The following is a 72089-nucleotide window of genomic DNA, read 5'->3' as shown; positions in this document are numbered from 1 at the left end:
ATACTATAGCGCGCAGTTTTTCATCATTTTTGAGGATTTGAAAAAAATGACGAAATGACAAAAACGATGGGTTATAGCCCATGTTTTTTGAAATTTTGAAAAAAAAGTTAGCCTCGTTTCTCATCATTTTGGACCGTGGGCTATAGCCCATATCGTACGGCATACTATAGCGCGCCGTTTTTCATCATTTTTGAGGATTTGAAAAAAATGACGAAATGACAAAAACGATGGGTTATAGCCCATGTTTTTTGAAATTTTGAAAAAAAAAGTTAGCCTCGTTTCTCATCATTTTGGACCATGGGCTATAGCCCATATCGTACGGCATACTATAGCGCGCCGTTTTTCATCATTTTTGAGGATTTGAAAAAAATGACGAAATGACAAAAACGATGGGTTATAGCCCATGTTTTTTGAAATTTTGAAAAAAAAGTTAGCCTCGTTTCTCATCATTTTGGACCGTGGGCTATAGCCCATATCGTACGGCATACTATAGCGCGCCGTTTTTCATCATTTTTGAGGATTTGAAAAAAATGACGAAATGACAAAAACGATGGGTTATAGCCCATGTTTTTTGAAATTTTGAAAAAAAAAGTTAGCCTCGTTTCTCATCATTTTGGACCGTGGGCTATAGCCCATATCGTACGGCATACTATAGCGCGCAGTTTTTCATCAATTTTGAGGATTTGAAAAAAATGACGAAATGACAAAAACGATGGGTTATAGCCCATGTTTTTTGAAATTTTGAAAAAAAAGGTTAGCCTCGTTTCTCATCATTTTGGACCATGGGCTATAGCCCATATCGTACGGCATACTATAGCGCGCCGTTTTTCATCATTTTTGAGGATTTGAAAAAAATGACGAAATGACAAAAACGATGGGTTATAGCCCATGTTTTTTGAAATTTTGAAAAAAAAAGTTAGCCTCGTTTCTCATCATTTTGGACCATGGGCTATAGCCCATATCGTACGGCATACTATAGCGCGCCGTTTTTCATCATTTTTGAGGATTTGAAAAAAATGACGAAATGACAAAAACGATGGGTTATAGCCCATGTTTTTTGAAATTTTGAAAAAAAAAGTTAGCCTCGTTTCTCATCATTTTGGACCGTGGGCTATAGCCCATATCGTACGGCATACTATAGCGCGCAGTTTTTCATCAATTTTGAGGATTTGAAAAAAATGACGAAATGACAAAAACGATGGGTTATAGCCCATGTTTTTTGAAATTTTGAAAAAAAAAGTTAGCCTCGTTTCTCATCATTTTGGACCATGGGCTATAGCCCATATCGTACGGCATACTATAGCGCGCCGTTTTTCATCATTTTTGAGGATTTGAAAAAAATGACGAAATGACAAAAACGATGGGTTATAGCCCATGTTTTTTGAAAATTTGAAAAAAAAAGTTAGCCTCGTTTCTCATCATTTTGGACCATGGGCTATAGCCCATATCGTACGGCATACTATAGCGCGCCGTTTTTCATCATTTTTGAGGATTTGAAAAAAATGACGAAATGACAAAAACGATGGGTTATAGCCCATGTTTTTTGAAAATTTGAAAAAAAAAGTTAGCCTCGTTTTTCATCATTTTGGACCGTGGGCTATAGCCCATATCGTACGGCATACTATAGCGCGCAGTTTTTCATCATTTTTGAGGATTTGAAAAAAATGACGAAATGACAAAAACGATGGGTTATAGCCCATGTTTTTTGGAATTTTGAAAAAAAAGTTAGCCTCGTTTCTCATCATTTTGGACCGTGGGCTATAGCCCATATCGTACGGCATACTATAGCGTGCCGTTTTTCAACATTTTTGAGGATTTGAAAAAATGACGAAATGACAAAAACGATGGGTTATAGCCCATGTTTTTTGAAATTTTGAAAAAAAAGTTAGCCTCGTTTCTCATCATTTTGGACCGTGGGCTATAGCCCATATCGTACGGCATACTATAGCGCGCCGTTTTTCATCATTTTTGAGGATTTGAAAAAAATGACGAAATGACAAAAACGATGGGTTATAGCCCATGTTTTTTGAAATTTTGAAAAAAAAAGTTAGCCTCGTTTCTCATCATTTTGGACCATGGGCTATAGCCCATATCGTGCGGCATCCTATAGCGCGCCGTTTTTCATCATTTTTGAGGATTTGAAAAAAATGACGAAATGACAAAAACGATGGGTTATAGCCCATGTTTTTTGAAATTTTGAAAAAAAAAGTTAGCCTCGTTTCTCATCATTTTGGACCATGGGCTATAGCCCATATCGTACGGCATACTATAGCGCGCCGTTTTTCATCATTTTTGAGGATTTAAAAAAAATGACGAAATGACAAAAACGATGGGTTATAGCCCATGTTTTTTTAAATTTTGAAAAAAAAAGTTAGCCTCGTTTCTCATCATTTTGAACCGTGGGCTATAGCCCATATCGTACGGCATACTATAGCGCGCAGTTTTTCATCATTTTTGAGGATTTGAAAAAAATGACGAAATGACAAAAACGATGGGTTATAGCCCATGTTTTTTGAAATTTTGAAAAAAAAGTTAGCCTCGTTTCTCATCATTTTGAACCGTGGGCTATAGCCCATATCGTACGGCATACTATAGCGCGCCGTTTTTCATCATTTTTGAGGATTTGAAAAAAATGACGAAATGACAAAAACGATGGGTTATAGCCCATGTTTTTTGAAATTTTGAAAAAAAAAGTTAGCCTCGTTTCTCATCATTTTGGACCATGGGCTATAGCCCATATCGTACGGCATACTATAGCGCGTCGTTTTTCATCATTTTTGAGGATTTGAAAAAAATGACGAAATGACAAAAACGATGGGTTATAGCCCATGTTTTTTGAAATTTTGAAAAAAAAAGTTAGCCTCGTTTCTCATCATTTTGGACCGTGGGCTATAGCCCATATCGTACGGCATACTATAGCGCGCAGTTTTTCATCAATTTTGAGGATTTGAAAAAAATGACGAAATGACAAAAACGATGGGTTATAGCCCATGTTTTTTGAAATTTTGAAAAAAAAGGTTAGCCTCGTTTCTCATCATTTTGGACCATGGGCTATAGCCCATATCGTACGGCATACTATAGCGCGCCGTTTTTCATCATTTTTGAGGATTTGAAAAAAATGACGAAATGACAAAAACGATGGGTTATAGCCCATGTTTTTTGAAATTTTGGAAAAAAAAGTTAGCCTCGTTTTTCATCATTTTGGACCGTGGGCTATAGCCCATATCGTACGGCATACTATAGCGCGCAGTTTTTCATCATTTTTGAGGATTTGAAAAAAATGACGAAATGACAAAAACGATGGGTTATAGCCCATGTTTTTTGAAATTTTGAAAAAAAAGTTAGCCTCGTTTCTCATCATTTTGGACCGTGGGCTATAGCCCATATCGTACGGCATACTATAGCGCGCCGTTTTTCATCATTTTTGAGGATTTGAAAAAAATGACGAAATGACAAAAACGATGGGTTATAGCCCATGTTTTTTGAAATTTTGAAAAAAAAAGTTAGCCTCGTTTCTCATCATTTTGGACCATGGGCTATAGCCCATATCGTACGGCATACTATAGCGCGCCGTTTTTCATCATTTTTGAGGATTTAAAAAAAATGACGAAATGACAAAAACGATGGGTTATAGCCCATGTTTTTTGAAATTTTGAAAAAAAAGTTAGCCTCGTTTCTCATCATTTTGGACCGTGGGCTATAGCCCATATCGTACGGCATACTATAGCCCGCAGTTTTTCATCATTTTTGAGGATTTGAAAAAAATGACGAAATGACAAAAACGATGGGTTATAGCCCATGTTTTTTGAAATTTTGAAAAAAAAGTTAGCCTCGTTTCTCATCATTTTGGACCGTGGGCTATAGCCCATATCGTACGGCATACTATAGCGCGCCGTTTTTCATCATTTTTGAGGATTTGAAAAAAATGACGAAATGACAAAAACGATGGGTTATAGCCCATGTTTTTTGAAATTTTGAAAAAAAAGTTAGCCTCGTATCTCATCATTTTGGACCGTGGGCTATAGCCCATATCGTACGGCATACTATAGCGCGTCGTTTTTCATCATTTTTGAGGATTTGAAAAAAATGACGAAATGACAAAAACGATGGGTTATAGCCCATGTTTTTTGAAATTTTGAAAAAAAAAGTTAGCCTCGTTTCTCATCATTTTGGACCGTGGGCTATAGCCCATATCGTACGGCATACTATAGCGCGCAGTTTTTCATCAATTTTGAGGATTTGAAAAAAATGACGAAATGACAAAAACGATGGGTTATAGCCCATGTTTTTTGAAATTTTGAAAAAAAAGGTTAGCCTCGTTTCTCATCATTTTGGACCATGGGCTATAGCCCATATCGTACGGCATACTATAGCGCGCCGTTTTTCATCATTTTTGAGGATTTGAAAAAAATGACGAAATGACAAAAACGATGGGTTATAGCCCATGTTTTTTGAAATTTTGGAAAAAAAAGTTAGCCTCGTTTTTCATCATTTTGGACCGTGGGCTATAGCCCATATCGTACGGCATACTATAGCGCGCAGTTTTTCATCATTTTTGAGGATTTGAAAAAAATGACGAAATGACAAAAACGATGGGTTATAGCCCATGTTTTTTGAAATTTTGAAAAAAAAGTTAGCCTCGTTTCTCATCATTTTGGACCGTGGGCTATAGCCCATATCGTACGGCATACTATAGCGCGCCGTTTTTCATCATTTTTGAGGATTTGAAAAAAATGACGAAATGACAAAAACGATGGGTTATAGCCCATGTTTTTTGAAATTTTGAAAAAAAAAGTTAGCCTCGTTTCTCATCATTTTGGACCATGGGCTATAGCCCATATCGTACGGCATACTATAGCGCGCCGTTTTTCATCATTTTTGAGGATTTAAAAAAAATGACGAAATGACAAAAACGATGGGTTATAGCCCATGTTTTTTTTAATTTTGAAAAAAAAAGTTAGCCTCGTTTCTCATCATTTTGGACCGTGGGCTATAGCCCATATCGTACGGCATACTATAGCCCGCAGTTTTTCATCATTTTTGAGGATTTGAAAAAAATGACGAAATGACAAAAACGATGGGTTATAGCCCATGTTTTTTGAAATTTTGAAAAAAAAGTTAGCCTCGTTTCTCATCATTTTGGACCGTGGGCTATAGCCCATATCGTACGGCATACTATAGCGCGCCGTTTTTCATCATTTTTGAGGATTTGAAAAAAATGACGAAATGACAAAAACGATGGGTTATAGCCCATGTTTTTTGAAATTTTGAAAAAAAAGTTAGCCTCGTATCTCATCATTTTGGACCGTGGGCTATAGCCCATATCGTACGGCATACTATAGCGTGCCGTTTTTCATCATTTTTGAGGATTTGAAAAAAATGACGAAATGACAAAAACGATGGGTTATAGCCCATGTTTTTTGAAATTTTGAAAAAAAAAGTTAGCCTCGTTTCTCATCATTTTGGACCGTGGGCTATAGCCCATATCGTACTGCATACTATAGCGCGCAGTTTTTCATCATTTTTGAGGATTTGAAAAAAATGACGAAATGACAAAAACGATGGGTTATAGCCCATGTTTTTTGAAATTTTGAAAAAAAAGATAGCCTCGTTTCTCATCATTTTGGACCATGGGCTATAGCCCATATCGTACGGCATACTATAGCGCGCCGTTTTTCATCATTTTTGAGGATTTGAAAAAAATGACGAAATGACAAAAACGATGGGTTATAGCCCATGTTTTTTGAAATTTTGAAAAAAAAAGTTAGCCTCGTTTCTCATCATTTTGGACCATGGGCTATAGCCCATATCGTACGGCATACTATAGCGCGCCGTTTTTCATCATTTTTGAGGATTTGAAAAAAATGACGAAATGACAAAAACGATGGGTTATAGCCCATGTTTTTTTTAATTTTGAAAAAAAAAGTTAGCCTCGTTTCTCATCATTTTGGACCGTGGGCTATAGCCCATATCGTACGGCATACTATAGCGCGCAGTTTTTCATCATTTTTGAGGATTTGAAAAAAATGACGAAATGACAAAAACGATGGGTTATAGCCCATGTTTTTTGAAATTTTGAAAAAAAAGTTAGCCTCGTTTCTCATCATTTTAGACCGTGGGCTATAGCCCATATCGTACGGCATACTATAGCGCGCCGTTTTTCATCATTTTTGAGGATTTGAAAAAAATGACGAAATGACAAAAACGATGGGTTATAGCCCATGTTTTTTGAAATTTTGAAAAAAAAAGTTAGCCTCGTTTCTCATCATTTTGGACCATGGGGTATAGCCCATATCGTACGGCATACTATAGCGCGCCGTTTTTCATCATTTTTGAGGATTTGAAAAAAATGACGAAATGACAAAAACGATGGGTTATAGCCCATGTTTTTTGAAATTTTGAAAAAAAAGTTAGCCTCGTTTCTCATCATTTTGGACCGTGGGCTATAGCCCATATCGTACGGCATACTATAGCGCGCCGTTTTTCATCATTTTTGAGGATTTGAAAAAAATGACGAAATGACAAAAACGATGGGTTATAGCCCATGTTTTTTGAAATTTTGAAAAAAAAAGTTAGCCTCGTTTCTCATCATTTTGGACCGTGGGCTATAGCCCATATCGTACGGCATACTATAGCGCGCCGTTTTTCATCATTTTTGAGGATTTGAAAAAATGACGAAATGACAAAAACGATGGGTTATAGCCCATGTTTTTTGAAATTTTGAAAAAAAAGTTAGCCTCGTTTCTCATCATTTTGGACCGTGGGCTATAGCCCATATCGTACGGCATACTATAGCGCGCCGTTTTTCATCATTTTTGAGGATTTGAAAAAAATGACGAAATGACAAAAACGATGGGTTATAGCCCATGTTTTTTGAAATTTTGAAAAAAAAAGTTAGCCTCGTTTCTCATCATTTTGGACCATGGGCTATAGCCCATATCGTACGGCATACTATAGCGCGCCGTTTTTCATCATTTTTGAGGATTTAAAAAAAATGACGAAATGACAAAAACGATGGGTTATAGCCCATGTTTTTTTTAATTTTGAAAAAAAAAGTTAGCCTCGTTTCTCATCATTTTGGACCGTGGGCTATAGCCCATATCGTACGGCATACTATAGCCCGCAGTTTTTCATCATTTTTGAGGATTTGAAAAAAATGACGAAATGACAAAAACGATGGGTTATAGCCCATGTTTTTTGAAATTTTGAAAAAAAAGTTAGCCTCGTTTCTCATCATTTTGGACCGTGGGCTATAGCCCATATCGTACGGCATACTATAGCGCGCCGTTTTTCATCATTTTTGAGGATTTGAAAAAAATGACGAAATGACAAAAACGATGGGTTATAGCCCATGTTTTTTGAAATTTTGAAAAAAAAGTTAGCCTCGTATCTCATCATTTTGGACCGTGGGCTATAGCCCATATCGTACGGCATACTATAGCGTGCCGTTTTTCATCATTTTTGAGGATTTGAAAAAAATGACGAAATGACAAAAACGATGGGTTATAGCCCATGTTTTTTGAAATTTTGAAAAAAAAAGTTAGCCTCGTTTCTCATCATTTTGGACCGTGGGCTATAGCCCATATCGTACTGCATACTATAGCGCGCAGTTTTTCATCATTTTTGAGGATTTGAAAAAAATGACGAAATGACAAAAACGATGGGTTATAGCCCATGTTTTTTGAAATTTTGAAAAAAAAGATAGCCTCGTTTCTCATCATTTTGGACCATGGGCTATAGCCCATATCGTACGGCATACTATAGCGCGCCGTTTTTCATCATTTTTGAGGATTTGAAAAAAATGACGAAATGACAAAAACGATGGGTTATAGCCCATGTTTTTTGAAATTTTGAAAAAAAAAGTTAGCCTCGTTTCTCATCATTTTGGACCATGGGCTATAGCCCATATCGTACGGCATACTATAGCGCGCCGTTTTTCATCATTTTTGAGGATTTGAAAAAAATGACGAAATGACAAAAACGATGGGTTATAGCCCATGTTTTTTTTAATTTTGAAAAAAAAAGTTAGCCTCGTTTCTCATCATTTTGGACCGTGGGCTATAGCCCATATCGTACGGCATACTATAGCGCGCAGTTTTTCATCATTTTTGAGGATTTGAAAAAAATGACGAAATGACAAAAACGATGGGTTATAGCCCATGTTTTTTGAAATTTTGAAAAAAAAGTTAGCCTCGTTTCTCATCATTTTAGACCGTGGGCTATAGCCCATATCGTACGGCATACTATAGCGCGCCGTTTTTCATCATTTTTGAGGATTTGAAAAAAATGACGAAATGACAAAAACGATGGGTTATAGCCCATGTTTTTTGAAATTTTGAAAAAAAAAGTTAGCCTCGTTTCTCATCATTTTGGACCATGGGGTATAGCCCATATCGTACGGCATACTATAGCGCGCCGTTTTTCATCATTTTTGAGGATTTGAAAAAAATGACGAAATGACAAAAACGATGGGTTATAGCCCATGTTTTTTGAAATTTTGAAAAAAAAGTTAGCCTCGTTTCTCATCATTTTGGACCGTGGGCTATAGCCCATATCGTACGGCATACTATAGCGCGCCGTTTTTCATCATTTTTGAGGATTTGAAAAAAATGACGAAATGACAAAAACGATGGGTTATAGCCCATGTTTTTTGAAATTTTGAAAAAAAAAGTTAGCCTCGTTTCTCATCATTTTGGACCGTGGGCTATAGCCCATATCGTACGGCATACTATAGCGCGCCGTTTTTCATCATTTTTGAGGATTTGAAAAAAATGACGAAATGACAAAAACGATGGGTTATAGCCCATGTTTTTTGAAATTTTGAAAAAAAAGTTAGCCTCGTTTCTCATCATTTTGGACCGTGGGCTATAGCCCATATCGTACGGCATACTATAGCGCGCCGTTTTTCATCATTTTTGAGGATTTGAAAAAAATGACGAAATGACAAAAACGATGGGTTATAGCCCATGTTTTTTGAAATTTTGAAAAAAAAAGTTAGCCTCGTTTCTCATCATTTTGGACCATGGGCTATAGCCCATATCGTACGGCATACTATAGCGCGCCGTTTTTCATCATTTTTGAGGATTTAAAAAAAATGACGAAATGACAAAAACGATGGGTTATAGCCCATGTTTTTTGAAATTTTGAAAAAAAAGTTAGCCTCGTTTCTCATCATTTTGGACCGTGGGCTATAGCCCATATCGTACGGCATACTATAGCCCGCAGTTTTTCATCATTTTTGAGGATTTGAAAAAAATGACGAAATGACAAAAACGATGGGTTATAGCCCATGTTTTTTGAAATTTTGAAAAAAAAGTTAGCCTCGTTTCTCATCATTTTGGACCGTGGGCTATAGCCCATATCGTACGGCATACTATAGCGCGCCGTTTTTCATCATTTTTGAGGATTTGAAAAAAATGACGAAATGACAAAAACGATGGGTTATAGCCCATGTTTTTTGAAATTTTGAAAAAAAAGTTAGCCTCGTATCTCATCATTTTGGACCGTGGGCTATAGCCCATATCGTACGGCATACTATAGCGCGTCGTTTTTCATCATTTTTGAGGATTTGAAAAAAATGACGAAATGACAAAAACGATGGGTTATAGCCCATGTTTTTTGAAATTTTGAAAAAAAAAGTTAGCCTCGTTTCTCATCATTTTGGACCGTGGGCTATAGCCCATATCGTACGGCATACTATAGCGCGCAGTTTTTCATCAATTTTGAGGATTTGAAAAAAATGACGAAATGACAAAAACGATGGGTTATAGCCCATGTTTTTTGAAATTTTGAAAAAAAAGGTTAGCCTCGTTTCTCATCATTTTGGACCATGGGCTATAGCCCATATCGTACGGCATACTATAGCGCGCCGTTTTTCATCATTTTTGAGGATTTGAAAAAAATGACGAAATGACAAAAACGATGGGTTATAGCCCATGTTTTTTGAAATTTTGGAAAAAAAAGTTAGCCTCGTTTTTCATCATTTTGGACCGTGGGCTATAGCCCATATCGTACGGCATACTATAGCGCGCAGTTTTTCATCATTTTTGAGGATTTGAAAAAAATGACGAAATGACAAAAACGATGGGTTATAGCCCATGTTTTTTGAAATTTTGAAAAAAAAGTTAGCCTCGTTTCTCATCATTTTGGACCGTGGGCTATAGCCCATATCGTACGGCATACTATAGCGCGCCGTTTTTCATCATTTTTGAGGATTTGAAAAAAATGACGAAATGACAAAAACGATGGGTTATAGCCCATGTTTTTTGAAATTTTGAAAAAAAAAGTTAGCCTCGTTTCTCATCATTTTGGACCATGGGCTATAGCCCATATCGTACGGCATACTATAGCGCGCCGTTTTTCATCATTTTTGAGGATTTAAAAAAAATGACGAAATGACAAAAACGATGGGTTATAGCCCATGTTTTTTTTAATTTTGAAAAAAAAAGTTAGCCTCGTTTCTCATCATTTTGGACCGTGGGCTATAGCCCATATCGTACGGCATACTATAGCCCGCAGTTTTTCATCATTTTTGAGGATTTGAAAAAAATGACGAAATGACAAAAACGATGGGTTATAGCCCATGTTTTTTGAAATTTTGAAAAAAAAGTTAGCCTCGTTTCTCATCATTTTGGACCGTGGGCTATAGCCCATATCGTACGGCATACTATAGCGCGCCGTTTTTCATCATTTTTGAGGATTTGAAAAAAATGACGAAATGACAAAAACGATGGGTTATAGCCCATGTTTTTTGAAATTTTGAAAAAAAAGTTAGCCTCGTATCTCATCATTTTGGACCGTGGGCTATAGCCCATATCGTACGGCATACTATAGCGTGCCGTTTTTCATCATTTTTGAGGATTTGAAAAAAATGACGAAATGACAAAAACGATGGGTTATAGCCCATGTTTTTTGAAATTTTGAAAAAAAAAGTTAGCCTCGTTTCTCATCATTTTGGACCGTGGGCTATAGCCCATATCGTACTGCATACTATAGCGCGCAGTTTTTCATCATTTTTGAGGATTTGAAAAAAATGACGAAATGACAAAAACGATGGGTTATAGCCCATGTTTTTTGAAATTTTGAAAAAAAAGATAGCCTCGTTTCTCATCATTTTGGACCATGGGCTATAGCCCATATCGTACGGCATACTATAGCGCGCCGTTTTTCATCATTTTTGAGGATTTGAAAAAAATGACGAAATGACAAAAACGATGGGTTATAGCCCATGTTTTTTGAAATTTTGAAAAAAAAAGTTAGCCTCGTTTCTCATCATTTTGGACCATGGGCTATAGCCCATATCGTACGGCATACTATAGCGCGCCGTTTTTCATCATTTTTGAGGATTTGAAAAAAATGACGAAATGACAAAAACGATGGGTTATAGCCCATGTTTTTTTTAATTTTGAAAAAAAAAGTTAGCCTCGTTTCTCATCATTTTGGACCGTGGGCTATAGCCCATATCGTACGGCATACTATAGCGCGCAGTTTTTCATCATTTTTGAGGATTTGAAAAAAATGACGAAATGACAAAAACGATGGGTTATAGCCCATGTTTTTTGAAATTTTGAAAAAAAAGTTAGCCTCGTTTCTCATCATTTTAGACCGTGGGCTATAGCCCATATCGTACGGCATACTATAGCGCGCCGTTTTTCATCATTTTTGAGGATTTGAAAAAAATGACGAAATGACAAAAACGATGGGTTATAGCCCATGTTTTTTGAAATTTTGAAAAAAAAAGTTAGCCTCGTTTCTCATCATTTTGGACCATGGGCTATAGCCCATATCGTACGGCATACTATAGCGCGCCGTTTTTCATCATTTTTGAGGATTTGAAAAAAATGACGAAATGACAAAAACGATGGGTTATAGCCCATGTTTTTTGAAATTTTGAAAAAAAAAGTTAGCCTCGTTTCTCATCATTTTGGACCATGGGCTATAGCCCATATCGTACGGCATACTATAGCGCGCCGTTTTTCATCATTTTTGAGGATTTGAAAAAAATGACGAAATGACAAAAACGATGGGTTATAGCCCATGTTTTTTTTAATTTTGAAAAAAAAAGTTAGCCTCGTTTCTCATCATTTTGGACCGTGGGCTATAGCCCATATCGTACGGCATACTATAGCGCGCAGTTTTTCATCATTTTTGAGGATTTGAAAAAAATGACGAAATGACAAAAACGATGGGTTATAGCCCATGTTTTTTGAAATTTTGAAAAAAAAGTTAGCCTCGTTTCTCATCATTTTAGACCGTGGGCTATAGCCCATATCGTACGGCATACTATAGCGCGCCGTTTTTCATCATTTTTGAGGATTTGAAAAAAATGACGAAATGACAAAAACGATGGGTTATAGCCCATGTTTTTTGAAATTTTGAAAAAAAAAGTTAGCCTCGTTTCTCATCATTTTGGACCATGGGCTATAGCCCATATCGTACGGCATACTATAGCGCGCCGTTTTTCATCATTTTTGAGGATTTGAAAAAAATGACGAAATGACAAAAACGATGGGTTATAGCCCATGTTTTTTGAAATTTTGAAAAAAAAGTTAGCCTCGTTTCTCATCATTTTGGACCGTGGGCTATAGCCCATATCGTACGGCATACTATAGCGCGCCGTTTTTCATCATTTTTGAGGATTTGAAAAAAATGACGAAATGACAAAAACGATGGGTTATAGCCCATGTTTTTTGAAATTTTGAAAAAAAAAGTTAGCCTCGTTTCTCATCATTTTGGACCGTGGGCTATAGCCCATATCGTACGGCATACTATAGCGCGCCGTTTTTCATCATTTTTGAGGATTTGAAAAAAATGACGAAATGACAAAAACGATGGGTTATAGCCCATGTTTTTTGAAATTTTGAAAAAAAAAGTTAGCCTCGTTTCTCATCATTTTGGACCATGGGCTATAGCCCATATCGTGCGGCATCCTATAGCGCGCCGTTTTTCATCATTTTTGAGGATTTGAAAAAAATGACGAAATGACAAAAACGATGGGTTATAGCCCATGTTTTTTGAAATTTTGAAAAAAAAAGTTAGCCACGTTTCTCATCATTTTGGACCATGGGCTATAGCCCATATCGTACGGCATACTATAGCGCGCCGTTTTTCATCATTTTTGAGGATTTAAAAAAAATGACGAAATGACAAAAACGATGGGTTATAGCCCATGTTTTTTTAAATTTTGAAAAAAAAAGTTAGCCTCGTTTCTCATCATTTTGGACCGTGGGCTATAGCCCATATCGTACGGCATACTATAGCGCGCAGTTTTTCATCATTTTTGAGGATTTGAAAAAAATGACGAAATGACAAAAACGATGGGTTATAGCCCATGTTTTTTGAAATTTTGAAAAAAAAGTTAGCCTCGTTTCTCATCATTTTGGACCGTGGGCTATAGCCCATATCGTACGGCATACTATAGCGCGCCGTTTTTCATCATTTTTGAGGATTTGAAAAAAATGACGAAATGACAAAAACGATGGGTTATAGCCCATGTTTTTTGAAATTTTGAAAAAAAAAGTTAGCCTCGTTTCTCATCATTTTGGACCATGGGCTATAGCCCATATCGTACGGCATACTATAGCGCGCCGTTTTTCATCATTTTTGAGGATTTGAAAAAAATGACGAAATGACAAAAACGATGGGTTATAGCCCATGTTTTTTGAAATTTTGAAAAAAAAGTTAGCCTCGTTTCTCATCATTTTGGACCGTGGGCTATAGCCCATATCGTACGGCATACTATAGCGCGTCGTTTTTCATCATTTTTGAGGATTTGAAAAAAATGACGAAATGACAAAAACGATGGGTTATAGCCCATGTTTTTTGAAATTTTGAAAAAAAAGTTAGCCTCGTTTCTCATCATTTTGGACCGTGGGCTATAGCCCATATCGTACGGCATACTATAGCGCGCAGTTTTTCATCAATTTTGAGGATTTGAAAAAAATGACGAAATGACAAAAACGATGGGTTATAGCCCATGTTTTTTGAAATTTTGAAAAAAAAGGTTAGCCTCGTTTCTCATCATTTTGGACCATGGGCTATAGCCCATATCGTACGGCATACTATAGCGCGCCGTTTTTCATCATTTTTGAGGATTTGAAAAAAATGACGAAATGACAAAAACGATGGGTTATAGCCCATGTTTTTTGAAATTTTGAAAAAAAAAGTTAGCCTCGTTTCTCATCATTTTGGACCGTGGGCTATAGCCCATATCGTACGGCATACTATAGCGCGCAGTTTTTCATCATTTTTGAGGATTTGAAAAAAATGACGAAATGACAAAAACGATGGGTTATAGCCCATGTTTTTTGAAATTTTGAAAAAAAAGTTAGCCTCGTTTCTCATCATTTTGGACCGTGGGCTATAGCCCATATCGTACGGCATACTATAGCGCGCCGTTTTTCATCATTTTTGAGGATTTGAAAAAAATGACGAAATGACAAAAACGATGGGTTATAGCCCATGTTTTTTGAAATTTTGAAAAAAAAAGTTAGCCTCGTTTCTCATCATTTTGGACCATGGGCTATAGCCCATATCGTACGGCATACTATAGCGCGCCGTTTTTCATCATTTTTGAGGATTTGAAAAAAATGACGAAATGACAAAAACGATGGGTTATAGCCCATGTTTTTTGAAATTTTGAAAAAAAAGTTAGCCTCGTTTCTCATCATTTTGGACCGTGGGCTATAGCCCATATCGTACGGCATACTATAGCGCGTCGTTTTTCATCATTTTTGAGGATTTGAAAAAAATGACGAAATGACAAAAACGATGGGTTATAGCCCATGTTTTTTGAAATTTTGAAAAAAAAGTTAGCCTCGTTTCTCATCATTTTGGACCGTGGGCTATAGCCCATATCGTACGGCATACTATAGCGCGCAGTTTTTCATCAATTTTGAGGATTTGAAAAAAATGACGAAATGACAAAAACGATGGGTTATAGCCCATGTTTTTTGAAATTTTGAAAAAAAAGGTTAGCCTCGTTTCTCATCATTTTGGACCATGGGCTATAGCCCATATCGTACGGCATACTATAGCGCGCCGTTTTTCATCATTTTTGAGGATTTGAAAAAAATGACGAAATGACAAAAACGATGGGTTATAGCCCATGTTTTTTGAAATTTTGAAAAAAAAAGTTAGCCTCGTTTCTCATCATTTTGGACCATGGGCTATAGCCCATATCGTACGGCATACTATAGCGCGCCGTTTTTCATCATTTTTGAGGATTTGAAAAAAATGACGAAATGACAAAAACGATGGGTTATAGCCCATGTTTTTTTTAATTTTGAAAAAAAAAGTTAGCCTCGTTTCTCATCATTTTGGACCGTGGGCTATAGCCCATATCGTACGGCATACTATAGCGCGCAGTTTTTCATCATTTTTGAGGATTTGAAAAAAATGACGAAATGACAAAAACGATGGGTTATAGCCCATGTTTTTTGAAATTTTGAAAAAAAAGTTAGCCTCGTTTCTCATCATTTTAGACCGTGGGCTATAGCCCATATCGTACGGCATACTATAGCGCGCCGTTTTTCATCATTTTTGAGGATTTGAAAAAAATGACGAAATGACAAAAACGATGGGTTATAGCCCATGTTTTTTGAAATTTTGAAAAAAAAGTTAGCCTCGTTTCTCATCATTTTGGACCGTGGGCTATAGCCCATATCGTACGGCATACTATAGCGCATCGTTTTTCATCATTTTTGAGGATTTGAAAAAAATGACGAAATGACAAAAACGATGGGTTATAGCCCATGTTTTTTGAAATTTTGAAAAAAAAGTTAGCCTCGTTTCTCATCATTTTGGACCGTGGGCTATAGCCCATATCGTACGGCATACTATAGCGCGCAGTTTTTCATCAATTTTGAGGATTTGAAAAAAATGACGAAATGACAAAAACGATGGGTTATAGCCCATGTTTTTTGAAATTTTGAAAAAAAAGGTTAGCCTCGTTTCTCATCATTTTGGACCATGGGCTATAGCCCATATCGTACGGCATACTATAGCGCGCCGTTTTTCATCATTTTTGAGGATTTGAAAAAAATGACGAAATGACAAAAACGATGGGTTATAGCCCATGTTTTTTGAAATTTTGAAAAAAAAAGTTAGCCTCGTTTCTCATCATTTTGGACCATGGGCTATAGCCCATATCGTACGGCATACTATAGCGCGCCGTTTTTCATCATTTTTGAGGATTTGAAAAAAATGACGAAATGACAAAAACGATGGGTTATAGCCCATGTTTTTTTTAATTTTGAAAAAAAAAGTTAGCCTCGTTTCTCATCATTTTGGACCGTGGGCTATAGCCCATATCGTACGGCATACTATAGCGCGCAGTTTTTCATCATTTTTGAGGATTTGAAAAAAATGACGAAATGACAAAAACGATGGGTTATAGCCCATGTTTTTTGAAATTTTGAAAAAAAAGTTAGCCTCGTTTCTCATCATTTTAGACCGTGGGCTATAGCCCATATCGTACGGCATACTATAGCGCGCCGTTTTTCATCATTTTTGAGGATTTGAAAAAAATGACGAAATGACAAAAACGATGGGTTATAGCCCATGTTTTTTGAAATTTTGAAAAAAAAAGTTAGCCTCGTTTTTCATCATTTTGGACCGTGGGCTATAGCCCATATCGTACGGCATACTATAGCGCGCAGTTTTTCATCATTTTTGAGGATTTGAAAAAAATGACGAAATGACAAAAACGATGGGTTATAGCCCATGTTTTTTGAAATTTTGAAAAAAAAGTTAGCCTCGTTTCTCATCATTTTGGACCGTGGGCTATAGCCCATATCGTACGGCATACTATAGCGCGCCGTTTTTCATCATTTTTGAGGATTTGAAAAAAATGACGAAATGACAAAAACGATGGGTTATAGCCCATGTTTTTTGAAATTTTGAAAAAAAAAGTTAGCCTCGTTTCTCATCATTTTGGACCATGGGCTATAGCCCATATCGTACGGCATACTATAGCGCGCCGTTTTTCATCATTTTTGAGGATTTGAAAAAAATGACGAAATGACAAAAACGATGGGTTATAGCCCATGTTTTTTGAAATTTTGAAAAAAAAAGTTAGCCTCGTTTCTCATCATTTTGGACCGTGGGCTATAGCCCATATCGTACGGCATACTATAGCGCGCAGTTTTTCATCAATTTTGAGGATTTGAAAAAAATGACGAAATGACAAAAACGATGGGTTATAGCCCATGTTTTTTGAAATTTTGGAAAAAAAAGTTAGCCTCGTTTCTCATCATTTTGGACCATGGGCTATAGCCCATATCGTACGGCATACTATAGCGCGCCGTTTTTCATCATTTTTGAGGATTTGAAAAAAATGACGAAATGACAAAAACGATGGGTTATAGCCCATGTTTTTTGAAAATTTGAAAAAAAAAGTTAGCCTCGTTTTTCATCATTTTGGACCGTGGGCTATAGCCCATATCGTACGGCATACTATAGCGCGCAGTTTTTCATCATTTTTGAGGATTTGAAAAAAATGACGAAATGACAAAAACGATGGGTTATAGCCCATGTTTTTTGAAATTTTGAAAAAAAAGTTAGCCTCGTATCTCATCATTTTGGACCGTGGGCTATAGCCCATATCGTACGGCATACTATAGCGTGCCGTTTTTCATCATTTTTGAGGATTTGAAAAAAATGACGAAATGACAAAAACGATGGGTTATAGCCCATGTTTTTTGAAATTTTGAAAAAAAAAGTTAGCCTCGTTTCTCATCATTTTGGACCGTGGGCTATAGCCCATATCGTACTGCATACTATAGCGCGCAGTTTTTCATCATTTTTGAGGATTTGAAAAAAATGACGAAATGACAAAAACGATGGGTTATAGCCCATGTTTTTTGAAATTTTGAAAAAAAAAGTTAGCCTCGTTTCTCATCATTTTGGACCATGGGCTATAGCCCATATCGTACGGCATACTATAGCGCGCCGTTTTTCATCATTTTTGAGGATTTGAAAAAAATGACGAAATGACAAAAACGATGGGTTATAGCCCATGTTTTTTTTAATTTTGAAAAAAAAAGTTAGCCTCGTTTCTCATCATTTTGGACCGTGGGCTATAGCCCATATCGTACGGCATACTATAGCGCGCAGTTTTTCATCATTTTTGAGGATTTGAAAAAAATGACGAAATGACAAAAACGATGGGTTATAGCCCATGTTTTTTGAAATTTTGAAAAAAAAGTTAGCCTCGTTTCTCATCATTTTAGACCGTGGGCTATAGCCCATATCGTACGGCATACTATAGCGCGCCGTTTTTCATCATTTTTGAGGATTTGAAAAAAATGACGAAATGACAAAAACGATGGGTTATAGCCCATGTTTTTTGAAATTTTGAAAAAAAAAGTTAGCCTCGTTTTTCATCATTTTGGACCGTGGGCTATAGCCCATATCGTACGGCATACTATAGCGCGCAGTTTTTCATCATTTTTGAGGATTTGAAAAAAATGACGAAATGACAAAAACGATGGGTTATAGCCCATGTTTTTTGAAATTTTGAAAAAAAAGTTAGCCTCGTTTCTCATCATTTTGGACCGTGGGCTATAGCCCATATCGTACGGCATACTATAGCGCGCCGTTTTTCATCATTTTTGAGGATTTGAAAAAAATGACGAAATGACAAAAACGATGGGTTATAGCCCATGTTTTTTGAAATTTTGAAAAAAAAAGTTAGCCTCGTTTCTCATCATTTTGGACCATGGGCTATAGCCCATATCGTACGGCATACTATAGCGCGCCGTTTTTCATCATTTTTGAGGATTTGAAAAAAATGACGAAATGACAAAAACGATGGGTTATAGCCCATGTTTTTTGAAATTTTGAAAAAAAAAGTTAGCCTCGTTTCTCATCATTTTGGACCGTGGGCTATAGCCCATATCGTACGGCATACTATAGCGCGCAGTTTTTCATCAATTTTGAGGATTTGAAAAAAATGACGAAATGACAAAAACGATGGGTTATAGCCCATGTTTTTTGAAATTTTGGAAAAAAAAGTTAGCCTCGTTTCTCATCATTTTGGACCATGGGCTATAGCCCATATCGTACGGCATACTATAGCGCGCCGTTTTTCATCATTTTTGAGGATTTGAAAAAAATGACGAAATGACAAAAACGATGGGTTATAGCCCATGTTTTTTGAAAATTTGAAAAAAAAAGTTAGCCTCGTTTTTCATCATTTTGGACCGTGGGCTATAGCCCATATCGTACGGCATACTATAGCGCGCAGTTTTTCATCATTTTTGAGGATTTGAAAAAAATGACGAAATGACAAAAACGATGGGTTATAGCCCATGTTTTTTGAAATTTTGAAAAAAAAGTTAGCCTCGTATCTCATCATTTTGGACCGTGGGCTATAGCCCATATCGTACGGCATACTATAGCGTGCCGTTTTTCATCATTTTTGAGGATTTGAAAAAAATGACGAAATGACAAAAACGATGGGTTATAGCCCATGTTTTTTGAAATTTTGAAAAAAAAAGTTAGCCTCGTTTCTCATCATTTTGGACCGTGGGCTATAGCCCATATCGTACTGCATACTATAGCGCGCAGTTTTTCATCATTTTTGAGGATTTGAAAAAAATGACGAAATGACAAAAACGATGGGTTATAGCCCATGTTTTTTGAAATTTTGAAAAAAAAGTTAGCCTCGTTTCTCATCATTTTGGACCATGGGCTATAGCCCATATCGTACGGCATACTATAGCGCGCCGTTTTTCATCATTTTTGAGGATTTGAAAAAAATGACGAAATGACAAAAACGATGGGTTATAGCCCATGTTTTTTGAAATTTTGAAAAAAAAAGTTAGCCTCGTTTCTCATCATTTTGGACCATGGGCTATAGCCCATATCATACGGCATACTATAGCGCGCCGTTTTTCATCATTTTTGAGGATTTGAAAAAAATGACGAAATGACAAAAACGATGGGTTATAGCCCATGTTTTTTTTAATTTTGAAAAAAAAAGTTAGCCTCGTTTCTCATCATTTTGGACCGTGGGCTATAGCCCATATCGTACGGCATACTATAGCGCGCAGTTTTTCATCATTTTTGAGGATTTGAAAAAAATGACGAAATGACAAAAACGATGGGTTATAGCCCATGTTTTTTGAAATTTTGAAAAAAAAGTTAGCCTCGTTTCTCATCATTTTAGACCGTGGGCTATAGCCCATATCGTACGGCATACTATAGCGCGCCGTTTTTCATCATTTTTGAGGATTTGAAAAAAATGACGAAATGACAAAAACGATGGGTTATAGCCCATGTTTTTTGAAATTTTGAAAAAAAAAGTTAGCCTCGTTTCTCATCATTTTGGACCATGGGCTATAGCCCATATCGTACGGCATACTATAGCGCGCCGTTTTTCATCATTTTTGAGGATTTGAAAAAAATGACGAAATGACAAAAACGATGGGTTATAGCCCATGTTTTTTGAAATTTTGAAAAAAAAGTTAGCCTCGTTTCTCATCATTTTGGACCGTGGGCTATAGCCCATATCGTACGGCATACTATAGCGCGCCGTTTTTCATCATTTTTGAGGATTTGAAAAAAATGACGAAATGACAAAAACGATGGGTTATAGCCCATGTTTTTTGAAATTTTGAAAAAAAAAGTTAGCCTCGTTTCTCATCATTTTGGACCGTGGGCTATAGCCCATATCGTACGGCATACTATAGCGCGCCGTTTTTCATCATTTTTGAGGATTTGAAAAAAATGACGAAATGACAAAAACGATGGGTTATAGCCCATGTTTTTTGAAATTTTGAAAAAAAAAGTTAGCCTCGTTTCTCATCATTTTGGACCATGGGCTATAGCCCATATCGTGCGGCATCCTATAGCGCGCCGTTTTTCATCATTTTTGAGGATTTGAAAAAAATGACGAAATGACAAAAACGATGGGTTATAGCCCATGTTTTTTGAAATTTTGAAAAAAAAAGTTAGCCTCGTTTCTCATCATTTTGGACCATGGGCTATAGCCCATATCGTACGGCATACTATAGCGCGCCGTTTTTCATCATTTTTGAGGATTTGAAAAAAATGACGAAATGACAAAAACGATGGGTTATAGCCCATGTTTTTTGAAATTTTGAAAAAAAAGTTAGCCTCGTTTCTCATCATTTTGGACCGTGGGCTATAGCCCATATCGTACGGCATACTATAGCGCGCCGTTTTTCATCATTTTTGAGGATTTGAAAAAAATGACGAAATGACAAAAACGATGGGTTATAGCCCATGTTTTTTGAAATTTTGAAAAAAAAAGTTAGCCTCGTTTCTCATCATTTTGGACCGTGGGCTATAGCCCATATCGTACGGCATACTATAGCGCGCCGTTTTTCATCATTTTTGAGGATTTGAAAAAAATGACGAAATGACAAAAACGATGGGTTATAGCCCATGTTTTTTGAAATTTTGAAAAAAAAAGTTAGCCTCGTTTCTCATCATTTTGGACCATGGGCTATAGCCCATATCGTGCGGCATCCTATAGCGCGCCGTTTTTCATCATTTTTGAGGATTTGAAAAAAATGACGAAATGACAAAAACGATGGGTTATAGCCCATGTTTTTTGAAATTTTGAAAAAAAAAGTTAGCCTCGTTTCTCATCATTTTGGACCATGGGCTATAGCCCATATCGTACGGCATACTATAGCGCGCCGTTTTTCATCATTTTTGAGGATTTAAAAAAAATGACGAAATGACAAAAACGATGGGTTATAGCCCATGTTTTTTTAAATTTTGAAAAAAAAAGTTAGCCTCGTTTCTCATCATTTTGGACCGTGGGCTATAGCCCATATCGTACGGCATACTATAGCGCGCAGTTTTTCATCATTTTTGAGGATTTGAAAAAAATGACGAAATGACAAAAACGATGGGTTATAGCCCATGTTTTTTGAAATTTTGAAAAAAAAGTTAGCCTCGTTTCTCATCATTTTGGACCGTGGGCTATAGCCCATATCGTACGGCATACTATAGCGCGCCGTTTTTCATCATTTTTGAGGATTTGAAAAAAATGACGAAATGACAAAAACGATGGGTTATAGCCCATGTTTTTTGAAATTTTGAAAAAAAAAGTTAGCCTCGTTTCTCATCATTTTGGACCATGGGCTATAGCCCATATCGTACGGCATACTATAGCGCGCCGTTTTTCATCATTTTTGAGGATTTGAAAAAAATGACGAAATGACAAAAACGATGGGTTATAGCCCATGTTTTTTGAAATTTTGAAAAAAAAGTTAGCCTCGTTTCTCATCATTTTGGACCGTGGGCTATAGCCCATATCGTACGGCATACTATAGCGCGTCGTTTTTCATCATTTTTGAGGATTTGAAAAAAATGACGAAATGACAAAAACGATGGGTTATAGCCCATGTTTTTTGAAATTTTGAAAAAAAAAGTTAGCCTCGTTTCTCATCATTTTGGACCGTGGGCTATAGCCCATATCGTACGGCATACTATAGCGCGCAGTTTTTCATCAATTTTGAGGATTTGAAAAAAATGACGAAATGACAAAAACGATGGGTTATAGCCCATGTTTTTTGAAATTTTGAAAAAAAGGTTAGCCTCGTTTCTCATCATTTTGGACCATGGGCTATAGCCCATATCGTACGGCATACTATAGCGCGCCGTTTTTCATCATTTTTGAGGATTTGAAAAAAATGACGAAATGACAAAAACGATGGGTTATAGCCCATGTTTTTTGAAATTTTGAAAAAAAAAGTTAGCCTCGTTTCTCATCATTTTGGACCATGGGCTATAGCCCATATCGTACGGCATACTATAGCGCGCCGTTTTTCATCATTTTTGAGGATTTGAAAAAAATGACGAAATGACAAAAACGATGGGTTATAGCCCATGTTTTTTTTAATTTTGAAAAAAAAAGTTAGCCTCGTTTCTCATCATTTTGGACCGTGGGCTATAGCCCATATCGTACGGCATACTATAGCGCGCAGTTTTTCATCATTTTTGAGGATTTGAAAAAAATGACGAAATGACAAAAACGATGGGTTATATCCCATGTTTTTTGAAATTTTGAAAAAAAAGTTAGCCTCGTTTCTCATCATTTTAGACCGTGGGCTATAGCCCATATCGTACGGCATACTATAGCGCGCCGTTTTTCATCATTTTTGAGGATTTGAAAAAAATGACGAAATGACAAAAACGATGGGTTATAGCCCATGTTTTTTGAAATTTTGAAAAAAAAAGTTAGCCTCGTTTCTCATCATTTTGGACCATGGGCTATAGCCCATATCGTACGGCATACTATAGCGCGCCGTTTTTCATCATTTTTGAGGATTTGAAAAAAATGACGAAATGACAAAAACGATGGGTTATAGCCCATGTTTTTTGAAATTTTGAAAAAAAAGTTAGCCTCGTTTCTCATCATTTTGGACCGTGGGCTATAGCCCATATCGTACGGCATACTATAGCGCGCCGTTTTTCATCATTTTTGAGGATTTGAAAAAAATGACGAAATGACAAAAACGATGGGTTATAGCCCATGTTTTTTGAAATTTTGAAAAAAAAAGTTAGCCTCGTTTCTCATCATTTTGGACCGTGGGCTATAGCCCATATCGTACGGCATACTATAGCGCGCCGTTTTTCATCATTTTTGAGGATTTGAAAAAAATGACGAAATGACAAAAACGATGGGTTATAGCCCATGTTTTTTGAAATTTTGAAAAAAAAAGTTAGCCTCGTTTCTCATCATTTTGGACCATGGGCTATAGCCCATATCGTGCGGCATCCTATAGCGCGCCGTTTTTCATCATTTTTGAGGATTTGAAAAAAATGACGAAATGACAAAAACGATGGGTTATAGCCCATGTTTTTTGAAATTTTGAAAAAAAAAGTTAGCCTCGTTTATCATCATTTTGGACCATGGGCTATAGCCCATATCGTACGGCATACTATAGCGCGCCGTTTTTCATCATTTTTGAGGATTTAAAAAAAATGACGAAATGACAAAAACGATGGGTTATAGCCCATGTTTTTTTAAATTTTGAAAAAAAAAGTTAGCCTCGTTTCTCATCATTTTGGACCGTGGGCTATAGCCCATATCGTACGGCATACTATAGCGCGCAGTTTTTCATCATTTTTGAGGATTTGAAAAAAATGACGAAATGACAAAAACGATGGGTTATAGCCCATGTTTTTTGAAATTTTGAAAAAAAAGTTAGCCTCGTTTCTCATCATTTTGGACCGTGGGCTATAGCCCATATCGTACGGCATACTATAGCGCGCCGTTTTTCATCATTTTTGAGGATTTGAAAAAAATGACGAAATGACAAAAACGATGGGTTATAGCCCATGTTTTTTGAAATTTTGAAAAAAAAAGTTAGCCTCGTTTCTCATCATTTTGGACCATGGGCTATAGCCCATATCGTACGGCATACTATAGCGCGCCGTTTTTCATCATTTTTGAGGATTTGAAAAAAATGACGAAATGACAAAAACGATGGGTTATAGCCCATGTTTTTTGAAATTTTGAAAAAAAAGTTAGCCTCGTTTCTCATCATTTTGGACCGTGGGCTATAGCCCATATCGTACGGCATACTATAGCGCGTCGTTTTTCATCATTTTTGAGGATTTGAAAAAAATGACGAAATGACAAAAACGATGGGTTATAGCCCATGTTTTTTGAAATTTTGAAAAAAAAAGTTAGCCTCGTTTCTCATCATTTTGGACCGTGGGCTATAGCCCATATCGTACGGCATACTATAGCGCGCAGTTTTTCATCAATTTTGAGGATTTGAAAAAAATGACGAAATGACAAAAACGATGGGTTATAGCCCATGTTTTTTGAAATTTTGAAAAAAAAGGTTAGCCTCGTTTCTCATCATTTTGGACCATGGGCTATAGCCCATATCGTACGGCATACTATAGCGCGCCGTTTTTCATCATTTTTGAGGATTTGAAAAAAATGACGAAATGACAAAAACGATGGGTTATAGCCCATGTTTTTTGAAATTTTGGAAAAAAAAGTTAGCCTCGTTTTTCATCATTTTGGACCGTGGGCTATAGCCCATATCGTACGGCATACTATAGCGCGCAGTTTTTCATCATTTTTGAGGATTTGAAAAAAATGACGAAATGACAAAAACGATGGGTTATAGCCCATGTTTTTTGAAATTTTGAAAAAAAAGTTAGCCTCGTTTCTCATCATTTTGGACCGTGGGCTATAGCCCATATCGTACGGCATACTATAGCGCGCCGTTTTTCATCATTTTTGAGGATTTGAAAAAAATGACGAAATGACAAAAACGATGGGTTATAGCCCATGTTTTTTGAAATTTTGAAAAAAAAAGTTAGCCTCGTTTCTCATCATTTTGGACCATGGGCTATAGCCCATATCGTACGGCATACTATAGCGCGCCGTTTTTCATCATTTTTGAGGATTTAAAAAAAATGACGAAATGACAAAAACGATGGGTTATAGCCCATGTTTTTTTTAATTTTGAAAAAAAAAGTTAGCCTCGTTTCTCATCATTTTGGACCGTGGGCTATAGCCCATATCGTACGGCATACTATAGCCCGCAGTTTTTCATCATTTTTGAGGATTTGAAAAAAATGACGAAATGACAAAAACGATGGGTTATAGCCCATGTTTTTTGAAATTTTGAAAAAAAAGTTAGCCTCGTTTCTCATCATTTTGGACCGTGGGCTATAGCCCATATCGTACGGCATACTATAGCGCGCCGTTTTTCATCATTTTTGAGGATTTGAAAAAAATGACGAAATGACAAAAACGATGGGTTATAGCCCATGTTATTTGAAATTTTGAAAAAAAAAGTTAGCCTCGTTTCTCATCATTTTGGACCATGGGCTATAGCCCATATCGTACGGCATACTATAGCGCGCCGTTTTTCATCATTTTTGAGGATTTGAAAAAAATGACGAAATGACAAAAACGATGGGTTATAGCCCATGTTTTTTGAAATTTTGAAAAAAAAGTTAGCCTCGTTTCTCATCATTTTGGACCGTGGGCTATAGCCCATATCGTACGGCATACTATAGCGCGCCGTTTTTCATCATTTTTGAGGATTTGAAAAAAATGACGAAATGACAAAAACGATGGGTTATAGCCCATGTTTTTTGAAATTTTGAAAAAAAAAGTTAGCCTCGTTTCTCATCATTTTGGACCGTGGGCTATAGCACATATCGTACGGCATACTATAGCGCGCAGTTTTTCATCAATTTTGAGGATTTGAAAAAAATGACGAAATGACAAAAACGATGGGTTATAGCCCATGTTTTTTGAAATTTTGAAAAAAAAGGTTAGCCTCGTTTCTCATCATTTTGGACCATGGGCTATAGCCCATATCGTACGGCATACTATAGCGCGCCGTTTTTCATCATTTTTGAGGATTTGAAAAAAATGACGAAATGACAAAAACGATGGGTTATAGCCCATGTTTTTTGAAATTTTGAAAAAAAAAGTTAGCCTCGTTTTTCATCATTTTGGACCGTGGGCTATAGCCCATATCGTACGGCATACTATAGCGCGCAGTTTTTCATCATTTTTGAGGATTTGAAAAAAATGACGAAATGACAAAAACGATGGGTTATAGCCCATGTTTTTTGAAATTTTGAAAAAAAAGTTAGCCTCGTTTCTCATCATTTTGGACCGTGGGCTATAGCCCATATCGTACGGCATACTATAGCGCGCCGTTTTTCATCATTTTTGAGGATTTGAAAAAAATGACGAAATGACAAAAACGATGGGTTATAGCCCATGTTTTTTGAAATTTTGAAAAAAAAAGTTAGCCTCGTTTCTCATCATTTTGGACCATGGGCTATAGCCCATATCGTACGGCATACTATAGCGCGCCGTTTTTCATCATTTTTGAGGATTTGAAAAAAATGACGAAATGACAAAAACGATGGGTTATAGCCCATGTTTTTTGAAATTTTGAAAAAAAAAGTTAGCCTCGTTTCTCATCATTTTGGACCGTGGGCTATAGCCCATATCGTACGGCATACTATAGCGCGCAGTTTTTCATCAATTTTGAGGATTTGAAAAAAATGACGAAATGACAAAAACGATGGGTTATAGCCCATGTTTTTTGAAATTTTGGAAAAAAAAGTTAGCCTCGTTTCTCATCATTTTGGACCATGGGCTATAGCCCATATCGTACGGCATACTATAGCGCGCCGTTTTTCATCATTTTTGAGGATTTGAAAAAAATGACGAAATGACAAAAACGATGGGTTATAGCCCATGTTTTTTGAAAATTTGAAAAAAAAAGTTAGCCTCGTTTTTCATCATTTTGGACCGTGGGCTATAGCCCATATCGTACGGCATACTATAGCGCGCAGTTTTTCATCATTTTTGAGGATTTGAAAAAAATGACGAAATGACAAAAACGATGGGTTATAGCCCATGTTTTTTGAAATTTTGAAAAAAAAGTTAGCCTCGTATCTCATCATTTTGGACCGTGGGCTATAGCCCATATCGTACGGCATACTATAGCGTGCCGTTTTTCATCATTTTTGAGGATTTGAAAAAAATGACGAAATGACAAAAACGATGGGTTATAGCCCATGTTTTTTGAAATTTTGAAAAAAAAAGTTAGCCTCGTTTCTCATCATTTTGGACCGTGGGCTATAGCCCATATCGTACTGCATACTATAGCGCGCAGTTTTTCATCATTTTTGAGGATTTGAAAAAAATGACGAAATGACAAAAACGATGGGTTATAGCCCATGTTTTTTGAAATTTTGAAAAAAAAGTTAGCCTCGTTTCTCATCATTTTGGACCATGGGCTATAGCCCATATCGTACGGCATACTATAGCGCGCCGTTTTTCATCATTTTTGAGGATTTGAAAAAAATGACGAAATGACAAAAACGATGGGTTATAGCCCATGTTTTTTGAAATTTTGAAAAAAAAAGTTAGCCTCGTTTTTCATCATTTTGGACCGTGGGCTATAGCCCATATCGTACGGCATACTATAGCGCGCAGTTTTTCATCATTTTTGAGGATTTGAAAAAAATGACGAAATGACAAAAACGATGGGTTATAGCCCATGTTTTTTGAAATTTTGAAAAAAAAGTTAGCCTCGTTTCTCATCATTTTGGACCGTGGGCTATAGCCCATATCGTACGGCATACTATAGCGCGCCGTTTTTCATCATTTTTGAGGATTTGAAAAAAATGACGAAATGACAAAAACGATGGGTTATAGCCCATGTTTTTTGAAATTTTGAAAAAAAAAGTTAGCCTCGTTTCTCATCATTTTGGACCATGGGCTATAGCCCATATCGTACGGCATACTATAGCGCGCCGTTTTTCATCATTTTTGAGGATTTGAAAAAAATGACGAAATGACAAAAACGATGGGTTATAGCCCATGTTTTTTGAAATTTTGAAAAAAAAAGTTAGCCTCGTTTCTCATCATTTTGGACCGTGGGCTATAGCCCATATCGTACGGCATACTATAGCGCGCAGTTTTTCATCAATTTTGAGGATTTGAAAAAAATGACGAAATGACAAAAACGATGGGTTATAGCCCATGTTTTTTGAAATTTTGGAAAAAAAAGTTAGCCTCGTTTCTCATCATTTTGGACCATGGGCTATAGCCCATATCGTACGGCATACTATAGCGCGCCGTTTTTCATCATTTTTGAGGATTTGAAAAAAATGACGAAATGACAAAAACGATGGGTTATAGCCCATGTTTTTTGAAAATTTGAAAAAAAAAGTTAGCCTCGTTTTTCATCATTTTGGACCGTGGGCTATAGCCCATATCGTACGGCATACTATAGCGCGCAGTTTTTCATCATTTTTGAGGATTTGAAAAAAATGACGAAATGACAAAAACGATGGGTTATAGCCCATGTTTTTTGAAATTTTGAAAAAAAAGTTAGCCTCGTATCTCATCATTTTGGACCGTGGGCTATAGCCCATATCGTACGGCATACTATAGCGTGCCGTTTTTCATCATTTTTGAGGATTTGAAAAAAATGACGAAATGACAAAAACGATGGGTTATAGCCCATGTTTTTTGAAATTTTGAAAAAAAAAGTTAGCCTCGTTTCTCATCATTTTGGACCGTGGGCTATAGCCCATATCGTACTGCATACTATAGCGCGCAGTTTTTCATCATTTTTGAGGATTTGAAAAAAATGACGAAATGACAAAAACGATGGGTTATAGCCCATGTTTTTTGAAATTTTGAAAAAAAAGTTAGCCTCGTTTCTCATCATTTTGGACCATGGGCTATAGCCCATATCGTACGGCATACTATAGCGCGCCGTTTTTCATCATTTTTGAGGATTTGAAAAAAATGACGAAATGACAAAAACGATGGGTTATAGCCCATGTTTTTTGAAATTTTGAAAAAAAAAGTTAGCCTCGTTTCTCATCATTTTGGACCATGGGCTATAGCCCATATCGTACGGCATACTATAGCGCGCCGTTTTTCATCATTTTTGAGGATTTGAAAAAAATGACGAAATGACAAAAACGATGGGTTATAGCCCATGTTTTTTTTAATTTTGAAAAAAAAAGTTAGCCTCGTTTCTCATCATTTTGGACCGTGGGCTATAGCCCATATCGTACGGCATACTATAGCGCGCAGTTTTTCATCATTTTTGAGGATTTGAAAAAAATGACGAAATGACAAAAACGATGGGTTATAGCCCATGTTTTTTGAAATTTTGAAAAAAAAGTTAGCCTCGTTTCTCATCATTTTAGACCGTGGGCTATAGCCCATATCGTACGGCATACTATAGCGCGCCGTTTTTCATCATTTTTGAGGATTTGAAAAAAATGACGAAATGACAAAAACGATGGGTTATAGCCCATGTTTTTTGAAATTTTGAAAAAAAAAGTTAGCCTCGTTTCTCATCATTTTGGACCATGGGCTATAGCCCATATCGTACGGCATACTATAGCGCGCCGTTTTTCATCATTTTTGAGGATTTGAAAAAAATGACGAAATGACAAAAACGATGGGTTATAGCCCATGTTTTTTGAAATTTTGAAAAAAAAGTTAGCCTCGTTTCTCATCATTTTGGACCGTGGGCTATAGCCCATATCGTACGGCATACTATAGCGCGCCGTTTTTCATCATTTTTGAGGATTTGAAAAAAATGACGAAATGACAAAAACGATGGGTTATAGCCCATGTTTTTTGAAATTTTGAAAAAAAAAGTTAGCCTCGTTTCTCATCATTTTGGACCATGGGCTATAGCCCATATCGTACAGCATACTATAGCGCGCCGTTTTTCATCATTTTTGAGGATTTGAAAAAAATGACGAAATGACAAAAACGATGGGTTATAGCCCATGTTTTTTGAAATTTTGAAAAAAAAAGTTAGCCTCGTTTTTCATCATTTTGGACCGTGGGCTATAGCCCATATCGTACGGCATACTATAGCGCGCAGTTTTTCATCATTTTTGAGGATTTGAAAAAAATGACGAAATGACAAAAACGATGGGTTATAGCCCATGTTTTTTGAAATTTTGAAAAAAAAAAGTTAGCCTCGTTTCTCATCATTTTGGACCGTGGGCTATAGCCCATATCGTACGGCATACTATAGCGCGCAGTTTTTCATCAATTTTGAGGATTTGAAAAAAATGACGAAATGACAAAAACGATGGGTTATAGCCCATGTTTTTTGAAATTTTGAAAAAAAAAGTTAGCCTCGTTTCTCATCATTTTGGACCATGGGCTATAGCCCATATCGTACGGCATACTATAGCGCGCCGTTTTTCATCATTTTTGAGGATTTAAAAAAAATGACGAAATGACAAAAACGATGGGTTATAGCCCATGTTTTTTGAAATTTTGAAAAAAAAAGTTAGCCTCGTTTGTCATCATTTTGGACCGTGGGCTATAGCCCATATCGTACGGCATACTATAGCGCGCAGTTTTTCATCAATTTTGAGGATTTGAAAAAAATGACGAAATGACAAAAACGATGGGTTATAGCCCATGTTTTTTGAAATTTTGGAAAAAAAAGTTAGCCTCGTTTCTCATCATTTTGGACCATGGGCTATAGCCCATATCGTACGGCATACTATAGCGCGCCGTTTTTCATCATTTGAGGATTTAAAAAAAATGACGAAATGACAAAAACGATGGGTTATAGCCCATGTTTTTTGAAATTTTGAAAAAAAAAGTTAGCCTCGTTTCTCATCATTTTGGACCGTGGGCTATAGCCCATATCGTACGGCATACTATAGCGCGCAGTTTTTCATCATTTTTGAGGATTTGAAAAAAATGACGAAATGACAAAAACGATGGGTTATAGCCCATGTTTTTTTTAATTTTGAAAAAAAAAGTTAGCCTCGTTTCTCATCATTTTGGACCGTGGGCTATAGCCCATATCGTACGGCATACTATAGCGCGCAGTTTTTCATCATTTTTGAGGTTTTGAAAAAAATGACGAAATGACAAAAACGATGGGTTATAGCCCATGTTTTTTGAAATTTTGAAGAAAAAGTTAGCCTCGTTTCTCATCATTTTAGACCGTGGGCTATAGCCCATATCGTACGGCATACTATAGCGCGCCGTTTTTCATCATTTTTGAGGATTTGAAAAAAATGACGAAATGACAAAAACGATGGGTTATAGCCCATGTTTTTTGAAATTTTGAAAAAAAAAGTTAGCCTCGTTTTTCATCATTTTGGACCGTGGGCTATAGCCCATATCGTACGGCATACTATAGCGCGCCATTTTTCATCATTTTTGAAAAAAAGACAAAAACGATGGGTTATAGCCCATGTTTTTTGAAATTTTGGAAAAAAAAAGTTATCCTCGTTTCTCATCATTTTGGACCATGGGCTATAGCCCATATCGTACGGCATACTATAGCGCGCCGTTTTTCATCATTTTTGAAAATAAATGTAATAATGAAAACAAAATTTGTATGTCTACTTGGAAGTTATGCACATTTTATGATAGGCCACTCCCATTGCATCTCCCCCACCCGTTTTAGCCAATTGGTCTGAAAGCACATGACCTTCATGCAACATTTCAGTCTTCTACAGCAAATATTGTAGCTGCTAGAGGGACGTTTAGGAAGATTTGACAAAACCGCTGGCGGCCATTTTGAAAAATGGCTGCCACACCCACCAGAATAAGAATTTGGGATGGCCCAATATCCAGTTTCGTTACCAATATATCTGTCAACTTCTGCCAAATTTGGCGCTTACGTCATAAAATGAACGATAGGTTAGCTATGCCGCCTCACTATGGAACGAAAATCATCCCGAGACCATGGGCTATAGTCCATGATCTTGGAATGATTAGTCTATTTTTTCAAATCCTCCAAAATGAAAAACGGCATACTGAAAAACGAGGATTTGAAAAAAAGTTCCATGGACTTCTAATATGGACCCCCAACTGACTGCCGAGTGTGACCGTGGACTGCCATTTTTGGTGGAAGGAGAAGAGAAAACCAAGAGTACCTTCGGGCTTGTCCCTAAATAGACTTGTAACCCAAATGTAGAGAGTACACGGGGGTTATCATCTCTGAAAAGGCAACAATGAGCAGAAAATGAACCATGTAAATACAACAAATTGAGGGCACCGCAGGGAGTTGAACCCCATTCTGGTAAACCAGTAGTACCACACCAGTGCCTTAGTTTGTTTTGTTGTAATTTACAGGTCCAAAAGCAATCACATTCATAATAATTTGAATCATAATGGACTATAAATGATAGCCATGATTATGTCTTACAATTGAAATCGAGAAGAAGACTAAGGAAAACTCCTCAGACATAAACTAAGAAAATATTTAATTTTTCCATGCTCATAAAGAGCTGCAAAGTGCTAAAAGTGAAAAGTGCAGCAGAAAACCTTTGGGTCATAGGCCCATCGTCAATGCCTCGCCTACTGACCGGCATGAATTAAGTTTTAGCTGCAAATGGCAGCATAAATAAATCACATCAATACACACCACATAATGTGATGTGAACTGACACGATGAAGCTTCACTCGCACATTATAAAAGACATACATCACATCAATCCACATCACATACCTAACCCTAGCCCTAACCCTAAATTCATCATGTGATGTGGGGATGACGTGATGAAGCCTTACTCACCAATGTGAAATGATACGAGACATAAACACACATCACATACCGGGCCTGTGTTCATATGTGATGTGGGCTTAGATGAAGCTTTATACTCACAAATTGGATCCGATAATATAGCACAAACAATGCTCTTATGACCTAGAGGTTTGCTGCTGGACTTCTCACTTAAAGCGCTTTATGAACATGAACAAAACAAAAAGATTCTTGGTCTCCGCCCAAGCAGTTGGCCTTAGGTTTGTGGCCAGTCTTTCTAGCCAGTTGTCCCACATTTCTATTTTAAAATCTACATGTTTTCAAAAGAATTGCCCACATTTAAATATACATTACAATTTATGCCATTTGTGGACGATTGACAAATTATACGAGGTGCAAATTATGCAATGGCAGAAGCATTCTTTGGACCCCAGTATTTGTCAGCAATACAGCAACACTATGAACATGAGAACACAACATACATACAACACTGAGGATGACATTAGAACACAAGAGCAATGAACAGAGTGCATGGCGTGCAACGAGCTATCCGCAATTTGTGAAATAATCACATAAAAATATCACATAAATGCACATCACATACCGGCCTGTGTTCATATCTGATGTGAACTGACGTGATGGCGCTTTACCAGCAAATGACACAACGCAAATGACGTGAAACGATACAGCTCCAATCAAATGATTAGAAACTGTATGAGAGACACGACCCGACACACGCACCACATACACTAGTGAAGAACTAGTGATAGATAGGAAAGAAAGAAATGACTTATGAAAAATAAAGCAAAATGCGATTAAAAACTCTGACCAGAAAAAACAATAACTTTATTAAAGCAAAGAATAGAAGAGAAGATGAAAGGTCGGGGTAGAAACCGTGCATGTTCGATACTAATAGGTTATATTCAATAATGGATGATCTTTGCATCGTGAGCTTGTAGATCAGCCATTTGCTACTTTAGTGTGTGACACTGTAGCATGACCAAGTAAGGAAATTAATTTACAAAAGGTTGAACTATGGAGATACAAGGTTTCTGCCCGACATCAAAAGATAATAAACTACGCCCACTTACCTTCAATATCAGCACTAAACAAAACAAACTAACCAACGAAGAAAATCTGCCATAATTTTCTTCCTGTTAGTTTGGACAGATCTACAGCATAGAAGGCTGTAAACAGTGTTAAGCAGGCTACATGCTACCATAATGATACCGGAAATAAGTCGCATGACGCCAAATCACATTTTGTACACACAGTCCACTAGTGAAGAACTAGGGCAATGGGCAAGGAGAAATAAAAAAAAACACTTTTTTTTATTAAAAGAGAAAGGAAATAGAAATTCTAATAACTCGACACAGAAAACAGCACAGAAAGACAACAGAACATACATAATGTGATGTGACGTGACGCGACAGCTTTACCCGTAAATTATGTTAAACAATACATAAATCACATTGCGGCATGTGATGTAGAGTGGCATTATACACAGATTACGTGAAACGATACACGGTGCGAATGACAACCTATGGTATGGTAGCATGTAGCATGTAGCCCACTTACACAAGCATCAGGAATCAAAAGGTTCATTACTAACCTTCACTGCCAACAGCACCCAGGAGTGGCAACAGCACTGTACCTTCAATACCGACGTCGCCTTGTCAGCTTCACGTTCTGAAATGACAAGAAAAAAATATATCTATTTAGTTGTCGGCCTACAGGATGACATTTTGTAAGTCATAACAGTCACTGAAAGCTGTGTCACCAATATCTTACTTTATTAGTCACAAATTGTGATTAAAGCTCCTATAAGCAATAATGTCAATTTTAATGATTTTTATTTCATTCAGCAATGAGTAAAACACACATGATTTAGGTCGCATTCTCACCAGAGAGCTTTGCTGCGATTAAAACGAATCCTGCTGCGCATTTTCAGAAAGTGCGCTTCGTTTGGCAGGTGTGAAGGCTCTTTCGAATCCTAATGCGCAACAAAGAACCGCATTTTACTCCGAGCAAAAACGGGGGTTTCGCTTCGCTTCCAATCGCGCTTGACTACGATTCGGTGCAGGTGTGAATGCAATCCGCAGCAAATACAGGAAATGAAGCAAACATACGTCAGGCGGGTGAGGAGCTGAACACAGTTGGAGACGGAGAAGGCATATTTTACGCAGCGCAAAGATGTCCCGTTACCGTGGATAGACGTGGTCGAATGAGGAGAGTGGAGACTGAAGCCCTGATCGAAATGAGGACGAGTACATTAATCAATTGCTTAAGAAAACACAAACACTGCAGTGCAGTGTAATAGTATTATAGCCTACAGAATATTCTGTCTGTCTGTACGTGCCGTAAACATGGAGTGCTGTCACTGCGTGGGGACTAGTGGGGAGTAGGAACTTTCATCTCGATAAACTTGTAAACATTTTGCGCTGCTGTCTGTTATATCAGTGCGCTCAGCGCTGTGCCTCCATGCCCAAAAGAACAGTGCGTGCGTGGCTGCGTGCTTATAGTGAGAGAGCGAGAGAGGGGGGGGCAGTCCCAGACCGTCGGCACGACACATAATGCACGTTATGAGTATAATTATCACCATAGATTTATCATTTCACTGTGTAGGCTAGTTTATGAATGTAACACATTGATAAAGGTCCCCCCTGCTGCGTTTCCAATTGCTGCGGATCATGACAGTGTGAAGGCAAACCGTAGCCAATTAAATATGCAAGAATCCCATTTCTCCTCCCATACGCATTCGAGTCTACCGAAGTATTAGGTGAGAATGCGACCTTAGTCTCTGCGATACATCTAGGGGCCACAATCTGCAGTCAAAGATATTCCTAGAAGCTTTGTCATTGGTCAGAGAAAAAAAAAGAACCCGGTCAAAATGACTGACCAATCAGGAAGTAGACAGGCAAATCGACCAATGACAAAGCTAGGAACATCTTTGAATGCAGATTGTGGCCCCAAGATGTGTCAGAGACAATATTGTTTTACCCATTGCTGGCAGTCTGAATACCAATTTTTTTTAAAGTAATTACATTTGACATATTGCTTATAGCAGCTTTAATGATTCAACCCATTAAACGGCGACTTCACCCCTTTTGCAACCAGAGCTTATTTTAATGATGTTTGGGAGACAAGAAACACTTTCCTGGGTTTTTTATGTGGGTAATCGTCATTTTTATATATGTAGTATTTCAAAAGTGTCCATGGGCTCCATGATGTCATGGACAATGGGCTCACTTCCTCCCTAGACTACATGTTGTCTCAGTAAGACAGCCCTCCCCTATGCACAAGGAGCAGTGCACCAAAGCATTATGGGAATTGTAGTCTGGGTAGGAAGTGTCCATGAAATCATGGACACATTGAAATACTAAAAACACATAAAAACCTCAGTAAGGTTTTTCACCCAAACATATGTAAAATCATATGTATGACAATGAATGGTCAACTTGACATGTAATGGTGACACTGCCCTTGTTTCTACTACAGCCACATGTAATCCAGGTACATACCATGGGGGGGCTTCCGTCGCTCAGTTGAAGATAGCCGGTATTAATAGAGCCGCGTAGGTTGTATGGCACAATACGTCCCGAGCACCGTACGCCTCGTAATCTCAGGGAGCGTTCGTTGACACCGTTATACGTTTCAGCTCAGCCGAGTAGACACTCTATTATCAATACCAGCCATCTCCTGATGACCCCATCCAAGGTCACACATGACACCAAGGTCACATGATTAACCTGCAAGACATAAATAAAAACAACATTACTCTTTATCCAGATTTCATACATTGTAAAATTCATATAATATTTCACTTTATCGTCTACTCAGGCTTATGTGAACACTGCAGACAGCTTTTAAGTTGCTTGATTCAGTATTTAAATATTCATTTTAGCTTTTTAGCATTTTAACTTAAAAACTGTCTGTAGTGTTCACATAAACCCGAGTAGATAATACAATGACAAAAAGTTAGTTTTTTAAAGTGAATTGTCCCTTTAAGATATTGGTAAAAAAAATCTAAACTTCAAAATCTACATTATATAACTTGAGTCAAAGTTAAAAGGTTTTGGCATCAAAATGTACTTAAACATTTCAAATGGGACAATCTGCATACTTGGTCATTTTGAACAGAAAAAAACCTTTTGAAAATAGCAGATCTAAAAGCTCACAATGTGTCACATCACATTCACAATGCATTGTGAGCTTGTAGATCAGCCATTTTCACAGACAAGACAATGCTTTTGTTGCGATCAAGGCCCAAGGCCTCAGTCACACATAAGCATATGTTCTGGGCTCTGCCTGCATGTGTTTGATTGCCCCCCAAAATCAAACACAAATGTTTGGTCAAAGCATGTGCCTCCCATTGGAAATGCATTGGGGCGGCCATTAAACAGACAAGACACATGTTTTTTTTGTGTGATCGAGGCCCAAGGCCATAGAACGAGTCCTATAAAAAGGACAAACATTGCTGACATTGTTGTCCATTTAGTGTCACAATAAACAACAGTCTTATAAATACTCTGTTTAAACAATAAACAGTCCTATAAATCATCTTAATGTCTAAACAACAACAGTGCTCAAGGATAAAACCGTGTTTCTCAAACAAACGCTTCTTACCTTGGAACAAACAGCATGAAGTGGATCCCAAACCAAACAGCATGCTGGGAAAAAACATGGCCGCTCCTATTTAAATCCAAAGCCCCGCCCACTGGATCCGGTCACCTGTTCAACTAGTCCGTCCGTCATTGGTCCGTTAGTCAGAGTGATTTGTGCACCACACACACACACACACACACACACACACACACGCACTCACGCACGCACGCACGTGCATTATTTCACCCTTTGGTTGGTTATAAAGGCTTATATTAATAAACACAAGGACGTGTGTGTCTGTGGCTGTCTGTATCAGCCTTTATAGGTTTGTTTATTCCGCCATCTTGTTTGATATTTGTTTGAGTGTCACCACCATCAGCCTTTAACAGGTGTTCAATCAGGCAAATGAGCACCAGCAGCCATCTAGCAGCTGATGCACTCTGGTAGATGTAGTTGTTGAGACTGTAGAAGTTGTCTGAGGTGTCTTGTAGAAGATCCATGCTCCATTTATGAGTTTTAACTCAACAATAACGATTCATTATGAACTAATAACCTATAAGCTCATCAAGTGTGGTAGGACAAGGTGTCAAATCTTGAGGTCGTGCAGAAGTGTGGTCATCAAGGCCCAGTTCCGGGCAGTAATGATACTGCCTGTGATACTGACATGATACTGATACGATGTAAAACTTTTCTCAACAATATGACCCGTAATTACATTATTAACTGTGAATTGAGCGGCTACATGTAACACATTATTACATGATTACATTATGCAAAAATCCATTATTATGTTATGCTCTCATGATGTATTACATTGTGACCTTATTAGCCTACATTATGGGCCTTTACTACATTTAGGTTATCACATTATGAACTGTTATTACATTATGTGCCGTTATTACATTATGAGTTGCTATATTAGACTCAGTATAATTATGATATTCTAACTACCATAACATCCCTGAAACTGGCACTGCTGGGAAGGCAATTCCCAGCTGCCTTTGGTCTAGACCTCTGGGTTTAAGTAGAAGCGTTTATGACTGATTGGACTTGATGGCTCGTGCTGTTCTTTGGTCAAGAACTGGGGGAACCACCTGGAACTCTGTCCTGTAGTGTGAATGCAGTGATAAAATCTTCCCCGTGTCAGGCTAGTTCAGGATAAAATGCAATTATTTCACATAGCCATCTTTGTGTTTCTTTTAATACTCTAAGCTACTGCAATGTTACAGCCGTAACGCTGCCCAAAACAAAAGTATACGCCGAGTTTAACTTATGCATTTACATTTTCGTAACACTATGTCTTCCAGCACTGTAAAATCTAAATGTTGAAAGTCATGCAACAAACATCCAATTTACACAAGAAAGAACAAACACAAATACAAAGAATATAAAATGTAGCCTACAGTCAAGTTTAATATAATACAAAGATGTTGGCATATGACACTGATGTGAACCTGTACTTTATGAACAAAAGCACAACATGTCATAATATACAATGGCTGAAAATGAGATAAGATTACATATTTATATAAAGTGCAATAAAAATAAATGCAACACAGTGAAGACCTGAACACTTACTAGACCCCAACGTACAGGGGTCTTCAACAGGGGGCGTCCTCGGGGTGTCAGAAATTCTGGGGGATGGAGTTTTAGACCAACCATCCCGATTCTCGGGGGAACATTGGCAGGGAATAGCAGATCTATAAGAGCAGATTTCAACGTGCGGCGCCATCCATGTTTTGGCCATGTCGTGACGTCATTTATGCATCCTACCTGGGTCAGTCCCCCTCCCCCATTCTGAATTCCCATAGACTTGTTTAATAATTTAATAAATAAGAACTGTATTCCAAATTAAACCAAAGAGCATGGCGGTTTGATTAATATGGATATGAAGTATCAACTGACTGCGAAAAAACACTAACACACTAATATTACACACCGACAAATTAGTAAACATTTCGCCAGAAACGGACTGTATCAAAAATGAATGACTATCGTAAACGATACAGAGCCACGTACCTGACAATATCGCCAGGACAGTTTATTTTTGGACCACAATTCTTATGAGATGATTCTGAGATGATCCAATTTTATTGACGTCTGGACTTCGGTACTCTATTGGCGTAGCAGAATTGGCTCAAGAGACTAAAAGCCCAATATCTCACCAGACCCGTAGCGGAAATTACCCTTTGGGCTAGTGGATAAGATGCTTCCCAGCGTACGTGGGAGACCTGGGGTTCGAATGCCGGGTGTTGCATAGACGAAAATGGTGTCCAGGCTACTGTGCAACATAGGTACAGAACACACCTTTGCCTACACCAAACTATCAGCTATGCCCTTCCTAAAAAGGTCTGCATATAAAAATAGTAATAAAACCAGTCACCCTTCAGTCTGATTTGTGACAACACCTCTGGATCCCTGTAGATTCTTTCTACAGAAATGTATTCTTGCGCACACACAACAAAGTCACACCAATGCAAGCCTGACATTAGGAGCTGGCCTTGAACTTGCCAGTAGTAGGCATGCTGTTTCTTCAAGACCGGTGAGCCATTCTTCATGGTCATGTACTTGCAGTCTACATAGCTAGATAAATTGGGACACTTGAACTCTACCAAACCGAAAGGTGGGTACTCAGAAGGATCGAAAACCTTGCCATCAGGAGAGGCTGCCAGCCAGGGAGCATCAGGGTGAATCACAAGGCCACACGGGTGATAATTGATGTTCTTCCTCTTGGCATACTCCATTGCTGCCTCCATCTCCATCGCCAGGCCCCTCTTCATGTCAGCTGTTTGTACGGTGCCCCTCAGAATTCTTGTAGCCAAATTAGTAGCTGAAGTCTGCCCCCTAACATGGCACGCCTCTCGAAACCTGTAGGTAGTGCAACAGTTCATATAATCACAGGGTCATCTTATGAGCTTGTAGATCAGCTGTTTTTGGTATTGTTGTGTAACGCGTGATTTCTTTATACGTCCGTGATTAGACATGGTAACGCCCCGCCTGCCTCTGAGGTGGTGGAAAGCCTGGGTGAGGCGATATTATATAATACAAGAGAATGACAGCTTGGCACGCGCAACAGTAACTTTTATTTTTTTTAGAAGAGGCAAACATTATTGTACTGTAAAAAGGTATCTTTTCCCTTGATCTTTATCTTTTTAGTATTAGTACTATTAGACAGAAATCATTATGATTATTATGATCATCCAAATCAAATCATAGTTGTTCAATCAATTATTAAATCAAAGCAAACTGTACAAACAATATTGGTTTGCCTCTTAGTTACAAGTTACTGTCGCGTAAGTTACTGTCGCGTGGCAGGCAGGCGTTACCATGTCTAATCACGGACGTAGAAAGAAATCACACTTGATTGAGAAAGTATTAAATAGGGCTTAGAAAGAAATATAGTTCTTGGTATTCTAATTTAAAGTAAAAAAACGTTAAGCGTTAATAAAATATTCAATAGTTTCCATACCTGGAAGAGGTCAGTCTTTGCTTGCGCAGCGTCTTCCACTCCAAACTGGCACTCTGCTCCGTTGTTGCTTCCTCAATTTTCTGAGCTGTAGGAAACGTGACCTGAAGAGACTTGATGTGAAGTTCTTCATGTTCACTTAGGACAAAGTCTGGTCTGGTCTGGTCAAGTCTATAATCATCCAGGGGGAGTGGGGGGAATGGTGGAGCATCTTCATGATGCAGTATGTAGCGTGTTTTCACTGGGGGGTGTTGGTAGGACAGAACACTTCCAGCCTGGACAGGTCCAAATCGGGAGTGAACCAAGGGACTATCTGCAGACATCCCCATGGTGCAGACTAATGGCCTGGACAGGGGGTCAAAGTTCTTGTATGCCTCATCAACCTTGAGCACAGACAGGTCAATGAGAGGTCCAGCAAGAGCCTTGTAGAGTGTGCTTCTGTAACACAGATGAGTGACACTAGTTGGTCAACACATTTTCTACACTCCATTTTCTAGACTCAAGAACTTTGTAGGAAGTATTTCTGCACACGTACAGGGACAGGTGTGTCGTAGCAGGCAACCAGTGCAAATAATGAGACAAAAAGGAGATTGATATACAGTGCATCCGGAAAGTATTCACACTCCTTCTAGTTAGGTAAAATTAGCTTAACAAAATAATCTTGTCATTGTTTATGATTGTCAGTAGACGTAAAACAGCAGTACATAATTACATACCGAATTCCTCCTTCCGATGTTCTTGTCTTCGATGGCTTCATGATGGTCATTTGGCCGACTGGACCGGGTTTAAGCCCCTATGAGTTAATTCAGGAGTGCTTAGATTTATGCTAAAATATGACATAACAAAAATAAATATATATATACCATATTTAACTCACCATGGTTCTTGGCTCACTGTTGCTCAGTTTCAGTGCAGCTGTGGACGGGGGGGACAACTTTGGCACCTGTCTCTGAGTAGTGAGCAGACTGCAGCAGGAGTGCAACGATGTGGTTGCAAAGTGCAGTTCCAGCGACACACGAACACTGATGCCGAGTCATTATGACTGGCTTTGAATGTTTCAGGACAATCTGAACATTAAAGGGAGGGAAAAAAAGAGGGAAAATTAAATTAGAAAAAATAAATTGAATTTGAATGTTTCAAATATTTTTTGGTAACACATGAGACAATGAGACAATGATAACCCAGCAGTAACTTACCTGTTGAAGACTGCTTTGATACTTACATAATAATTGAGAAGACATACCATGTAGAGAGAACACTGCCATGAACAGGCTTTGAACGAAGAACAAGTTAAAGAACATGCAATCAACAGAAAAATAGGCCATGAACGGGCCATTAACAGAAAGCTAGGCTGTGAACGGGCCATAAACGGCAACGCAGGCAGTTGACAAAAGTCAATAACTAACACCACAAGGGCTCCAGAGTGCACCCATTTTGGGGATAACATGCACCCAAAAATCTGTACAGTGCAACTACAAATTTCACTTGGTCACACTAGTGCACCTTACATTCAGCAGGTATGTCTATGTGTAGGTGCATCTTTAACAGGGGGTCCAGGAACCCTAGGGGGTCCGACTCCTCAGAGTTTCTACATGGGAGCTGTCAAATCTTTGTGCGATAGGAACCTTTCATTTTAATGTATTTTACCCTTGTATTCCCTCTGAGGGGAGCATTAGCTGAAATAGCAGATCTATGTTGTGAGCTTGTAGATCAGCTATTTTCAGCAAAGAGGTTTGTTTGTTGTAGGGGGCACAAAAAAGCAGACTAAGAACACGTTTTTGAGGATTTAAGTGGTTAACTGTCTGAAAATATGAATGTTATATTTGTGTAGTGTAGTGCTGTCAAATAAATCTATGAAGCTATCTATGAAAATGTTTAATCTGCAACACAATTTTATACAATACTGTATGTAGTGGGGGCCTCATTGGCCTGAAAAACGTTGAAGACTCCTTAACTAAATGCTGTACTGGTGATGTCTTATGTACATGAAAAAGATGGGTGCACCAGTGCAACCAACTAAAACGTTAGTCTGGAGCCCTAACCCAACACTGCACCATCCCTAGATTTCACCCTACACTTAAACTGTGAGGCTTCTCGTTCTTCTTCAGTGACCTGTAGCAACAGGCTCTGATGCTGACTTCTCCTGTCAGCTTGTCTTTATTTGAAACTGTCAGACATAAAATATGACAAGATAAATAACATAGATTGACCAAGACTCATGTGTTAGTGTTCATTGTATTCTGTCAATGCAACTTGAAAGGGAAAATGAACGTGACTTACCTTCATAGTTGAATACATAACTGGAGACATACAACCTAAACCCTTTGTCCAATAACGATGTTGAAGCTTTACTGCTCGCCTTTGCGATTCTGTGGACATCAGTCACTTTCATTTTTGGCAGTTCGTCCAATCATCTTGTGTAGAAGAACACAGCTGCGGCAGCCATGGCTGAACGAAGTAGTACACCTCAGTAAAACGATGCCTAAACCTAACCCTATTCTTAAACCTACCCCCAGTAAAACTATGCCTAACCTTAGCCCTGGTCCAGTGCTAACAGCGAGTCTCTGGGTCGGCGGAAAAAAGCTGGGGCGAGATGGAATTGTTACCCAGTGGTAGCTTGTAGCTGGCTGACTGACTGGCTACGTTACTACACTTAAAACTAAATAACTGAGAAACTGACAAAACAAACGATGAAAACGAACGGTACGTACATTAACAACATAAACACAGACTTGGACAAAAAAAAGTACAACAAAAACGAACAATTTAGCTTAGTTATCGGAATAAAGCTATGATTATACTGAAGGAATTCTCCATCTGTTTTGCATAGACGCGGAAGTAAAGCGGAAGCCCCGGCCTGTGTACTTGGCTAGACTCCGCCCCTTACTAGACTTTGTGCAAGAGGAGATACCACAGAATCTGTTGGGTCTCAGAAATCATTTTCTGCTTTCAGTTTGTTAGCAGAAAAATTGAGAAGCCACCCTAAAACAATAGGTTGTTACACAGGTAAAATATGTTTTGAGTGGCCAAAATATATCAGGAATATATTTCCAGGGTCCAACATAGATATTCATGTATCTTAAAATGTGTCTGTCTGTCTGTCTGTCTGTCTGTCTGTCTGTCTGTCTCTCTCTTTGCACAGCTCATCCACATGCCACTCTCAATGAGCCACTATCAACAGACCTTTGTTTGCCCACTGTAAATAAGCTATTCACACTCTCTGTTTAATCCATGGAGATTATCTGTGGAGAATAAACTGTATTACTGTAATACATTTTACCAAGAGCATACAGTAGTTTGGCTTTGTAGTTTAGACACTGATTGAATGTCTACAACTTAAGACAAGGTCAAGACCAACAGCACAGGAGTCTCTATCCATCTCCCTGTCTCTCTCAACACGCATACAAAAACATTTCCCAAGTTGAGCAAAAGTACTGAATATGGGGAAAAAAGTGAGAACTGTTTGATTCAGCCTGTGGCTACCTGAAATGAACCTCCCCACAATGGAATGGCTACACTTCACTGGTCTGCTGAAAGACAAATGTTTCATTTGCTAGCTTAGTAGGCCTACAGTTGAGTTCACATTTGACTTTTAGGTGCCCAAGGCCCAATCCCTTCGCCTCACCCTTTGTTTTGGAGTGAACGTGATTGGGTATGACAGTGGTTGATTGCCTGCCTGCCTGCCTGCCTGCCGGTCAAAATGGTTATTTTGTCTTTCATAGTCGCCAACATATGAGAATATAGACCACTTATTTTAGCAAAACAACCTTAGAGCATAGTTCATTGACATATGTCAAGGAACCAGAGGTGGACAGAGTACTCGACCCCAGTACTTGAGTAAGAGTACAAATGCCTGTTCAGATTTACTCCACTACAAGTAAAAGTAGCTCAGTCAAAATGTTACTTAAGTAAGAGTAAAAAGTACTTTATTTTAAATGTACTTAAGTACAACTTAAGTACAATAAAATGTCTTATTTTTCACATCAATGAATTGCTGAATCTCCCTGTCTCTATAGATCTTTAGTAAACAGAAAAATATATTTTTAGGTCAGGACTCGGGACACCAAGTTTATCTAAGGTAGAGAATAGAGCCCTCTTGCAGGATAGAGAATAAACCAGTGAAATTGAAATAAATAATTGAGCAGACAAAATTGTAACTGGAACTGTAAAATGTAAGCTGATATTTTGACTTTGTGGGGTTCTCTCTCCTGATTGGAAGAAATTGGTAACTCACCACTCGGCATATTTTTACTAAAGAGCTGGAGAGATCCGTTAAAACCAGACCCATTGAACAAACATTACATTATAGCAATGAAAACCGACTGGGTGAGAGAGATGTTGTAGGCTAAATGCAATGTGGACACATACTGTATTCTCAATTTTCACTTTATGATAACTAATGTCATGTCAATTTATTGTTTTCCCCATTGTAGGCAATTGTATACACAGGACAGTACAATTTACAGTATGTGTCAGTGTGCTCATGGGAATAATATACTTTATGCTGTTTTCTTCCACCTCAGTGTTGGTGTATGCTGGCATCTTGTGGACATTCACAGTATTACAGAGACCCTGCTCTTCCAAGTGAAACCACTGATTTCAAAGAATTTCAGACCATGATTGCATAATACATTAATATTAAAAACAGCAACTTTATTTTTGTTTAATTCAGAATAGTCACTTTTACGTGGATCCCACAATAAAGTAATTGTCAGGGGATCTGATGTTTGTTTCTGAACAAATAACAAATATTGGTTTGTTTTCTTAATTTTCTAGCGCACAAAAGACAGCGTCGGTCAGGGTAGCCTACTAAAGGGTCATTTGTCTCCAGCATGAGGTGCACATATCAGAAAAAGACAAAACCACTCCTTTTTGGTTTTCTGCATTCTGTTTTCTGCATTCAAAAACGAGAAAACCACTCTATTTCTCATTTTTTGGTTTTTATGGAACAAATGAAAATGGAGAGAAGAAAACGTCTCGTTTTCTCAATTTAAAGCGAGATTCAAATCCATTATTTCCTTTCCCCTTTCAAAACAAAAAACAAGAAAACAAACCCTTTACTCCATTTCTACTTTTAATTTACTGAAGCATCTTAAATCCAATAGGCAAGCCACCAATTATCTGTAATTCAGGATCTGGACCCAAATAACATACATTTAAAATACAATTATGTCCCATTTTATATTTCAGCTATCGGTTTTCAAAACAGCAGATCTACAAGCTCACAACAGGTCGTTACACGTTATGAGCTTGTAGATCTGCTGTTTTAAAACAATTTGACAAATTGTGTGTTATAGTAGCCTGAAAAACATAAAATGGTGAAATGGGTTCATTCTGCATAATAAGCACTTTCAATTTTGATAGGGTTACTATAAGTATTTTGATATTTAACTCAAGTAAAATCTTTACCACCAAAAGCAGCATCCGAATTGTGGGGAAAACTCACAGAAAATAGAAGATCTACAAGCTCACACTTGTAAATCTGCCATTTTCCTGCAAAGATAGTAAATGATGCAGTAACTTTTCTCTTCTACCCCAAATTTGAAACCTGACCAAGTGCTGACATTTTACCATTGAGCTAGTAGAGCCTGCCTGCTTGCTCAGGGGATAAATTGAATCTTGACCTTCAGGTCAAAAGTTGTGTCAGATCCCGTCTATACTCTATAGGTGAGACATAACCTTATGCTTTGACACAATCTAAATGTCTCAATAGACGAGCAGGGAGACAAAATACAACCACCCTAATTGTATTAACATACTCAGTAAAATACACTAGTATAGCTTTCTGAGGGACAAACAGTCAAAACTAAATGAACATAACCATGTGCATGTGCAGACATGCCATGGAGTCAGCTTTTATTCGGCGTTCACCATCCCATTGGGGCACATTGTGTAACCAGGCAACAGATGGAACCTGAGCCATTACGCCGAGTAAACAAACAGCATCACCTGTAGCTACAACATTCTCATTGTCTGAAAACAATGCCCTCTTACGACACTGTACACAGCACCATAGCCACACGACACTACTTCAGCAAGGTACTGGTTTAATTAATAATTGAATTATTATTTGATCTGAACAAGATGCCATCTCACATCATGCTGTCGTACCAGTGGAACGAGCAGGCTCTGGTGAAGAGGCTCTACGACCGTCTCAGAGACGATGGTCTACCAGTATGGATGGACATCGAGGGAGGGGTGACAGGAAACATCAACGATGCGTGAGTTTGCGGCCACAACTATTTGTGTGTATTATGGTGTGTATGTATACTAGTGTAAAACCATCTGATTAACCTGCCCATATGTATGCATGTATGACAGGATATTGTACTGTCTGTCACTATACTGTGATACACAGACATACCCGTCTGTCTGTGGGGACAGAATAACTTGGTAATATACGGAATATGGAATTTGGTGAGATGATTCACTTTTGGGTTTAAAACAAAGGTCAGTATCAAGGTCAAAGTAAAAAAGCAATCATGCAATTGGTCAATGGAATGTGTCGGTACAAGTTTGAGAAATAGACATTGTGAAGACAATTTTGAGGTTAGTTGTGGCTGATTTCTTATTACCGAAGTTGCACCGATATATTTTTTAAATTGCTGTGCTAAAATTGTTGAATTATAATCAAACATAATTGTGTGTGTGTGTGTGTGTGGTTAGCATAGCTGCAGGTGTAGAGGAGGCTGTGGTGGTGTGTCCGTTCATGACACCAGCCTATCAGGCCTCTCGCAGCTGTAAGAAGGAGCTGAACTACGCGGACAGCAGGGAGGTCATCATGGTGCCTGTCATGCTGGCTAAGAACTGGGAGGCCAGTGAGTGGCTCGGTCTGATCACTGCTGGCATGCTCTGGGTCGACTTCAGGTGAGTGAAGGCCACACCACCACGTTCAACCCAGATTCAGCTCAAACAAGGGGTTGGTTAACTCAATGTCGCACGTATGCCACTAAACTGGAATGCCCTACCAACAGCCGCTATGAATAGGATAGATGCTAAATAGATGCTAAATAGATGCCGTTGTCGTGGTTGGTTCCAATCTTCATCAGCACCAAGCAACTGTGATGTATCAGTATCTTATATTGTATATACGCTACATTTATTTATATTTAATTAAATTTTTATAATTGGAAATTGTGTCAGAAGGGCTGAAGTTACCGAAGTACATGGGATAGAGCACCATTCATGCAACACTATTAGGAGTATACAATTAAGGAGTGCACAAATGGAACCATTTGATTCCATTTGTACACTATTGGAAGATATGACTCCAAGGACGTCTGACCCTCCAGGAATGCAGAGAGCAGTGAGGAGCACTTTGAGAAGTGTCTGCAGTCTCTGGAGGAGGAGATCATGTTCAATGCAGGTCACCTACTCTCTGTAGAGGTGGTGACCTGTGAGGAGGAGGAAGAGGAGGTGGACCAGCAGAAACCCAGAAAACACCCCGTCCTGAAGAAGAAACCTGGAAGATGCTTCCGTCACGCTCTGTCCCTGCTCTACCTCTGCGAGTCAGGTCTGTGACCGTCAAACTGTGGTGCGCGACCACCTTCTAGAGCGTGCGTGACATGAAAAGGGTCATGGCGGTTTTATTGTGTTATTTAGCAGCACAAACGGCACAATCTGGTAAACCACTCTTGTAAGGAGATGTATAGAGAAGCTGTGGGAATATACAGCAGCTGCATGTCTCTCAGTGCAGTGACATTCTGTGATTATTTGCCATAATCATATAATTATTTTTAATCATTTTCGGCCAAATACAACGAAACTTAGCGCTGGGGGTGCGTCAGCTAGGTCAGGAGGTAACGGGGTGCACGGTGCAAAGTTTGGGGACCGCTAGCTGTGATAGACAGATGGCATTGAAGTGACAATTTAAGGACTTTTAAGACCTTTTTAATTAGCTACCAAAGAATAAACAAAATAGTAATCACTATACTATCAAAACTGGTCAATCATTGGCAAATAATATAAGAAAGATTCAAACAGTCGATCGACAAGCTCACAACGCCACAAGCTTGTAGATCTGCTATATTCACAATTAAGTCGAAAAACATATTTTTGTAACCATTTTGAGGACACTTATGGTGTAGTTAAGATTTCTTCTTGTTTCCCAGGTCAAGTAATTATTTATTTTTAACTCTATCCCCAACACGAACTATATTATTTTTTACCACAATTTGTAGGTGTCTAAGATGTCTAGATAGGCCCCTTGAAATGCATCATCTCATTTTCGAGATCTTTACTTGGCTGATAGACAATAAGCCAAATGTGTCTGTCACCACATGGGTCCACCAGGTGAACGTTATTTTGTTAGTTTGTTTGTCTCCATGCTGACAAAACAATCACATTTGTTTTAAGCATAAGGATTAAGTTAAGGCTTGACAACAACAGTAATGTACAAGCAGTAACTTGGCTTTGTGTTAAACAATAGTGGCTATTGTTAAACAGGAATTTCAAACCTACTGTGTTCTTGGTGATTAATTATACGATTGTATCCATCAGGAAGGCTTTACTCTGAAGATAAACAAGTTGCAGATGCATTTTAGTTTTGGGGGATCATGTTTTTTATAACATGCTTTTAATTTGTTTTTTAAACCAGTGGTTCTCAAAGTGGGATCCGGGGTCTTCAACCATATTTATACTTTGTCATTTTAAAAGTAGGAGATGTACAACAAGCTCTAGTGTTGTAGTCGAGTCCACCTAATGCGAGTCCAAGTCCAGACCGATTGTGGGAGGGGGTCAAGTGACTCGATTCCCAGTCGAGACCAGATTTTCTTTCCTCTTTTTTTCTCTCAGGCGCTTCAGCTGCACTCCGTCACTTAACAAGACAGCTGTCTATAAGCGCCATACAGCTCTCTTATAATGTTAATGTGAATGGGCTCCTCATAACATGGGTATAATAAAATTATTTCATTGCATTGTAGTGACTCGTGTGGACTCTGTGGGGGAAGAGTCCCGAGTCAAGTCCAAGTCAAATTAAGGGGTGAGACCGAGTAAATGAAAATGTGGACTCAAGAAGAGTCAAAGACTCTACAACACTTACAAGCTCACAGTGCGTCACTTTGTGCCACGTTGCGAGCTTGTACATTTGACATTTATTTTTTAATCTTGTGAACGTTTAAATTTTCTGCCATTGTAAACAACCAAAGCATTGCCTATCCATCCTGACAGGTGAGCATAAACTGCATCCAGAGGGCGAGAGAAGGAACACAGTGGAGCTCCACCAGGAGGCAGGAGAGAGGAGCTACTGGGAGGAGGTGAAGGGGAGCGGGTGTAAATACTACCGCAATGTGGTCACCAACGGATACCTGGGTGAGTGCAGGCCTTCTGGAGGATCTTTACGTTTAATGATGGGGAACTTTCTCAGTCCCACAGTTCATCAAAACCAGAGGTCTTGCCAAGGACCCCCTTAGCTGAGGCAGAGATGAAGCAGGGACCCCCTATTGACTTAGTGTAATATTAATATTGTGTTACCGTTCACTTTTACATGGATTTCATAGATGGATAGCTTCATGGACTTGTTTGACAGCATTGTGATCAGTGTTGTGTGAATTAATGTGTATTTTGTAAACCTTAATTACCATTGGTTCTGTAGTAACTAGAGTCCTCTAGTCTAGCAAACCTCTTTACCAAAAATAGCTAATCTACAAGTTACACATTACATTTTTAGATCTGCTTCTTATTTTTTACAAATGTTTCCCTGGGATGTGATGCTGCTAGGGTTAAAGTGGTTAATGTAAAAATAATAAAGTTCCCATCAAATATTCTGCCACCCCCCAGTAACCCTAAGGCCCCAGATCATGAAGAGCCATGATCAAAACCTCAGTCTTAAGCCTAATTTTATTATATCGTTTCATATTGGTGTCGCTCGTCAAACAACTCATTTAGCATTATAAGCCATGCAGTGCAGGCACATAGGGATGAGTTTAGAGCTTAAGTTGGTTGAGAAACAGTTTACACTAACCTGGAACATAACATACGGTAAGAACCATCTCTGTTCACATATATAGTCTAGAGTAGACCACTGTTTCCCAAACAGTTAGCCAGGATCCATTTGTGGGTCTAGGACCAATTTGTATCGGTCACGAGTCTCACGACTCGAGTAAAAAGACCAAAAATAAATATATTAAAATGGCTAAAATTTATTTATGCTATATAACATTTTGCAGGGGGCCCTAGACCAAAGTGTTGTTTATTTTAACATTGTGATGTAAACATTACGCTGAAGCCTAGGCACCTTTACTTCTTTTTTATGTACAATTGGAAATTCCATCAAAACAAAGACAGTCTCTTCAATGCATTATTCTATAATAGAAGAATTGTATTACTTGTCGTGCAAAGTTTTAAAAAAAAGTGTAAATGTATCCTTTTGTAACTCCAGTGTGCAAATTAAGTTTGAGCTTCATGCAATACCTCTTGCAACCAGTAGGTGTCCTCCCGATACCAACAATAAATGTAAAGTAGGTATTACTCACACAAGTCACAAGTGTTCCCAAACCTTTCAGGCCATCACTCCAAAAATGATCATAATTGAACAATGTTGCACATTAACTCATTAAGTAAAAAAATGTATGTGTTTTTTTGGGGTGAATTACATAATGATTGCAGGACTTCATTTTTTTCCTTCCGGTTTTCTCCATCAAAATAAGACTGGCAGTAAATGAGTTAAGCTAATCATCTGGGGAGCAGTTTTGTTAACATTTTATGCAACCTGTACCGTGTGTCATTGGCAGGGTTTGACCCCAATGGAGAGTACGTGTACACCAAGGCCAGTCCGTACGTAGCAGAGGAGTGGGTCCTACTGGTGGATGAGAGGGACCAGAGCTACGAGAGAGCTGTGCTCATCAAGAACAAACACTCTGGGAGGTTTCTGGCCGTCCAAAATGGCAGCTTTATTGGACTGACGTCTTACACCGCAGATTGTAAATGGTATCTTAGATAAAGAACAAAGGCCTCCCTCTACCTCTTCCAATGTCTTTTACTTAAAAAGCTACAATTGGTACGTTTTGTCAGCCTCCAACCACTGCACTTGTACTGTATAAACATACTATACCATACAGATTGGTTAAAAGTATTTTATTACAATGAGTCCCAGATTGTAGTTTTAGTTGTCGAGCTAGTAGCTTTTGTGGACAGTTTATGTTCTGGGTGTGTTGACAAGAGTGACTGCATGTTACTGTAGACACAGTTTCCATGACAAAACAAAGAAAAAAAAAAAACAAGTACAAAATAAAAAAAGTAAAAAGTGAAATGGCTCAGAATCTTTTCCTCTTGAGAATCTCCGGTTTCCAGTTGACTGGGTGGCTCTCTTCCGTCTGTACAGAGAGAAAGATGGACTGAGCTCATGTGGGTACACTGCAATACATGAGGCTACATGTATTGTGGTTCTGAATGTCCTCCCTGATAGAACTCTGTCCAGAGCATGTATTTGAATCTTTATTCTCAATATTATAGACTATGAAAGCAGTACCAAATGACTCCATTCTTGGCATTCAGCATCAAGATTTGAATTGGGGGTTCCTGCAACATACTACATTTACAAGGCTACTTATTTACTAAAACTAGGGTTGGAAATTATTGTGCAAATGAAGAAAGGCCAAAGGAAAGGGGGAAAATGACGGTGGAGGGGTCTGCATTTGGCAGTTTTTTGTCATTTCTGTCTGACCCAAGCGACCATCCGACCCGTCAGACAACACATGATTTGTTTGGACATCAACGTACCCGACCTGCTGGCCCAGTATGTGAGCCAGGACACTAACATTAATCGAGTCATATTGCTTATAAGACAGTTCCCATTGGTGGAATACATACTGTTGTTATCGTCTTTGTCGTGTGAAACCTAATATGTCCAAAACTGTTACTTTTCAGGATTAAATTTCAAAAATATCAAAAGTAGCTGATCTACAAGCTAGTTTCCAGTATGCAGATCTTCTACTTTTGTGTGATGCTGTAGTATGATCAAGTAAGAGGTTTCTATCAGACAGCAACGTTATAAAGATGTGTGGGGTGTTAACCCATTTTGGGCGGGAACCCCTTTTGGTGTTAGCATTATGCTATGCTTTAGCTATTGAAAAATACCACCGAGTGGCGCGCTACGAGCTTGTAGGTCTGCTATTTTTGAAAAATCGAAGAAGGACTGACATAGAAACATAGCTTTTTCAGAAAACTGTCAGGATGTAAAAGACATTTTTAGAATCTGATCTCAGGTCAAAATGGGTGTTAACTTACCGCCGTGTCGTCCTCCTTGTACACCTTGATGGTCTTGTCAGCCTCGGCGGTGATCAGCCTGCTCTCAGAGTGGTCGAACAGGCAGGCGAAGATGCCCGACTCGCTGTCCAGGGAGCCGGGCTGCACGGCAGCATGGATCCTCTGGAAGTTATAGCCCGTCCTCCAGTCCCACATGTGGATGGTCCCGTTGTCCGCTGGACAGAGGAAATACAATGTGTTGAGGAACTTGAGGGAGGCCTTGGTTAACTCGACCGGTCAGTACACATGCCATACAGGTAGATCTCCACCAAACAATCTACTACAGATTACTGCAGACTCAGATTTACACTGACAGATGGTTACTATGGTAGCTGACCGAGTTTGCCCCGTCTCGTTGCAATAGAAACCACTTAGAAAGCCTTCATTCTTTTTTTCCCCAAGGTGGGGTAAGGTTAGGATATTTAGTCACACATTTATACATTTTGGTCCAAAGTTGTCACATTTCAAGAACAAAAATGTAAACAGTCTGACTTATCAATCTGGGACAACATTGTTGCTTTACCGTTTAGGGTTTTGTTTTTTAATTTCGATTAACAATAAATTTAAGACACTATATGCATCAGGGCTGTTTGGTTAGATCACCTTCATAATTTACCACTTGGGGAATACATTAGTGTTATCAGTCACTGTATTTTAGTGTACTGATGTTCATTTGTAATATTTTGTAGACTACAACCTGTCAAGCTTAATCACACAGCGATGTATTATGTCTCGAGGAGACACAAAGTCTCAGTAATCCTCATCTCTGCTCGTGTAAATAAAGAAATGAGTATAATGTCATACATTTCTAAGGGGTGTTACCTGTCATGAATGCATTGCTGACGCAAAACAGCAGCTACTCCTCATCAAAGTTATTTATCCAGACGAAGCGACAAAATGCGTGTCTTAAACACACAAATCAGCTATTCATACCCACTTTAGATATTATGTAGCTACATACATACTGTATATCAATTCACAACATTGACAATTCACAAAATATTGGTTCCACTTAAAAAAAAGTGTGCAAACTAGTTTATTTCGGGCAACTGTGAATACCAATGATGACTGATTTTTCACTGTATAATAAATAAATGTAAACTGTGATCATCAAGGCACTCTATTCATGACATATCCTGTGAAAGGCAAGCACCAAGGTTCCAAGAATCTATAACTGAAGTTCTTTAGGTGGAAAAGGGGCCAGTGAGAGCTTCAAGACCGATTTTTATTTTGTCACTATTCTCCGGCGTCTCATAAATTGGGTTTGTTGAGGAAGTTGTGATGAAGCACTGTACCTCCAGACACCAGTACGCCATCAGAGTTGACCGCCAGTGTGTTGATGATAGCATTGTGTCCAGGCAGGTTCTGGATGAAGCTTCCGTCTGGGAACGTCCATTGCTTGATGTTGTCAGCAGAACCAGACGCAAAGGTGTATCTGGACAAACACACAGCATAACACGTTATGAGCTTATAGATCGGCTATTTTAACATCATGTTTCAGTGTCCAGAGAGTCAACTGCAGACTGAGACCCTAGGACCGATTCACTGAGCTGTTCATACGCATATTTTGGGTGTAAAGGTATTTTCCAAACTTCCCACGTTGGTAGTCTTGATTCAGTGATGTTTTTTTGTCTGAATTATGTGGAGGGCCGCTCTTTCTCAAGTCTGCTCGGATGCAGAATTACATGGGACCAAAGCTTGCTGTATGTGTCGAATATAGACTACAAACAGAAGTGTAAGTGAGTGTGTGTGTGTGTGTGTGTGTGTGTGTGTGTGTGTGTGTGTGTGTGTGTGTGTGTGCGTGTGTGTGTGTGTGTGTGTGTGTGAGTTATCATTCTGAAACCTATGTTGCTGCCGTTCTACATACAGCAAACCAGTTGAAGAAATCACAGATAGACTTTGACCTTTGCTTTTATGAAGGCCATTCGTGTTTCATGGATGATGCTTCTGATATTGCTTTGCTGATATTGTTTGACCACTACAAATACTAGGTCATCTAAAAATAACTTGTGTAATGTGTTAACTGAAAACAGTCAATCTACAAGCTCATGCGTGAGCTTGTAGATCTGCCATTTTCAGGATGCAACATGCTTCCATAGAAGAAGTTGTGATGACTGAGAACTTTAATCCGTGCAATCCTATTCCAATCTGAATCTGCCACAAACATTCGATTTGTGCTTCTAGTGTGAACAGCGGTCCCTTCAATCAGAACACATAGCTTACTGTCTGGGGTGCAGTACCAGAGCTCGGACAGACTTCTTATGGTTGGTCAGAGTGGCTCTGGTCTTCCCAGCGATCAGATCCCACAGTCTGATGGTGGAGTCATGGCTTCCTGTCGGATAACAATAATATGAAGTGTTAACGCTGAACGGAAAATCCAGTGTTCATTTTTTAAAGAAAGTTGCCGAATACACCTGAGAGCCAACACTGACAAGACTGGCTACTATGGTGGCTGATCGTGTTTGCCCTGTCATTACAGTACTAGTAACAACTTAGAAAACCTTCCATTAATTAAGATTTTCCCCTATGGTGTTTAGTCACATTTATACATTTTGGTCCAAAGTCAGATCTGGTACATCCCCTAACATGGGTGTCCCGATTCTCAAAATCTATGACTCACCTGAAGTTCAATTTGAATTTTAAGTTTTGATTAGATTTTTGCTCTTTTCCACCACACACACATGGTGTGTGTGACGCTCGGGTACCTGTGATGATCTGTGGCTCTGCTGCCTGACATCTAACGGTAGCCACTGTGTTGGTGTGTCCGGCCAGGGTGTGGACGTTGGCTTTAGTGCGGATATCCCACACCTAAAAATAAATGAATAACAACATGGAGAAAAACAGCACATGAAATACAAATGACGCTCATGATGACTTATGACTGAAGTCTATTGCAGCGTTCACACCGGCAGCTACAAAAGACTCAAAGCTATAAAGTAACAGAATATCTGTCGCAGAGTTGAACAACCCGCTCGTTGATTCTAAGAGGCTTATTGTCGGTATTCGCAGAGATTCAGAGAACACAGCAGTCTATCCCTGTTACAATCAGTGCTAGTTCCCTGGGAGATGGATTGCTGAGGTGGAGCGCCACACCGACCATCAGCTCCACCTCCCACTACTTAACGCAGGACTTTGTCTCGTAAAACTGTACATACAGGAAGCAGACTATTTCCACATTTACTTACGTAAATTGATTCAAGTTGGATTTAGAGTAATCCGTGTTAAACTTGGCAAACTACATTTAATACCGTTTACAAGCTTTGCATAATGTTTTTTTAAGTGCCTTGTTCAGGGACAGATGACCTTGGCTTCCAGTTACAGTATTTCTACCCACTCATCTAAAAGCTTGCGTTTCATCTGGTTGGAAGAGGAATGCATTCACATGTGTTCCTTTCCTTCTTTTAATGGCATCGTGCTGAATCACAAAGCCATTGTTTTGACATGTCTTCCTCAAAGGCCAAACAATAACAGTGTTGCCATTTACACGTTACACGCTAGTAGGACAGGCGATATGACCTCTTCAATATTAATATATAGTTGCATTAATATTATTCAAGCTTTTGCCTCAATTACAATGAATGATCACAGGGTGACGTGTTGTACACTACCATTGCATAACAAAGTACAACATCAGACTAATTAATTGATTGGATTATTAAAAAATAATCTATTAGAATCTTGTTGGCATTGATTAAAAAAAAAAAAAAAAAGCTTCTCAATTTGGTTATAAGTTCGGTATTGGCATTGCCACCTGTGTGTGTGTGTGTGTGTGTGTGTTTTACGAGTACAAATATTCGTACCCTGGCGGTGGCGTCCCTGCTGCACGTCACCAGCACATCGATGGTTGGATGGAGGTCAAGGTCGTAAACTGCACTGAGGTGTCCGTGGTAGTGCCTGATGACCTAACACGCAAACAACACATGACACGTACGTTTTCAGAGCATGTACATTTTCATGATCAATCAATCGTGTTCCAGATTTGATCAATGTAACTAACATACTATATACCTTATCCTATCTGCATCACAAAGAAGACATCTTTCATGTTTTAAGGTTATTTTTGTTTTGGTTGGTTTTATATTATTCTAATATTAATGTGGTATTATCATCCACAGCCTAAAATGTTCTTGTCAAGAAATAACAGTTTTGCTCTCTCTCTGTCGTGTCTCCCACATGCGCACACTGTGTAACCTTGCATCAGCTGATGCCCTTGACAATGTTGCCCTTACCAAATGTATGGTAATGTATGCTAAACTTAAGAATATTAAAGCCAAAATCCAATCATGTGGACCTGAGGAGGATCCACATGGGGGATGGTGTGTTGGTTACCCTGGACGTCATAGTCCTACTGTTATGTGGACCTGAGGAGGATCCACATGGGGGATGGTGTGTTGGTTACCCTGGACGTCAACGGTACCTACTGCTATGTGGACCTCTTTGCACCGTATGTCTAACCACCTCATGTACTGTACTTTCTAGTGCTTTTTTATGCTGCGACCACATATTATGTATTAAAAACAGTTTTAAAATGCATGTTGTAGTGCCTTTAACCACTCTCAAAATGTTATGTTTTTTTCAATTATTATTTTTCACTGGTTGTGTAAGTAGGGCATAATAATGTATGGCAAAAAAAAGAAAAAGGTTGAACACAATCTTTTCTGCACAAGCATCGATATATCACATACAAAGCTTTCAACTTACAGCCGTGTCTCTCATAGATTGTCATTTCTCAGGGCAATAACAGTTACAAACGGTAAGCTAGGGCTGGACGATTTCAAATCAATATCACGTTAATTTCAAAAGCTTTGCCTCGATTTGCGATGAATTAAAAACAAAATTAAAGTGAGAAAATAGCAGATCTACAAGCTCACAGCTCGTCGCTATACAACAGCTTGTCGATCTGCTATTTTCACACGCCACCATTGTGCAACGAAGTATAACATGCTGCTTGTGTTAAGTGTTTAATCAGACTAATCAATTTAGTCAATTATAGAAATTCTAAATGTCAAAACCCCTAACCCTAAGCTCATAAAGACAGTGGTCAGGTGGTAGTACCTTGTTGTACTAACCCCTAACCCTAAGCTCATAAAGACAGTGGTCAGGTGGTAGTACCTTGTTGTACTAAACCCTAACCCTAAGCTCATAAAGACAGTGGTCAGGTGGTAGTACCTTGTTGTACTAAACCCTAACCCTAAGCTCATAAAGACAGTGGTCAGGTGGTAGTACCTTGTTGTACTAAACCCTAACCCTAAGCTCAAAGACAGTGGTCAGGTGGTAGTACCTTGTTGTACTAACCCCTAACCCTAAGCTCATAAAGACAGTGTTCAGGTGGTAGTACCTTGTTGTACTAACCCCTAACCCTAAGCTCATAAAGACAGTGGTCTGGTGGTAGTACCTTGTTGTACTAACCCCTAACCCTAAGCTCATAAAGACAGTGGTCTGGTGGTAGTACCTTGTTGTACTAAACCCTAACCCTAAGCTCATAAAGACAGTGGTCAGGTGGTAGTACCTTGTTGTACTAAGCCCTAACCCTAAGCTCATAAAGACAGTGGTCTGGTGGTAGTACCTTGTTGTACTCCAGGTCCCAGCACTTGACCTGCTTGTCCTCTCCACAGGAGAAGAGGTAGGGGCTGCGGCTGCTGACCGCCACGCCGCGCACCGTGCTGATGTGACCCGTCAGAGACAGCTTCAGCTTCCCACTAGCCAGGTCCCAGATCTGATACAAACACGGGAGGGAATTTCAGGGAAAAGGGGCTCATTTAACATGCATCATAGCCAATGTTATATTTTATGGGTTTGTCACAATACCAGACTTTGATACAGAAGTGAGAACGCACCTTAATGGTTCTGTCAGCCGAGCCAGTGACAAACCACTGGTTACCAGGCTCCACAGCAATGGACCTCACCCAGCCCAGATGACCGCTGATGACCTTCAGAAACATGTCATGATGCATGATTAAGATGCAGTGTGGATCTAATCCAGTCTAAATGCTACACACGTGACTGAAACACTTATACCCTAGCCTAAATGTATATGACGAATATTAAAAGATGGCTCATGTATGAATTTGTAGATCGGCTTAGTTATTTTTTTGTGCCTATAATGACATACCACAAAATAGGGATACCAAGGTTCTAAAATGTAAATATTTATTTCCATTGTACTCATAATACCAGTTTGACATACATTAATCCCAGAATCTATGCATCCAGTGACAGTCAAAGGCAATAACATTGGTTATGGACCATGGCCTCAATATTAAAGTATAGGATCATGCGTGTCATTTTAAACCACAGCTGAGCACTTCCAATAAGCAGAGAGGAAACAAGACACATGGGAAATAAAATATACATAAAAATACAATAAGAATTACCCTGAACAGCTTCCACGGGGGATGCCACTGTGGCTTGGGCATGGTTGGAGCTTTCCTCACCAGGGAAGAAGTTTTGGTGCCTCCAGCCTCCAGGAGCGACTGCAGTAAAGACAGTGAGAATCACATTCATCATATGCAAATTCCTTTACTTTAGAACACTGGTTCTCAAAGTTCAAGGTTAATTTTGTTTGGCATTTATGCTTGCACAAATATGAAAATAGTGTTCAGGACCAGCAGTGAAAAATGTCCCAGCTGAATTGTTAACAGTTATGAACCAAATGGATACTCCTACCAGTCTGAAACTAGTGCACACAGGAATCCGCAGAGAAAAAGTATTGATTCCCAGGAGAACATTTCTGATTCTGCGGTTAATATTCCGCGATTTGCAGATTCCTGTGGGGACTATCTAACGCCCACTCCACACTAATGGTTTGCCATGCATCTACTCTAAACTGCAAAAGTTGTTGCTGTGGTCTGAGGAAAACCGCTGCTTTATTGTGCCAAACAACAACCTACCATGTTTGAGGGAGGGTAGCTTTTCTCAGCACCTCCTGCATGCCTGTGGATGTCACCAACGCTGGCTGCTGTCCGACTGGCGTCCTGTCTGAAAGTAAAGCACAGGGTTCAATTACACTGATCACCATAGAACTGATGTGACTGAAACACACACACACACACACAGTCTAAATTACTAACCAATCAGGAAGTAGACAGGCAAATCAACCAATGACAAAGCTTCTAGGAAAATCTTTGAATGCAGATTGTGGCCCCTAGATGTGTCACAGAGACTAAGGGATAGGCTACACGTCTCTGGATCTTTATTCAAACGCGTTTGGGCCTTTCAGCCACATGCAAACGGCGTTTTCGGCCACTCAAACGAAGGTTTAATGAAACGGCTAAATAAGTGGAGATTTTCGAAAGAATCCGGATGGTGGAGCTGTGTAGTCATGCGAAACGGAGTTTTTTAGGAAGGATGACGTCACCTCCCTGGTCGCGCATGCTCGTTGTTGCTTTTAACTCTGAGCATGCGCATCAGTTCATGGATTGAAAAACGAACAACTTCCGAGGTGAAAGCGAGGTTACCATAGAAACGACAACAAACACGATGGCAGCTAGCGCCACCTGCGCGGGCGGAACCTCACCTTCTAATATAAACACAAATCCCATTCTGCCAGCTGCCTCGCTAGCCTAGTGGACTACTACGCCGACTTGTAATATATGCTTGGCTGGTTTGCGCCCCACTGCCACCACTGTTTTTACAACCGCAGACTTTTTTTCCAATAGTTTTTGGATTAAGGTTGCATTAAAAAAACTGGATTAAGGTTGGTGAAGGATGCATTGCTCCCCTGCTTGCGGTTATGTTTAGGTTAGAGTTTAATTTGCACTACTAAAACTACAAATTAAGCATTTAAATGATGCTATCAGACACACATTGTGTTTCTGTGTAAAAAATAAGTGGCAGCAGTGGGGCGCGAACCAGCGAAGCATATATTAAAAGTCAGCGTAGTAGTCCACTCGACTGGCGAGGCAGCTGGCAGAATGGCGTTTGTGTTTATATTAAAAGGGAGTTCTAAATTTGCTCACTAGACGGAGCCCTGTCTGCACGCCTTGTTTGTTTTGTTTTAGTACTACCGGGTTACGTGGGGGGATTTATTGGGAAACCAGCTCACCTTGCATGCTCAGAACATTTTTCTATTGCGTTACATATTTCTTATCGCCACCTACTAGCCTGGGATGCTTGTTGGAGTCAAAAATGATCGTTTTGTGTTGTATGTGTGGACACAGATCTATGTATGGGCAGGGGTTTTTTCTCAAACGGAGTATGCAAATATCCGTTTTGTTAAAGATTGAGTATGTCTAGCCTGGGCCTAAATGTTTTGAGCGCGTTTTACCCATTGCTGGCTGTCCGAATAAAAACAAAGAAAAACTAAAAAAGGTCAAGCAGCTTTAATATAGCATCACAATGATTTGAACCACTTTATCCATTTATATTTAAAATATTCCAAAATAGCAGATAAAGACTTTTCTCTTCTAAGGATCCTGCTCCCCGCAGGCACAAAACATTTTCAGATGGGGGGTACGCTCCATACATAATTACAAATATCTATCAATTTGGGGGTCCTGGTCACGCAAACGTGTGAGAACCACTGCAGTAAAGCATATTACCTGGCTTGTGAAGGTGGCAGTGTCAGTGCCAGAGCATGTACCGCTCCCTCAGTGGGCAGTCTGTGGAGCTTGGTGTCAGCGGTCAAGGCCACCCCTGTGGAACAAAATGTCACTGGTATTTAGCCCTGTCTCAATTATTATAATAATCGTCATAGTCAATCATGCAACAAAAAAAAGAAGAAGCTCAAAATGCATTGTGTTTTCTGAAAGAATTAAGTTATTAAATCATCCAAGTTATTTTGAGAGGAGAAAAGGAGGCACTGGAGCAACTCCAGACAGTTAAAGCCCTTATTTTATTATCAGGGTGCAAGTAAAAAAGCGACAATGTTTCTGTGTTTTAGTTAAATCTTCGACAGGTCATAAGTTATTTGTCATATCTGGATGGATTTGTCCTATCTGCCCTGTTTACAAAGCCTAAAAGCCAAACAGAAATGCAATTATTTGAGTGACAATTAATCATCAAGTAAAATGTCATAATCGAGAGAGTCTTAAAAACATTGTTATTGGAATCAACTTCCTATGTCATAGAAACACTGTTGTAGGCTGTGTGTCATTACCAGGTCCAGATGGATAAGCATGTGTCCCAGTGACCAGGTAGTCTGGGTCATCTCCTGAGAACGAACACACACACACACACACACACACACACACACACACACACACACACACACACACACACACACACACACACACACACACACACACACACACACACACACACACACACACACACACACACACACACACACACACAGTTAGCAGCGTGGCATCTAGGGCTGGGTAATATGTCAATAGCACAATATCGTCTGGGATTTTCAATATTGTGATATAGCAACAGTGTACTCTTTTCCTGGTAGTAATAACTTATAAGGCCTTATTTTATCATTTTAAAAAACAACTTAATGACTTATATTTGTTGCACACCAAAAATAGCAAGTCTACAAGCTCACAACGCATTGCAGAATGCCGCACAGCGAGCTTGTAGATCTGCTATTGTCGGTGGACGACACTGGCGCGCACCAATGTTTAAATCCGGCTAAAACATCATTAAATTAAAAATATATATATATAGAGCATCAAAGACAACGAGTAACCCAAGCTGTCCATAATGGTACAATATTGATGCGATAACCGTTGTTTAATTATATATTACAATCAGATTCAGGACTTTTCTGAGGCTGTCTATGATGGAGGGGGCTGCAGATAGCATTCATAGTATCTCAGTTACTTACTACTAAACTCAGCCATCCACTTGGATAAGAACGGTTTTTAAAACAAAGTTAAACAATATGTGTAGTTATAGTTGATTGCATTGGGTGAATTTACTTAAATCGCTGTGCGATTTAAAATCTGCAAGTTTCTGCCATTACTTCCCCAGTATAAAGGAAGGCTGCCTGAACTAATTGTGCCAGTCGCCCAGAGCTAAATAAACAAAGTTTGAGAACCTCTGCATTAGATAATTAATGTACAGCAGACTGAATATGAACATGCACAGATGATGTGTGTATCACCTGGCTGTGTGTAGGTTTGTCCAGGCATCTGGACTCTGTCCTTCGTTTCCTTCAGTACTGGCATGTGCAACACTGCTGCGTAATCAGCTCTAAGCTTCGCAGCCATCTTCACCTTGTGGCTGTAAAACAGAAACATTATGATTATTTATGATTATCACGTTTTTGATGATCGACGCTTCGAAATAAATTTGTTTCGATCGTCGACGCTTCTAAACGCAAACGCAACGGGGGGGGGTGCGATGCTCGATGCGAGCAGTGACTCACAATTCATTTGGCTTAAACAACGATATAGCAGAGAGAAACGCATGCTTGGAGCCTTGGATTGGTCTAATTTATTTTAAATGATAAGCAACAATTGTTGCTTTCGCCCAATTGTAGCAGCCTTCATGAAAGCAGTGACGCACAAATAATTAGGCTTACAATAAAACATCCGACCGTAACAAGTAAACATAAAATAAAACATTACCTCTCAAATAAAAATATAATTATATAATCCAGAAATTGTAAACGAAAGGCATTTTGCTTCTCTTCAGATTGAAACTCAGATGTGAAAACACGAAAAAAACACCACCCGACCGTAACATGAATGAACTTTATTTTTTCTTCTCCTCTTGCCGTAAATATAATCGAGGCCTTATTACTTTTGATGAATTGAACCAGTGTAATGCTTAATTGGGTCGTCCACTCACAGTTAACAGTCTTTGTATTTAGTTTGTGCTTGAAATGTAGCCTACTGTAATTCTGCAAATTGTTAATAAATATTTCAATCAATCAAACAGCAGCAATTGCGAGGCGCATGCATGCGGCTCGCGGAGCAAAGGAGGAATTGAGGAATTAAACACAATAGTATATCAGTGCAACACTATACAGAAAATATGAACAGAGGCATTACTTCTCTTATAACATAACGAAAACAAAACTCACAGCAGCAATTGCGATCGAGGCGCACGCATGCGGCTCGCGGAGCAAAGGACGAAAATCGATCCAAACCAACAGCAGTGAGTAGAGTGACAGTCGTCATTGTGTCAATCAAGGCCTATAGCTTAAGGCAAGCTCAGCCTATATTAAGCCTACTTATTGTTTTCTTTCGTTTTTAATTATACTTTTTATTTGTGTTCATTCAAGAATGCCATTTGTTTTATTTCGTTATACGGTATTTAGCCTCAGCACAGTGAGCACACAGGCCTGCACTTTGTTTTATTTATGTAAAAAAGAAGAAGTAATGCTGCACTTTGTTTTCGTTTACTCATGTTAAGAGAAGTAATGCCTCTGTTCATATTTTCTGTATAGTGTTGCACTGATAATATTGTGTTTAATAACTAAATTCCTCCTTTGCTCCGCGAGCCGCATGTGTGCGCCTCACAATTGCTGCTGTGAGTTTTGTTTTCGTTATGTTAAGAGAAGTAATGCCTCTGTTCATATTTTCTGTATAGTGTTGCACTGATACTATTGTGTTTAATCCCTCAATTCCTCCTTTGCTCTGCGAGCCGCATGCGTGCGCCTCGCAATTGCTGCTGTGAGTTTGATTGATTGAAATATGTATTAACAGTTTGCAGAATTACAGTAGGCTACAGATGAACCATCCAGATGTATCGCATGCACCTAAAAACATAATGATAACAATTAGCCACGTGTCTAACCTTACATTAGCCATGGGGTATTATGTTTCGCCTCCGAAGCACGTTTCGTTTATTATAATACTTGTTCCAAGTGATTTTTCAAACTCGTCGTGGCCAATTTCTTTTCACATATTTGACACACTACTTTGTTGTCTTGGCATATTCTAAAATGCAACCACACTTTAGATTTCTTCTGTGTGTTGACTTCCTTGTTGTTACCACGAGTGAGGGGGAGAGGGGAGGCGGCGTTGCGAGGTGCTGCGAGGCGCGAGCATGGCTCGCGGACCAAAACGGGCCGTCTCGTGGACCAAAAGCGATTCCTGTGCGTATCGATTGATAGGGTCAGCCCTACTTCTTAAGCCGTGTAGCCCAGTGGTTTTAAAAAGTGGCGTCCATGAACCCCCAGGGGTACTTGGGGAGGGAATACCAGGGGTGAGCTTGTAGATCAAGACATAACATTGTGAGCTTGTAGATCGGCTATTTTCGACCAAGAGATTTAGTCTAGACGGAAATACAAAAACATCTATAGACCAGACGCCAGTCAACTAAGAGAGAGAGTGTGTTTATATATGGTTAAATACCAAAATCCAGATGAAATGATGCGTACCATTGTTCATCCAGTGCTATCTGTTTGGCGTGGTCCGACACGAACATGTCATGGGTCCTTTTGAGAGATCTGAACACCAGAGTGTGGACCGAATGTTTCTGCACGTCCTGCAAAACAACCACAAAGACATCATGTATTAAACTACGAAAATATTTAAATATGCATCAACGGTCAACCCATATATATTCAACCCATGTTGTGATATTGACAGTTTAATATGGAGTTAAAATAACACGAAATCGTCGTGATAGTTATCAACAAAAACATGACGGTGATGACGCCCCCCCTCCCAAACAAAGTCAAGTCTCATATAGTTTATAATTTAAAAGAAAACATATAAAAAAAGATAGAGGTCAGATTCATAAATTACATAGCCCATTTCATACGAAAAGTGCAGAATCAATGAGCTTTAAGATAAAAACAGACAAAATGCCACGGTCAACAGTGACACAAATAGAATACATATACTTAACACCTAAGAAAATAACGGTGACAATCCAATAAAAAAGTAAGATAGATAGAAAACTGCACACTCAAGTCGAAACCCCCTGATTTAGACTAGAGTTTATGTTGGGCTTAATGAGGATACCTTTGTCTGATGATCAAATTAAGGGATATTTGGTGTGAGTATATAAGAAATAAAGGAAGGAGCTAGCTACGCCATTGAGAGATTAAAACAATAAGCTCTTAAAAAAGCAATTGTTTCACTGGAAGCAAGTGAAGAGAGGATAAAACAGGGGTGATATGTTCACATATTTTGGTTTTATTTAAAACCCTAGCAGCAGAATTCCGAACAAGATGTAGTTGATGCAGTTTTAGATCAAGACTATCATAGATAATCATAGATATGGCAATGTCAAAATCGATTTGATTGTTTATTTTTTTAGTTTGTAGAAATGGGTACAGTACAGTTCAAGGAAACTAAATGTCAAAAAGCATGTTTGTTTACATAAGGGTCCTCCATTTCCAATTCATCAAAACATTTAAAGACATACAGATATACACTTCTATGCAACAAAAAAAATAATAATCACAGGTAGAAAAAAGGGAACGCAATAAAATACATCAATGATAGTCTTGACTCTTGATCCAAGGCGAGAACTAGCCCCACAAGCAGAACCCAAATGTAGTAAAGTTTCTGACACTTTGATTACTTTACCCATTGGGTCCTGGTTCACGCTGGGCTGCCACCAGTTACGCACACACAAGCACACACAAATACAATGTAAACACGTAAGGAGAAAAGATTCTGCACGGTTTTACGCCATTTTTACCTGTGTTGGCTTACGAATGTGCGAACTATAAGTACCTTACATACCACTGAGAAAATATCCTGTGTCGCGGAAGCCGTTAAGTATGTATGGTACTTATAGTTCGCACATTTGTAAGCCAACACAGGTAAAAATGACGTAATACCGTGCCGATCGACTAAACGAGGAGTTTGTTTATATCCGCGTTCCAACAATCGCATTGGAAAAAAATGTAATGACCAGGAACCCTACGCAAAGCTAGGTCCGATCATAAAAGCTTTCGGAGGGTTCCGAGAGGGGCTAGGCGAGAACCTGCTTTGTCAGTCTGGGAAAGACCATTACAGTAATTTAGTAAAATCAAATGAACCAGTTATGCCGAATCTGATTGAGACTGGAAGCATGTCACTTTAGAGATGTTTTCCTTTTTTTACTTTCTTTATACGATTTCCTGTTTTAATAAGTGTATTTTTGTAGTCTCAAAATGTTCTGATGAATTGAAAATGATGGACCCTGTTGTAAACAAGTGTGAGTGTCATGCTGTGTCCACAGTAACAGTTTTTGTATTGAATTGAATTTCAATCAATCAATTTTAATCAAATGTTCCTTCGCTGGCATAGATGACAAAGGGCAGTGTTGGAGAAGTGACTGCACAAAGACAACGAGTAACACAAGCTGTCCATAATGGTACAATATTGATGCGATAACCATTGTTTAATTATATATTACAATTAGATTCAGGACTTTTCTGAGGCTGTCTATGATGGAGGGGGCTGCAGATACAGATAGCATGCATAGCATCTCAGTTACTTGTAGCTAAACTCAGCCATCCACTTGGATAAGAACGGTTCTTAAAACAAAGTTAAATAATATGTGTAGTTATAGTTGAGTGCATCGGGTGAATTTACTTCAACCGCTGTGAGATTTAAAGATTCTGCAAGTTTCTGCCATTTCTTCCCCAGTATAAATGAAGGCTGCCTGAACAGTCACAGGACGTAGATACAACACGTTAGCTCGTCGTATTCACAACAAAACAAAACACGAGGAATGTTCCTTTACCTCCGTCATCGTGGCGTTCAACAGGTGGCTGAAAGACAGCGTCGAGTCCTCCGATAAACAACTTTATTTTCAGTTAATTGTGTTTAAAATGTAATAAGTTTCCACACTAGACAAAGCTCACACAAAACAACGATGCGCAAATGAACGCTCCGGATATAAACAATGGACACGGAGAGCGGTACGGGCTTTTTCTTTCCGGTTCAGAATCTATTAAAAACTACACTGGCTGTGTGCGCCATCTAGTGGTCTGTATGAATTAAAATACAAGCGCCACAAACAACCTTCAAACTATTCATTCCAGCAAGATTGAAAAATAAAGAAAGACTTCGCACACGCCCATTGTGCAGTATTTCAGCATTATAACACGATGAGTATAAATAAGTGTAAGTTATAATTATATTAGTTATATATGTGATACGGACCATGGGTTCAAAGTGTATATTTGCATTGTGTTGTAGCCTGCTATGTAGGCCTACCTTTGAAAATTGTTTGTCTAAAAAGGTACATAGATTAATGGTTATCTAATGCTTCAAAGCCATGATGTTAGTCACTAGAAAGGCACTCAGATTTTAATAAAAAAGCAGTAGCTATGTCAAAATGTATTTGGATTTCCCTTTTAACATATAGTAAAACAGAAAATAGTCTATATTATAGTCAACTACATGGTAAATAGTAAATTATAGTATTTTTAAGAATGTGTATCACAATTTGTATGGCAGGTCTTTTAACATCCTTTTACAGCAAGCCTGCTGCAGCCAGAGGGAATAGTTGGGTAATATTGACTCAATTGGTCATTGTACTGATGCATTGTAAGACAACAAACATAGGCTACTGCGTGTCAAACAACCACGCATCCACCCACACACCTATGTCATCTCTCATTCAATGTATACATAAAATAAGGCCTATAGACTCAAATTTGGAATGTTGTTGTTGTGTTTCTTTTTAGGTATTATTTTTTTTACCGTATAAAGTTATCAATTTCAAGAGAATGTTTCCATTCTGTAAATGTTTCTAAAATAAAGTTAATTATAAACTCAAAGCATTTTTGGCTGATGTTTGTACATCTCAGTCAAAAGCATAAAACACACAAAAAAAGATTGAGAGACTGTGTGTGTGTGTGTGTGTGTGTGTGTGTGTGTGTGTGTGTGTGTGTGTGTGTGTGTGTGTGTGTGTGTGTGTGTGTGTGTGTGTGTGTGTGTGTGTGTGTGTGTGTGCGTGCGTGCGTGCGTGCGTGCGTGCGTGCGTGGGTTTATTTGATTTGCACAACAGTTATCTACATATAGGCCTATATGCATAATATGGTATAGTCAGAAGATGTCAGTTAGGCGGCAGTTAAGAAACCCTAGGGGGGCTTATGCGAGAACCTCACTGTTTACATTATAGGCTACATAGGCCTACAATATGAATATATTAATATTGCATCTTGTTTTGGGAGCAAGTCTTTGTGAATCACAACAAACCATAGAAACACAAACAGTTACTGTGTTCCTATATAGAGTGGCAAATCCAGTGGCAACATTTTTAGCCACTCAGTAGGCATTCCTGCATAACTTCTTGGTTTGATGATGTTGTCACGTGCATACCCTCTATTGTATGTTCATTTAATAATTATTATTATCATTGTCTCCACCAGGCCGAAGGAATGTTTTGCACTCCGTCCGTCCATGTGTGTGTGTGTGTGTGTGTGTGTGTGTGTGTGTGTGTGTGTGTGTGTGTGTCCGTGTGTAGGCTATAATCTCTGGCACCGTTAACCCGGTCTATGCCAAATTTTGCATACACACGCCCTAGATGCCAACGATGAACCTCTGCCCCAATATTTCCAGAATGGCCTGTTATAGCGCCACCAGTAGGCCGATTTTTTTTCTTTTTTCTTTTTGTGTTTTGCTCTTTGTTTTATATATATATATATATATATATATATTATTTTTTTTGCTCACTGTAAAGCACTTTGAACTGCACTCGCTGCCTGACAAATGTGCTATATAAATACAGATTGATTGATTGATTGAAATCATGAACGCAGCGTGCAATTTACGTGAAATCTTTCTTGGGCTAGTAGGCTGAGGAATATATCCCACCCTTTTCACATTGGCCTGTTATAACAACAGGTGGATTTATGCGAAACACATTTTTGGAACAAAATGCTTCAAATCATCCAATTGCCATCCAAGGCTAAGAAGAAATGGCACCCCTTTCACATTGGCCTATTATAGCGCCACCAGGAGGCCACAACCGGACCTGCCCAGGTGGAGAGTAGAGACATGTGCACGGAGGGGAATTTGATCTAGTTATTATTTTGCTGCAGTAAAACATATAAAGGTATCACTGTCTTACACTAATCCCTTAACAGAAGTCCCATTGCCTCTAACAGTAACAGCCATGGTTTAGCATGCTGAACATAATAGAGAAAGCAGCATGTGTGTTAATGTGTCCCTGACCTTTGTCCTTCCTTGTCAAAGTGCCTTTGGGCAAGTTGCTGGAACCAATTCGTCGGTCTAATTTGAGGGGTTCTTGACAAAGAGCATCTGTGAAAAGCTCTCTCGTTTTTTTTCTCCAGTTCTTGTATTTAATATCTCTAAAAGCTCCCTTGTGAAGCCATGCTGTCCATTAGTCAAAAGCCTAGGCCTGTGCAGTGTTATGACAATAAATACTGCCTCCCATTTATCGTTGCTTTAATGCGTGTGTGCGTGCGTGCGTGCACGTGTGCATGTGTGAGTGAGTGTCGATCTGTATAGGCAAGAATAAAAAAAGACATGCTTTAAATTGTAATAGCAGACCAATATCAATAAATCAATTAAAAACTGATCTCATTTGAATTTGTCAGAACACATGTTATAATGAAATGTGCTGTGGTTTTTAGGATGGCTTTGGAGCTGGTACTCGTAGTATACCTATAGCCTATCTGATTCGGTTCTGTTACTTTACTCCGAATTCCTTTGCATTACTACTTTTTTGTTTTGTTTATTATTATTGAGTGCAACCACTCCAAGGGACAGCAATGTCCGTGTTCACCTATGTATGCCTATGCCTATGTATGTGGCCATAAGCACCAGAATGACTATTAGTACCAGTAGGGGCGCTGTTGTGCCAGAAACAGAGAGAGAGATAGTGTTGCACGTGCTGCACTGTTGCCTGCTAATGAGAGAGAGCGAGAGAGAGAGAGAGAGAGAGAGAGAGAGAGAGAGGAGGGGGGAGGGGAGTTGCACCACTCAGTTCACACGGGTGTGATATTTTTTTACTTCTGTCTTTTCCTGTATCTGTTGTGTGTGTGTGTGTGTGTGTGTGTGTGTGTGTGTGTGTGTGTGCGTGTGCGTGTGCGTGTGCGTGTGCGTGTGCGTGTGCGTGTGTGTGTGTGTGTCTGTCTGTCTGTCTGTCTGTCTGTCTGTCTGTCTGTCTGTCTGTCTGTCTGTCTGTCTGTCTGTCTGTCTGTCTGTGTATCTATCATAACCGATTTCTAATCAAAGACAAAACATGTTTAGATAAAGAAGAGACATTTATTTAGAGGTCAAAACATTTGTGAAGGGGGTTAAAGACGACATCTTGAGGCTGACAGGACAGTGGCGAGCAGACATCTCACAATGCACACAAGATGCACATTTTACACATCGCACGGAATCAACCACCCTGGGATTGATTGGAGGGGTGCTATATGATGCAAATGCTGCTTCTAACCACTTGAACCGTGGCATCCCAATTCTGGGGTGAACCTTCGGTGAAAATAGCAGATGTCAGATGTACATGCCTTTGAGCTTGTAGATCAGCGATGTTCGATGAAGAGATTTGGTGTAGCCTACTGGGACATTACTAGTGCAGTGGTTCTCAGATATTTTCTTTGTCAAGAACCAGTGTACTAGTGGACCAGTGTACTAGTGGAGCCCTGGGGTATACCCCCAGTCTACTAAAGTACAGCATATAGGGATTAAGTGGTCAAGATAGTCAGGTGCACCAACAGTTCAAGCCACAGTTCAGTTTGCCACCTGTATAAAACAATAAAACAAGGCAAGGTCCATATTTTAGATCAGACGTTCTCAAAGTGGGAAGTCCAGAATACTTACGATAATATTTGGAATTCGTCAATATCACTTCAGTTTAACCACTTAAACCCTCTAGACTTAGTCAGACGGACAACCAAATCTCCTCGCAAAAATAGC

General features: G+C 38.8%; 2 protein-coding genes across 2 annotated transcripts; both read right to left on the bottom strand.

Moving 5' to 3' along the window:
- Nucleotides 1-39973: 39973 nt before the first annotated feature.
- LOC308312356 (uncharacterized protein) lies at nucleotides 39974-43501 on the bottom strand (the record flags this gene model as incomplete). The annotated part of the gene is made up of 6 exons (XM_080758961.1): nucleotides 39974-40511; nucleotides 41113-41547; nucleotides 41826-41902; nucleotides 41987-42131; nucleotides 43180-43276; nucleotides 43390-43501. The coding sequence occupies 6 exons, from the start codon at nucleotides 43499-43501 to the stop codon at nucleotides 39974-39976; spliced, it is 1404 nt and encodes a 467-aa protein (XP_080615087.1).
- Nucleotides 43502-51371: 7870 nt separating this feature from the next.
- Nucleotides 51372-68076, bottom strand: plrg1 (pleiotropic regulator 1). Its single transcript, XM_080759426.1, has 15 exons — nucleotides 67936-68076; nucleotides 65630-65736; nucleotides 63404-63522; nucleotides 62450-62503; nucleotides 61893-61986; nucleotides 60243-60330; nucleotides 59727-59825; nucleotides 59190-59282; nucleotides 58919-59068; nucleotides 57153-57254; nucleotides 56058-56160; nucleotides 55576-55684; nucleotides 54648-54787; nucleotides 53335-53528; nucleotides 51372-52421 (listed from the first exon to the last, which is right to left on the bottom strand). Exons 1-15 carry the CDS (start codon nucleotides 67942-67944, stop codon nucleotides 52362-52364), a joined length of 1521 nt encoding a protein of 506 aa, XP_080615552.1. The 5' UTR covers nucleotides 67945-68076; the 3' UTR covers nucleotides 51372-52361.
- Between the last annotated feature and the right edge of the window lie 4013 nt (nucleotides 68077-72089).

Source organism: Protomyctophum bolini, assembly GCF_963924005.1.
Source record: "Protomyctophum bolini genome assembly, chromosome: 3".
Classification (NCBI taxonomy): Eukaryota; Metazoa; Chordata; class Actinopteri; order Myctophiformes; family Myctophidae; genus Protomyctophum; species Protomyctophum bolini.
This window is presented reverse-complemented; position numbering and strand designations above follow the sequence as displayed.

What these genes read in the sequence shown, in the direction of transcription:
- plrg1 (XM_080759426.1), bottom strand. An exon ending in CTGCCACCTTCACAAGCCAG is followed by an intron (nt 60,331 to 61,892) that starts GTAATATGCTTT and finishes CTTTACTTTCAG; the next exon opens with ACAGGACGCCAGTCGGACAG. An exon ending in ACAAGGAGGACGACACGGCG is followed by an intron (nt 52,422 to 53,334) that starts GTAAGTTAACAC and finishes CTCTCTGTACAG; the next exon opens with ACGGAAGAGAGCCACCCAGT.